The sequence below is a fragment of the Leiobunum rupestre genome, chromosome 7, assembly GCF_980474605.1.
Source record: "Leiobunum rupestre chromosome 7, qqLeiRupe1.1.hap1, whole genome shotgun sequence".
NCBI classification, from domain to species: Eukaryota; Metazoa; Arthropoda; class Arachnida; order Opiliones; family Sclerosomatidae; genus Leiobunum; species Leiobunum rupestre.
The window spans coordinates 48,242,116-48,313,760 of NC_143390.1; the positions used below are offsets into that span (position 1 = coordinate 48,242,116).

General features: G+C 37.7%; 5 protein-coding genes across 9 annotated transcripts; 4 read left to right on the forward strand and 1 right to left on the reverse strand.

The window, feature by feature from the left end:
* Positions 1-5,259: 5,259 nt before the first annotated feature.
* On the forward strand, positions 5,260-7,196 carry LOC149936594 (E3 ISG15--protein ligase HERC5-like). Of its 5 annotated transcripts, none has more exons than XM_090181392.1 (8): positions 5,260-5,383; positions 5,471-5,554; positions 5,633-5,719; positions 5,804-5,887; positions 5,970-6,129; positions 6,192-6,313; positions 6,574-6,738; positions 6,887-7,196. In XM_090181392.1, exons 1-8 carry the CDS (start codon positions 5,335-5,337, stop codon positions 7,069-7,071), a joined length of 936 nt encoding a protein of 311 aa, XP_090037518.1. In that variant the 5' UTR covers positions 5,260-5,334; the 3' UTR covers positions 7,072-7,196. The 5 variants fall into 5 exon arrangements, 4 of the variants coding, with proteins under 4 accessions (XP_090037518.1, XP_090037517.1, XP_090037515.1 ...); XM_090181391.1 differs by having other exon boundaries at positions 5,633-5,706; positions 5,767-5,887; XR_016482347.1 differs by having other exon boundaries at positions 5,633-5,887; positions 6,542-6,738; positions 6,887-7,018.
* Positions 7,197-7,321: 125 nt separating this feature from the next.
* On the forward strand, positions 7,322-8,508 carry LOC149936595 (clarin-3-like). Its single transcript, XM_090181396.1, has 4 exons — positions 7,322-7,710; positions 7,778-7,879; positions 7,965-8,126; positions 8,192-8,508. Exons 1-4 carry the CDS (start codon positions 7,470-7,472, stop codon positions 8,461-8,463), a joined length of 777 nt encoding a protein of 258 aa, XP_090037522.1. The 5' UTR covers positions 7,322-7,469; the 3' UTR covers positions 8,464-8,508.
* Positions 8,509-30,883: 22,375 nt separating this feature from the next.
* Positions 30,884-32,266, forward strand: LOC149936596 (uncharacterized). Its single transcript, XM_090153050.1, has 3 exons — positions 30,884-30,989; positions 31,048-31,415; positions 31,484-32,266. Exons 2-3 carry the CDS (start codon positions 31,080-31,082, stop codon positions 32,171-32,173), a joined length of 1,026 nt encoding a protein of 341 aa, XP_090009176.1. The 5' UTR covers positions 30,884-30,989; positions 31,048-31,079; the 3' UTR covers positions 32,174-32,266.
* A 734-nt stretch (positions 32,267-33,000) lies between these two features.
* Positions 33,001-33,994, forward strand: LOC149936597 (uncharacterized). Its single transcript, XM_090154370.1, has 3 exons — positions 33,001-33,439; positions 33,499-33,631; positions 33,690-33,994. Exons 1-3 carry the CDS (start codon positions 33,353-33,355, stop codon positions 33,968-33,970), a joined length of 501 nt encoding a protein of 166 aa, XP_090010496.1. The 5' UTR covers positions 33,001-33,352; the 3' UTR covers positions 33,971-33,994.
* Positions 33,995-46,319: 12,325 nt separating this feature from the next.
* LOC149936598 (uncharacterized) lies at positions 46,320-46,889 on the reverse strand. Its single transcript, XM_090153698.1, has one exon. The coding sequence runs from the start codon at positions 46,887-46,889 to the stop codon at positions 46,320-46,322; it is 570 nt and encodes a 189-aa protein (XP_090009824.1).
* Positions 46,890-71,645: the final 24,756 nt, after the last annotated feature.

A 71,645-nucleotide genomic window follows, 5' to 3' on the forward strand; every position in this document is an offset into this window, starting at 1 on the left:
TGCCAATTTTTTATCAAAATTACATGCTACAGACTTATTTTTCGTTTTAGATTTGCTAATTAAATAATAACTATATGGAGTTGATGCATCCTAGGAGGATGGAAATTCATATTCCTAGATGCATCTGTCTCACTTTCTAAGCTGTTAATATCCATAATAGATTCAAAAGACGTTTCAGCCGTTATATCGGCTGCGATCAAAGACTATATAACGCCTCGCTTACTAGACAGGCGTGTTCTATGGCTCAACTTGCATACCAATTGTGGCTCCATCTCGACGCTGGCCCAAAGTTTCTCGTAGCTTGAGCTGTGTTACTAGTGGCGCCTCTAGCCGCGGGTCCAAATATTACCCCAACTTTTACAGTGCTACAGAGGTGTTAACAGGTTTTTCCTAGGAACACGCCTGTCTAGTAAGCGAAGCGTTATATAGTCTTTGGCTGCGATTTTCCCGTGGTTCTATAAATTTCCACCAGGTACCGATCTCGGTCTTACTCCCGTGATAGGGGGGCCAAAATTATCATCCCGCCTAGTCTTCCCCTCTCTCTCTGGTAAGTCAAATGCGCCCACAGTGGGCTCTATGATAACTTCCTCTAATCTAATTCTGGTTTTATGATAAGTTTTTTAGCATTAGATTATATTTTTATTGGGAAAAATGAAAAACTCAGTGTATGTAAATCGTGTAAAAGTGATTCAAGATACAGCATATGAGTGGAGTTTGTTTTATACCATTCCCTAAAACATCATAATCTACAAAATAAAACCAATATTACCAGAAATACATGAACCGAAATTATCAGCGAGCAAATTTTTCTCGGACGGCATTTTCCCCGTGCGACAGGGGAGGGTTAAATAGCGAGGCCTTGTTAATTTTCCGCCTCCCGCGACTACAGGGGAAATTTCGAATGCACCACGGGTAACTAGACCGCCATCTAGTGAGGCTAAGATAAATTATTTCATCGAAGAAAATCGTGGTCTGCAAACCTATTGATAGAGGTCAATGGAAGGCGGTAGCTGCAGCAGCTGTCCGAACAGTAGCGGCGCTAAGGGTGGGCTGAAGTGGGCTTTAGCCCCCCTGCATTTCTGAAAGGGGCCACATATTTTTTATTAAAAGGGCCACATATTTGAATTTATGAATTTTCTTTATCTCTAGAAATTGGTTTTATTGCCAAGGAAGGTTTTTCTGGAAAAAAAAACTTTCAAAATCCATTTGTTTACTCAATAAGATAGTAGACCATAAACAGATAGATTCGGGAGGAAGGGAGCGGAAATTGAAAGAAAGTTGAATGGACAATAGAAAGAAAAGAAAGGGAATTTAGGGAAATACCCCGGGCGTGCAAGTGTCCCCTCCAAGTCGGATACAAGGTCATAGGGGGTACAGTAAACGCGACGAGAGCCGCAACAATAAAACGACCATGCTCCTCTCGCTTCCTGGAAAATTTATTAGGGGCCACTAATGTTGTAAGGGCCACAAAATAATTAGCCCACCTGTGAAAAAACCTTAGCGCCGCTACTGTGTCCGAAATGGAAAAAGGAGATGAATTAAACACCATTTTAACTCATCTTACCAGACCATTTATGCATGAAAGAACAGAGAAATTTTATTAGAATCAGAAAATATTAAGAATTATTTTTTGAGGGAAAAATATTCAGGCGAAATTCGGAAATTGATAGCGATAAAAAGGCTGTTTATTAAGCCTTGGTAAAGACTTAGCAGAAATAAAATTGACATCCAAACAGGGGCGTAGGAACGTTCTAGAAGTTGGAGGGGGCAAAGATAAACGAAAGGGGGTCTGGAGAATGGTTTTTAATTTTTAATGGAGTGTAGCTTCTCCGAATGCATGTGTACTTGTTACTACTATGTAAATTGGCGGGAAAAGACTGAAATTTAAAAGGTTGGAGGGGGCAATAACATTAGTTGCCCCTCCCAGCAAATTTCTAGGGAGGGGTATTGCCCCCCTGCCCCTCCTGGTTCCTACGCCCCTGCATCCAAATATATCTATCCCTTTTTTAGGTGGATAAATGAACATCGTTTCATAAGATTATGAAGAAAAATTCATTTTCTATTTAGTTCAAATTAAGAAGGGCAATTCAAGCTAATTTAAATCCGAAAAACGAAACTGTATGCGCCACAACATGGTAGCCACATTGACTAGGTTTATGTGGACCCCCCCCCCCCTTTTTCCTCCTTCCCGTTTGACCCTAGTTTTCCGTTAGTTCTTAACTATACCGCCAGAGCGCACATTTAACAATCGCCCGAAGCAAATATTTGGGAACGGGGTGTCCCTGTGTTAATTAGTTCATGGTTGGACCGTTGAATGAGCATTCGCTACCATAGAAATCTTATACTCCTACCTAGAATGCTCCAGTCTACGGGAGAAACTGACGCCAAGTCATTTGGTAGCAACATAGAGGAATAGCCCTGGAGTGTTATTGATAGTTCTTATTGGGCTAAGCACTGACATTCCTCTTCAGAAATCGCGTAAAGGGGGATGTAGAAACGGGGGGGTATGTCGAGGTAGACTTTTATCTATTCATACATTCCAACAAAGGCAGCGCGATCATGGCGCGATCTACCGGTTAGGGTTTGAATTCTTTAAAAAGTCTACCTCGACTTTCCCCCTCTCTTTTTCCCCGTCCTCGAACTGGCACTACGCTGTGGGATTTAGCGCCTTCTTTACTTTCTCCTCCTCTACTATTCCTCCATGGTAGCAACGACATAATCTTTGCTTAAGCTTCAGCCAATCAGCGGCCATTCATTGACTACGGCAAGCCGCTAGCGCCATAACATGGCGGTTAAAAATAGTAGAAGCTCAGACGATTTTTACAGGATCCATTCGATCCAAGCTCGCAGAATTCTCATAGGGTTTTGCTAGAATTTTTCACATGAACCACTTCAACGTTTTTGGATTTTTATTTAATAATAGTGTTAAGATTTTTTGAACTTTTAGTTTTGTTTTCATATTTACTTATTATAAGGAATATTTAAATTCCATTGTGAGGAAGATAAATAAGATTTCGTTTAGGTTCGCTTTGAAAATATTTAAGCCTAGGCCTGACATAGGCCCAACTTTTAAAATAGCAGGCAATGTCAATGTCAGTTTTGGGAGCAGTGTATCTTTGTATTTAAAGGTTATTTCACATTTAAAGTAAGTAATAATATATTTATTATTATGTTTGTAGAAACTTAGATAAACAAAAACCTTATGAAAGAGTAATTATATCCTAGAAAAAATACATTACACTAAAGAATGACACTTATGACGAATTGACGACAGTCATTGAATTAAACAGCAACAATCATATGAAATCGTTGGCCCTAGGCACTTTGCCTAGTCTGCCTTATGGATAAGTCAATGGTGTCTCTCAAATCTAAACCACTCTTCCTTAACAACCTTCGCACCCTCTGAGCGCCTATAAGCAGCCTCTGGCGGCTTTGGTGCATGTAATATAGAAGAAGAAGAAGGCGGCCCTGCCCTGATTACTCGCCATAGAAATCTCATAGGTAACTAGAATGATGCCGCCTACGGCCGAGCTTGTCACCAGTTCGTTTTGAACCTTCAGCCAATGAGAGACCGTAGAGTGGTTCCGCCAAGGAGGATAATAATCCTCCTTGGTTCCGCTACTATCGCGGGAGCTAGGTGTCGTCATTATCTCTCGTGACATTAAATTCTTGGCAGAACCACTATTTGAGCTCTGATTGGCTGAGATGTGGCTATCGTCTGCCACGGCGTTTGGTCCATTTACCAGTTACACGGCAGCATTCTAGTTACCTATGAGATTTCTATGTTAGTCGCATCGCACCAAAGGAGGAAACAAAACATCCTGTTTGTACCATAATATTCCTGTATGCCACAAAAAAAAACCTGTTTTCCTGCAGCAGTGTATTTTCTCGACGAACCTTGGACTTCTTGGGCTTGATGTCTCCTAGCGGTGCCTACGTTATTATAAAGGCCTGTGCAAGCTGCTCAACTAGGGGGTGACAGGAGCTTGCGACTTACGCGCGAAAGACCAATGGACGCTTCAATAAAAGATACTCGGTTTCTACTCCCCTCTTCAAATTCATCTGGGAAGGAGCTATTTCCGGTCGGTCGGTTAAACGGTTAGAATGGCTAGCCAAAAAGTCATATTTAAGCCAATTGGAGCCGCGTTTTTGCCCTCATGTGAATTTTGCGTCAGATAAGAAACGCGTCGGCTCACGTGTATAAGGAACATACTAATGTTAATTTTCGATAATATATTTTAAGGTAAAATATATAATGTTACTAAAACTAAGTATAAGAAGATAATATTGTTATTATTATCATCCTCTTATGGTATAAATAATTAAAATTATATGTAATATTTTTATAATACCGGGCAATTTTAAAGCTTCTCATGGAGGCAGAGTTAATTCATTTCGTATAAAATTATCTTTTGGAAAAAGATGAAAACTCATTCATTTAGAACTAAACATATTACTTTTGCAGTACGGTATGCAACAAGTGTTTCCTTTTAACCAGGTAACGTTTTTGGCATGTTAAGGCTTAGCAAAAAACCGATGTTACGTTCGAGAAAGTTTCCAGCTTTCTAATATTTCAACAAGCACTATATAAATAATAACTTATGAGTCCTGGCTGTCGGAAATATTACTTCTTGGCAATTTCTGGGAAGATGTTTTATTTAAGCGCCTATAGGTGGCGTACTTCGATGTATTTTACTTTTCAAATATTTCGAGATTCGCGCTGAAAGTTTGAATCGTTCGGCGGGCTAATTTTGCTAATATCCTGTCTAATACCACTTTATTAATAATGGAATTTTCATTGTAAATCCTTAAATTAAAATCTAAAAAATAAAGTATGTTACAATAGGCCTTGGCAAAAATTTTATCAGTTAAAATAACCTAGTTTTATAAATAACAGTATTTTCGAATAAATTGATTATAATTAATCAATTTATTAGAAAATAAAATATTCTCAAATTTATTTTAGTAATGAAAGATTTTGAAAATATATTACTTAAAACTCTCGACAAACATTTCACCGCCGCGGAAAAACCGTCTTCCTCCTTATAAGACACCGACTCGACAATGATTATACCCCACTCTCTGATTATACGCGGGAACTTCGGAAATTCAAAACTCTAATGTAAAGGAAGAGCGCCTCTATGGGAAATACTGGCGAATTAAAACTTCCAAAAACAAAAATGAAATCAGACGCTTGCACAGGTCTTTATAATAACGTAGGCACCGCTCCTAGGATTCGCCGATTCGGCGCGGATTTCGTTTTCGTTTGCAACTTCTAGTTCTGTCACGAACTTCTGTGGAATATGCTATTTATCAACTTTTTTTAATTAGAATATGAGTTTAGTTTTAGGACCAAAGGTACACGGAGGAGATTTCCTTAAAAGTAATTGTACACTTTCTTTTTTGGCTTAGAAAATATTTATGGGAAAATGTTTGAGAAAATTAATGCTGCATATGCCTATATCCTTAGACTATAAATGGAAAAATAAAACATTTGATATACACGATCTTAAAGTTTTTCATCATGGTATCTTTTTAACTGCTTTTGTTTCAAGTAAGGATTTCTTATACCTTATGCTAAGAAATGGCTGTCATTGTTACTATATTGTGCATCATTTGTTTTTACATGTAGCTTCATGTGAAAGCCAATTTCACATACAGAATTCCAGTAAACAGTTTTTGGTGAAACTTCCAAAGGGAGAAAAGGTTATTGATATTGGTATTTCACCTTATTCTTCGGTAATTTTTGCATTGTCCAATCTAAAGAATTGCTACGCCTGGTTTGGCCCTTCTAAATCATTAGTGCGTTTATCAATCATAGAAGATGCTGATTTTTCCATTGAAAATATTTCCATTGGAAATTCTATTTCAGTACTGCTCAATAAAAGTAAACTCAATCAAGAAGAGTACCTCGAATAAATGAAAGTTAGCAATATAACATTAATTCATTCACAAATTTATTGAAACAGATGGAGAGGTATTCACAGTAAATGTTAAAAATCTTGATCTCCTTAACTTTACTGCAAAATCTATTCCATTGAAAAGTAAAATAGTTAGCGTAAGCTGTGGAAATGAGCACACCATTCTTTTGTCTGAGAATGGAAATATACTAACTTTTGGATCTGGAAGGTGTGCTTAAAAATTAATTAACAAATATATGTATCTTACATTGTCCACAAATGCCTTTCCAGTAAAGGACAGCTAGGTCATGCCTCTACAACTTCAGTAGATAAACCATTAATTGTTGAAGCATTAGATGGATTGAAGATAATACAGATATCTGCTGGGGGCTGGCATTCAGCAGCTATAAGTGGTGTGTATTTAATTTTAGACTTCTGAATTCAAGTCCTTGAAATTCATATCCCCAAGAATGTATTGAAGTAACTTCAATACATTCTTGATATCCCACATATGAATGCTATCAGGGGACTAGCCTCAGTGTATTAAATTTTTTTAATTGTGTGCCTCCGAAATCCAGGCTATGCCATTGTTTGGCTGAGCTGGTGTTTCATGGTACTAAGTTACTAACAATGTTTTGTAGTTCATGATGCCAACTTGTATAAAACTTATCAGATTGTGGTGATCTGTACACATGGGGCTGGAACAAGTTTGGTCAATTGGGACTTGGAAGTTTTATTCCCACAGCTTTTCTTCCAACAATTGTATCTTTGAATGGTAATGATTCTCTTTCTTGTTCTACTGTTTCCTGTGGTTTGTGTCACACTGCAGCTCAAACTGGTATGTATTAAAATTCTAGGTTTGGTACATTTTAGAGCGTTTAAGTTAGGAAATAACAATGTCATTATAATTCTGATGAGGAATACTTAAATTGGTATTTGAGTTTATTGCCAAGCTCATTGAATTATTGATATTTATTCGTGGACAGATGATGCGATTTGCTGGGGTTGGGGTTGGAATGCCTACAATCAGTTGGGGGTATGTAATGAAGAAACCATATGGTTGCCAACTAATATAGATGTACCGAAAGAATTTGGAGAAGCTATTAAAATTCAAGCACAACATTGGAGCACCATCTTGTCATTCTGCAAAGTGCCTCAAGATCATATTTGATATTTCAATATATTGTTCATATGCAATATAATTTATTAATTTCCCATGGCAAAAAATTCATTAAATTATTGAAACTATATTGTGTAGAAAATCATGTGGTTTTTTATGAATAAAAAACAAGAAAGTCTGTGTGAATCATAAATCTTGGATATTTTTATTCATCACTTGTAAATATCCTGTTATTTACTATCATTTAAATGGGGTATGCTTTCATTTAACATTTATACTTTGGTAAAATGATTGACTATAATTCTTCAACAATGAATATTTGAATTGATAAGATAAGGTTATCAAGACTCCTGATACCGGCATGACCACATTTTTTAGATAAGAGCCAGCAGTAATTTCACAATTAGAATTTTTAGACCATGGTCGTTCCTTAATTTTTTATTGTAAAAATGGCAAAATGGAAAATCGCTTTGCCATCATTCTTCTTTTTTTGTACTTGCATTGCATTTTTGGCCAGTTCTTTGTCAACAGAGTTCTGGATAGAGTCCCAACCTTATTTTGAGATTCCCAATGGCACCACCAAGACTGAAATAGTTCCTGCACCGAAAGGACATATTCACTTTGGTCTTTTTAAGGGAAGCGAACTTCTAAATCAAGGTTTAGGAACAGGTCAGATCAGGCCAACTTACAGTAAGTAGATTGTGAATTGAAATGTAAAATTGTATGGTGTGTAAAAATAAACTTGTTTTATTTTTAGTTGTATGCGTCTCTGATCATGGACTGTGTATGTTTAGTAGTAGATTGAAGCCCGAGGAAAGAAAAAACGATCTGAAAGACAATTTAAAACTTGGCACTGAAGGTAAAAACCAATAATCATAATTTATAGATAAGTACGATGTTCAAATGCGTTTAACTTTAATTAAAAATCCACTATTTCTATTTAGGTCTAATTTCGTATGGACTATGGGTATCAACAGTGGTTCTTGTTTCAATTGCCATAGCCTTTGCTGTGATAGGAACTATTTTTTCAGTAGTGAACTGCGTTATGACACCAGTGGAGTTTATTACTGGAATAAGGGGTTTATATGTATGGAATGGACTTGGAAGTAAGTTTACTCCAAATTTATGGTCAATGGTGATACTGTTACTAATATAAATGTATATTGAACAGGTGTATTTTGTTTTGGAACTATAATTGTTTGGGCTGTACAGTATAATCAGTCAGTAAAAAGCAATGTATTAAATGTATCATCATTAGAAGAGGGATGGTCGTCTGTAAATTCCACCTCATTAAGCTACAGTTTTTGGTTCATATTGGCTTCATTAATATTCTTTCTAGCAAATATGGCTTTCATATTATTAATTTCTTTGGAACCATGGGTTAAAAAGAAATCAAATACAAATGATAACATGAATGCTGGAGGAATAATAATGTTATATTGAGTATATTACTGTAGATAAAGAATGCTTTTACTTAATTTTATTATATATGTATTTACGTTTTGTTAATAAAACTTCGATATCATGAAAAGTTTGTATCATTTGAATTTTTTTTTTTTTGAGATACACAAACATCGGTGTCGACCCGAGGCCTTAGACACCAACACACACACAATAACTGATTAATTAGGGTGAGAAATGTGTAACAGCCACGCCAACGGGGGGATACTTGGGGACAGGGGTGGGGACACCCGTGGCGGAAGTATCCCGACCACCCGTTGGGGGATTGGTAGTCGTCCTCACACGGCCTTCCACAAACTCTGCCTCCCGGACGCCTGGGATTACAGGAGTGAGCCACTACTCCCGGCTGTATCATTTGAATGCATTGAGTTGGGAATAATACTATCTAGAGCCCCAGTTCAAATTTTCCCCATAGGCTTTAACACAGCATTAGTGAAGATAGGAACGAAAATCATGGGAGGGTTATCAACTACGACAAAAGCCACCTATGAGCGACTTTGTGAACTATTATAATTTAAAGCTAAAACAAAACAACGAAGTTTCTTGGTAAATCATATTTCATTTTGAAATAATTTAGAGTATTTTAAAAGATTAAATTGCACTAAAACAAAATAAAGTATGTAAAAAATGAATACAAAAAAATAATAATGAATATAAATAATATACACTAACTATTACCGTTAACCTCATCAAGTTTATATGGGATTGGGAAACCGAAGATCTCGGGGGAAAACCCTTTAACCAGTGGGGAGAGAACTTACAAACGTTACGCAGAAAGAGTTGTTACGGATTTTCACCAAGTGCTACTAGCTGGGATCGAACCCGATTACTCTCGCTGCGAGGCGAAAGTGCTAACCACTCCGCCACCCCACTTTCTACTGTTCGTTTTCTGTAAAAAGTTATCTAAGTAATGGTCTAATAATTTATTTTCTTCTTAAATAGTACCATGCCAGCTCTAAAATTGGTATTTAAAAAAAGTGAAGGTGTTGCGGTGTTTGTAAGCATTTTAAAAGTGGTGTTTTTCCTGAAGTCTTCCTCTGTAAAATGATCACCGCAAACTGCATCTGTTGCGTTTGGAACCCAGTCTGATCTTCCAATGGCTTTGAGCCATTTTTGCAACAAAGGATTCACTTTACCTGGAAACCTTATTGTAATTTTCAATAATTTAGAATAAAAATGTATTCTATTTTTTTGGAATATTAGTGCTACTCCTACCCATAATGCTTAAAATTTCACTCAAAATCTATTACAAAATAGTAAATAACTCACAAAAGAAACCTTTATTGTGTGAATAAAGAGTTTTCAGATATACATGACTTTAATTTAAAAAAACGCGTTTTCAAAATTTTTCTTAAAATCGCGTCGCTTTCCCTCTTCAATTCAAAAGTTAAAATTATAATAGTTCACAAAGTCGCTAATAGGTGGCGGCAGGGGCAATCGAAGAATTTTTCATTTAAATAGTTGCATTTTTCGCTCATAGGTGGCTTTTGTCGTAGTTGATAACCCTCCCATGATTTTCGTTCCTATCTTCACTAATGCTGTGTTAAAGCCTATGGGGAAAATTTGAACTGGGGCTCTAGATAGTATTATTCCCAACTCAATGTTTGAATGGCGGGAAGCTCGCCAATTAGAACTCTGCCGTTGCCGTCCTAACCAGGCTTGGAAATAAGCGGTGGTCACTGGGTCAAAGACCAGTTTATTAATTGCTCGGACCAGTTTTTTATTCAAAAGCTAGGGGTTCACTGGTCCAGTGTCCAGTTTATTAATTCAAAATTATCTACCGTATTATTAACCAACTGGTCTACGTGACCACTTAAATAATTCAAGAGTTGTGAGTCACTGGCCAAATAGACCAGTTTAGAAATAAACCTTATTTCCAAGCCTGGGCCTAACCTGGTTTGGAAATAAGTGGTGGTCACTGGGTCAAAGACCAGCTTATTAATTGCTCGGACCAGTTTTTTTATTCAAAAGCTAGGGGTTCACTGGTCCAGTGTCCAGTTTATTAATTCAAAATTATCTACCGTATTATTAACCAACTGATGTACGTGACCACTTAAATAATTCCAGAGTTGGGAGTCACTGGCCAAATAGACCAGTTTAGAAATAAACCTTATTTCCAAGCCTGGTCCTAACCAATGCCCAAGGGCTTCCTTCCCTTCAAAAAATAAATTAACTACGCCAACTTGTTCTCACTCACCAAGTGGTTTTTGCCGCAGTAACTGAAACTGATTGGTCTCAGGACCACTCTGACTGTGAACAATGTGTACCTTTCACCCTTTTTACCTCTCCGAGGGGACTTTGTACCCTAGGAGGGGTTATACAACCACCGCCCCAGGTGCCACCCGTTTGGGCGTGATTTGGGGGTGACACCCGACCGTGAAAACACAAACTATAGAGACTAGTAAGTAGCCCACCATGATATCCACCCCGGGTGTCACCCATGCTAGCTACGCCACTGGCACAAAGGACTCTCACTGATACCAATCAGATGCAGATGTCTATTAAGCTGGCAGTGACCTAAAAATAGGCCCGTAACCACCCTTATACTACTCTTAGTAGAAGGCCCAGGAATAAACTCCTTGGCTTGCCTCTGACCCTCCGTCTCAAGCCAAAGCCTGACCTGCCGCTCAGTCATAGCGCCATGCACATGGCTGTGAACCAGGCCATTGGGTATTGGAATAGCAGGTTCAGCACCTAAGAACCTAGCCTCCACACCCTCCTTGGCCAGAGTGTCGGCCATCTCATTGCCATGATGCCCCTTAAGACCATTCACCCAATATAGTTGAACCCTATTACGGGTGCCCAGTTCCGAAAGAAGATCCAAACAGCTAAGAACGAGGTCAAGATGTGGCTTCGATGTTAGTCTACTGTCCACAGTGTTCCAGAGAGCCCAAATTTTGGAATAAATTCCAGGAAAGATAATGTGGAAATATTTTTACATATTCTGGTTCAGTACTTTATACTATTCAATAAAATATAAGAACCGAAGCGCTGCGACCCCTGGTGGCGGAACTAGCTTCCGTGAAGGAGTATCGAAAAACCGCCAACGGAAATGGATAGTACACCATCAAATTAGTCAAATATAAAAATTTCAGCGTCGTAGGTATATTCAAACTCTCTCCGCAGACGAAATAGTACTGAAAAAAACCATTTTCGGCCATGTTCCGAGGGGTATTTCTAAAAAACGCGCAAGTGTCCATGGGAAATTTCTTCGAGAGTCCATAGAAAAAACCCCCAAATTTTAATTCCAATTACTAAAATTTGTTGATCTACACGCAAAATTAAAATATAGCTATTTAAAAACAGTAAAATGACTGAAAAACTCCCGCAAAACAAACAAATTTTGGGCTAGAAGTAGCAGAACCGCGCAGCTTTATTTTGGATATACTAGCTGGCATTTATTGGAAAACTATCACACTGTGAGAAAAAACGCGCAAGTGTCCATGGGAAATTTCTTCGAGAGTCCATAGAAAAAACCCCCAAATTTTAATTCCAATTACTAAAATTTGTTGATCTACACGCATATTCTTAAAAAGTTGATTTTAAAACTTATGAACAATTTAAAAATAATAGCCCAAACCGCACTATTGTGGCTAAAAAGGGTAGAATAAAATTAAAAGCTTGAAGAAAAATATTCGGGCTACACTAAATGGCAAAATTATTTTATTTAATCATAACTCGAATTCATTCTAATTTTATTGTTATGCTGTTACAAAAGTAGTTTGGTTTTAATAATATTAATTTTCTGGTTCCGAAATAACTTCTAAACATAGATTATTTAATATGGATATGTTTTCGTTGTGTTCAATGGTGTTTCTTCGGTCGTCTTGAAGATCATTATAATTGTCGTCATTTTCCTGTAAAAGGGCAAAACTGTTTGGAAATGTTGGTTCTTCCGGCTCGTTAAGAAGGTCAAGGGCAGATTTCGGTAAAGGACGAGTGTTTCTTTTTTCCAACCTCTTATTAACGAAAAGTCAGAGACAATCGGATCTGAGGAATCCATTGCTCTACAGAAAATGTCTGTTAAATTGTGAGTCCTAGAAGATTTCCTCACGTGCATTTCTCGATCTCGGCGATAGATTTTATTTCGAGACTCACCCGCTTGCTCACTCAGCATGCCCATGGGTAAAGTCGACTTACGTATAATTTCGTGGCCATGAAATAGAATTTTATGAATAGTAACCGGCAAATAAAACCAATGGTATTCAGCGATATATTTTTCGGCTAGACTCTTGCAGTAAACCCCAAACTTTTCAGAATCAATTGGCAGACTTGAAGGAATTAGACACAAAATAATGTGTAGGCCTTCGATTAACCATTTCTCAATGCCAAGAATTTCAGCGAACACAGACTGATTTTTTTACGAAAACGATCTTCTCGCGGTATTGCCATCGTTACTCGTTCCTGCTCCACCGGGATTAGGGAAATCAACCCGTAAAGCCAATTTCTCCCACAGTAAACTTTGAATTTTCCTTTTTCGTTCAATAAAAATTGGATTTTTAACCCCTCCTTTTATTCTCCACGTTCTTAGTCCGTCTACATTGCGATAACCCAAATGGAGACAGAACTCTAGGAAATGTATCCAGGCGTGTAAGGGGCTTACACCGTGTTCCAACGTGCTTTCGTCTTTTGGTTGAAAGTTTTGTCGTGCAATATCATTAAACTGTGTCGGTGTAGCTCCGCATATAGGACAACACTGTTGAGAAGATGATCCAGAAATAATACTGAGAACCTTGCCATCGATAACCGTCAAATGGAGACGATAGGTTACGGAAATCGTCACTTCGGAAATTACCATTGTAAATGGTTTCAATGTTTTTATTTGATTGTCCACCCATGACTTTTCACCTAAAATTATTTCCTTAGATTCTTTTACAAATTGCAATCGTAATGGCCTACATAAACGAACTGACTGTGGGGCTAGATTATTCCAAAGTGTGGCCAATATCCGATCGCAAATTAAGAGGAATAACGGTTGTTACAAACAATGCCGCGTCAGTGGCTTCGCAAGTATTATAAAAATGTTGCTTATATTGCGACTGGCCTGTGCTTCCATCGAAGCCCCAAGAAGCTGATAATATAACTGGAAGCGTACTTAAATTTACTTTCTGGGCGTATGTGATTAGACAATCATTTTGCAATTTCACTATTCTTCCTGCTGGGTGGTCTAGCAGATTTTGTAATGGCACGAACGCCATACTTTCTGTTACGTTGATTGCCAAAGGTCTACAGAGTTCTTTAGATTCAATGACCTTATTGTACGATGGATATGTGTAAGCGCCATGGGATATTGAAGTTTGTCTAATCATTTTATACGCGTTGACGGATAAGTTGCAATCAATAATTAGTGCCAAGGCTACTTCTTCGGAGCAAGTGGTTGGTTTTTCCCTGGAAATATTTGACCTAATCAGAGAAGGTCATTTCGGACTTTTTATTAATTCTGCCAACACAACAGCCAAATCTATATGACCACGCCTTTTCGCAACCACTTCCTTAGACTTGATCAATTTGGTTAAAGGTTCTCCATCTATATCATTGGCCAATCGATTTATTTGTTTACGTTTACAGCGTTCCTTTGCGTTCGAAAATTCCATCGGAGGTCTTCCTAGGCAAATTGAAGTGGTTTTTTTGAAGGTTATCAGTTCAGAAGTTGCTGTTTCCGTAATTGGTGTTTCGGAAGTTGACGATTTGGACGTTGAATGTTTGTAAGTTGACGATTTGGACGTTGAATGTTTGTAAGTTGACGATTTGGACGTTGAATGTTTGTAAGTTGGCCATTTGGACGTTGAATGTTTGTAAGTTGGCCATTTGGACGTTGAATGTTTGTAAGTTGGCCATTTGGACGTTGAATGTTTGTAAGTTGGCCATTTGGACGTTGAATGTTTGTAAGTTGGCCATTTGGACGTTGAATGTTTGTAAGTTGGCCATTTGGACGTTGAATGTTTGTAAGTTGGCCATTTGGACGTTGAATGTTTGTAAGTTGGCCATTTGGACGTTGAATGTTTGTAAGTTGGCCATTTGGACGTTGAATGTTTGTAAGTTGGCCATTTGGACGTTGAATGTTTGTAAGTTGGCCATTTGGACGTTGAATGTTTGTAAGTTGGCCATTTGTAAGTTGGCCATTTGTAAGTTGGCCATTTGTAAGTTGGCCATTTGTAAGTTGGCCATTTGTAAGTTGGCCATTTGTAAGTTGGCCATTTGGAAGTTGGCCATTTGGAAGTTGGCCATTTGGAAGTTGGCCATTTGGAAGTTGGCCATTTGGAAGTTGGCCATTTGGAAGTTGGCCATTTGGAAGTTGGCCATTTGGAAGTTGGCCATTTAGAAGTTGGCCATTTGAAAGTTGGCCATTTGGAAGTTGGCCATTTGGAAGTTGGCCATTTGGAAGTTGGCCATTTGGAAGTTGGCCATTTGGAAGTTGGCCATTTGGAAGTTGGCCATTTGGAAGTTGGCCATTTGGAAGTTGGCCATTTGGAAGTTGGCCATTTGGAAGTTGGCCATTTGGAAGTTGGCCATTTGGAAGTTGGCCATTTGGAAGTTAAAGGTTTGGAAGTTAAAGGTTTGGAAGTTAAAGGTTTGGAAGTTAAAGGTTTGGAAGTTAAAGGTTTGGAAGTTAAAGGTTTGGAAGTTAAAGGTTTGGAAGTTAAAGGTTTGGAAGTTAAAGGTTTGGAAGTTATAAAGGTTTGGAAGTTAAAGGTTTGGAAGTTAAAGGTTTGGAAGTTAAAGGTTTGGAAGTTAAAGGTTTGGAAGTTAAAGGTTTGGAAGTTAAAGGTTTGGAAGTTAAAGGTTTGGAAGTTAAAGGTTTGGAAGTTAAAGGTTTGGAAGTTAAAGGTTTGGAAGTTAAAGGTTTGGAAGTTAAAGGTTTGGAAGTTAAAGGTTTGGAAGTTAAAGGTTTGGAAGTTAAAGGTTTGGAAGTTAAAGGTTTGGAAGTTAAAGGTTTGGAAGTTAAAGGTTTGGAAGTTAAAGGTTTGGAAGTTAAAGGTTTGGAAGTTAAAGGTTTGGAAGTTAAAGGTTTGGAAGTTAAAGGTTTGGAAGTTAAAGGTTTGGAAGTTAAAGGTTTGGAAGTTAAAGGTTTGGAAGTTAAAGGTTTGGAAGTTAAAGGTTTGGAAGTTAAAGGTTTGGAAGTTAAAGGTTTGGAAGTTAAAGGTTTGGAAGTTAAAGGTTTGGAAGTTAAAGGTTTGGAAGTTAAAGGTTTGGAAGTTAAAGGTTTGGAAGTTAAAGGTTTGGAAGTTAAAGGTTTGGAAGTTAAAGGTTTGGAAGTTAAAGGTTTGGAAGTTAAAGGTTTGGAAGTTAAAGGTTTGGAAGTTAAAGGTTTGGAAGTTAAAGGTTTGGAAGTTAAAGGTTTGGAAGTTAAAGGTTTGGAAGTTAAAGGTTTGGAAGTTAAAGGTTTGGAAGTTAAAGGTTTGGAAGTTAAAGGTTTGGAAGTTAAAGGTTTGGAAGTTAAAGGTTTGGAAGTTAAAGGTTTGGAAGTTAAAGGTTTGGAAGTTAAAGGTTTGGAAGTTAAAGGTTTGGAAGTTAAAGGTTTGGAAGTTAAAGGTTTGGAAGTTAAAGGTTTGGAAGTTAAAGGTTTGGAAGTTAAAGGTTTGGAAGTTAAAGGTTTGGAAGTTAAAGGTTTGGAAGTTAAAGGTTTGGAAGTTAAAGGTTTGGAAGTTAAAGGTTTGGAAGTTAAAGGTTTGGAAGTTAAAGGTTTGGAAGTTAAAGGTTTGGAAGTTAAAGGTTTGGAAGTTAAAGGTTTGGAAGTTAAAGGTTTGGAAGTTAAAGGTTTGGAAGTTAAAGGTTTGGAAGTTAAAGGTTTGGAAGTTAAAGGTTTGGAAGTTAAAGGTTTGGAAGTTAAAGGTTTGGAAGTTAAAGGTTTGGAAGTTAAAGGTTTGGAAGTTAAAGGTTTGGAAGTTAAAGGTTTGGAAGTTAAAGGTTTGGAAGTTAAAGGTTTGGAAGTTAAAGGTTTGGAAGTTAAAGGTTTGGAAGTTAAAGGTTTGGAAGTTAAAGGTTTGGAAGTTAAAGGTTTGGAAGTTAAAGGTTTGGAAGTTAAAGGTTTGGAAGTTAAAGGTTTGGAAGTTAAAGGTTTGGAAGTTAAAGGTTTGGAAGTTAAAGGTTTGGAAGTTAAAGGTTTGGAAGTTAAAGGTTTGGAAGTTAAAGGTTTGGAAGTTAAAGGTTTGGAAGTTAAAGGTTTGGAAGTTAAAGGTTTGGAAGTTAAAGGTTTGGAAGTTAAAGGTTTGGAAGTTAAAGGTTTGGAAGTTAAAGGTTTGGAAGTTAAAGGTTTGGAAGTTAAAGGTTTGGAAGTTAAAGGTTTGGAAGTTAAAGGTTTGGAAGTTAAAGGTTTGGAAGTTAAAGGTTTGGAAGTTAAAGGTTTGGAAGTTAAAGGTTTGGAAGTTAAAGGTTTGGAAGTTAAAGGTTTGGAAGTTAAAGGTTTGGAAGTTAAAGGTTTGGAAGTTAAAGGTTTGGAAGTTAAAGGTTTGGAAGTTAAAGGTTTGGAAGTTAAAGGTTTGGAAGTTAAAGGTTTGGAAGTTAAAGGTTTGGAAGTTAAAGGTTTGGAAGTTAAAGGTTTGGAAGTTAATAGTTTGGAAGTTAATAGTTTGGAAGTTAATAGTTTGGAAGTTAATAGTTTGGAAGTTAATAGTTTGGAAGTTAATAGTTTGGAAGTTAATAGTTTGGAAGTTAATAGTTTGGAAGTTAATAGTTTGGAAGTTAATAGTTTGGAAGTTAAAGGTTTGGAAGTTAAAGGTTTGGAAGTTAAAGGTTTGGAAGTTAAAGGTTTGGAAGTTAAAGGTTTGGAAGTTAATAGTTTGGAAGTTAAAGGTTTGGAAGTTAATAGTTTGGAAGTTAATAGTTTGGAAGTTAATAGTTTGGAAGTTAATAGTTTGGAAGTTAATAGTTTGGAAGTTAATAGTTTGGAAGTTAAAGGTTTGGAAGTTAAAGGTTTGGAAGTTAAAGGTTTGGAAGTTAAAGGTTTGGAAGTTAAAGGTTTGGAAGTTAATAGTTTGGAAGTTAAAGGTTTGGAAGTTAATAGTTTGGAAGTTAATAGTTTGGAAGTTAAAGGTTTGGAAGTTAATAGTTTGGAAGTTAAAGGTTTGGAAGTTAATAGTTTGGAAGTTAATAGTTTGGAAGTTAAAGGTTTGGAAGTTAATAGTTTGGAAGTTAATAGTTCAGAGGTTGAAGGCTCGGACGTTGAAGGCTCGGACGTTGAAGGCTCGGACGTTGAAGGCTCGGACGTTGAAGGCTCGGACGTTGAAGGCTCGGACGTTGAAGGCTCGGACGTTGAAGGCTCGGACGTTGAAGGCTCGGACGTTGAAGGCTCGGACGTTGAAGGCTCGGACGTTGAAGGTACGGAAGTTGAAGGTTTGGAAGTGGCCAAAAAATCACCGGAAAGAATAAAAGACGACTTTAGCCAACCACCGTGAAGTTTTTCAAATCTATCTTTCTTTCTACCAGCGGCTTTCCACCAACGGACATAATTACATTTTTCTTTGGCGACCCTTAGCCTTAGCCGTTTTAATTGCGATTCTGAGAGGTTTGATAATATTTGGTTTCCAAACAAATTCCTAACTGCAACCACACAGGCATCGACAGTCTTGTTATCTTGAAAAATAACTTGCAATTTAGACTTTTTAAATGAAACAAATCGTCTACCTTCATTGACGCTATTCATCTGTCAAAATAACTCTTTTCAAGTAATAAAAACACGGTATAATGAAGAAAGGCCAACAATAACGAGGAAAGAAAAACCTGACACCTAACAAATTATTGAACTACAAAGCGATAATCAGAGCGATTTAATAGGTGTTCGAAGATAAAAATCGAAGCGAATCCAAAAGCGGGCCAATTTCTTAAACGAGGTACATATATAACAAAATTAATTTGATAAAAAATATTTTTCTTCGGAATTGGTTGTAAAATATATTATTTATTTTTAATAATAGAGAGATTAAGCAAACGCTCTAAAAGTTCCAAACAAACGTCAAGAGCCACATGAAAATTTTTGACATTTATCTTTCACGTTTATTTTTAGCGTATAGTTCATATTTGAGGTTTAAATATTAACTAACCGCTGAGAACAACTTAAAAGAAAAGCGACACAAACTTTTCACGTGGCTCTAGACGTTTTGTTGGTACTTCTAGAGCGTTTGATTAATCTCTCTATTTACATTATTTCTCGGTAACCTTTATCTCGTAATATTTCTGGCTATAAATGAGTTTTTCTCACAGTGTGATAGTTTTCCAATAAATGCCAGCTAGTATATCCAAAATAAAGCTGCGCGGTTCTGCTACTTCTAGCCCAAAATTTGTTTGTTTTGCGGGAGTTTTTCAGTCATTTTACTGTTTTTAAATAGCTATATTTTAATTTTGCGTGTAGATCAACAAATTTTAGTAATTGGAATTAAAATTTGGGGGTTTTTTCTATGGACTCTCGAAGAAATTTCCCATGGAGACTTGCGCGTTTTTTAGAAATACCCCTCTGAACATGGCCGAAAATGGGTTTTTTCAGTCCTATTTCGTCTGCGGAGAGAGTTTGAATATACCTACGACGCTGAAAGTTTTATATTTGACTAATTTGATGGTGTACTATCCATTTCCGTTGGTGGTTTTTCGATACTCCTTCACGGAAGCTAGTTCCGCCGCCAGGGGTCGCAGCGCTTTGGTTCTTATATTTTATTAAATCGTATAGTTTACTGAACCAGAATATGTAAAAATATTTCCACATTATCTTTCCTGGAATTTATTCCAAAATTTGGGTTCTCTGAAACACTGTGCTGTCGAGAATAACACCGAGGTATTTTACCTCAGTTGATTTGACCAGGATGGTCCCAAAGAAAGAAATATCATTGAACAAGTCCGGCACCTTCCTCCGAGTAAAAGGAATAAGGCTCGTCTTGTCAGGATTGACGTAGGTGAGGCCAACATCTCTACACCAGCATTCCACAGAGATGAGAGCTTTTCTCATCATAGTCGAAAAGGTTCCTGGGAACTTCCCAGTAATTATCTCTGCGACATCGTCAGCATAACCAAAGCTGCGACAGCCATCCCTGTTTAGCCTCACCAAGAGTTCGTTCACAACCAGGCAGCCCCGGCTAGTGGTGACCCTTAGCGATTCGCCCAGCAGGGAAGCCGTCGCGACCCGATCAGTCAACATAGAGTCGATCCAAAGACACAATGCGTCATTGATACCAAAACGTTTAGCCTTAGAAACTTTATCAAAAGCCCCCTCGATGTCCAGAAAAACAGCTAGCGCTATTTCGTTCAAGGCAATTAATTATGCCTTGAAGGGTAGTCTCAGTATATTTGCCCTTTTGATAGGCATACTGAGCATAATTCGAGAGGGGTGTAACACTAAGAACCTCCTCTCTAATATATCTATCAACTAATTTCTCCAAAACGTTTAGCAGAAATGAAGTTAGACTGATTGGTCTAAATGCCTTAGCCTCGAGATAGCTGGCTTTCCCGGGCTTAGGAATAAAGATAACCTTTGAATGCTTCCACGCGCTCGGTACGTGCCCAAGAGCAATACAGGACCTATAGTTTCTGCACAACACAGGAGAGAGAATATCTATTCCCTCCTGCAACAAGATGGGTGATATCCCATCCGGACCAGAGGCCTTGTAGGGCTAAATGACTTCATAGCACACATAAGCTTGGAGTGAGTGACAACTTGTTTTTCCACATCCCAATCTACCCTTTTAGTTCTTTTGAACCGAAGAGGAAGATCATAAGAGTCATCTGTGTCAGTGACTTTAGAGTCTGGAAAGGGAACCTCCAACATATGTGTCAGTGTTTCCTTTCCAGAACTGGAGTAACTACCATCCTTCAACTTATTAGCAGTGTACGTTAGTACTAACCAATCCATGCGTGTTCTTCATTTTGCAGATATTAATCTGCCTGTATTTACTCCTATAACGCTAAGGGACTGGATATTCTTACTGTCTCCGTTAACCACAGTAGTTATCCTTATACTGTTACAGTACTTGCTGTTATTTATAGATCAAATAATCCCGCCTATCACAATCATGACCTGTTAACTACCTTTATACCTGCCGTTAATGACTTTTGTGTACAACGCCGCTTTCAGTTACTTATGGTGGGCGACTTTAATTACCCTCGTTTACTTTGGGAGTCTTATGAACCCGCTCATTTAGCGTGCAGCTACTCAAAGGCTTTTCTCGTATGTGTTTTAGATAACTATCACTTTCTCAATTAATTACTTTTCCTACCAGAAATGGGGGTTCGTTTTGTAAGAACAATGTACTGGATTTAGTCTTTTCCTCTGACCAAAGTATTACCTCGAATCCTGAGCTGCATGTGGCTCTGGGCAAGAGTGACCATGGTAATGTTAAATTTAATGTGAATCGGATAAGTTCTAGCTAGTTCACGGCTTTTCCCAAAGTGCAACTTCTTCACGCTTTTAGACCCACCTCTCTACTGTTGACTGGTCAATTGCCCTAAATGCTGCATGCGTCTCAGATTCATGGTCCGCCCTTCTTGGCCTGCTTAACGCTAGTGTTAATTCCATCCTTTAGGACGTCTAGTAGCAGGGCTTTTAAATCAACTGCTTGGTTAAAACTACTCTGTCCTATCGCAAAGCTCGCAATGCTCATTGCCACAATATTCGGAGGAAGCCTGACCTTTTAAGGGACAACCCTGAGGCCTTCTGGTCGCACATTAATAGGTTTCGCTCCGTTCGAGTTGGTATCTCCTTGCTAAAAAAAACCCGATGGCACTTTTACTTCTACACGCTCTGAGGCTGCTTCGGTTTCTAGTGACTTTTTTCCCATTCTGATCCAACCAAATTTAGGCCTATTGGTAACTTATAACTAGCCCCTAAGCTCAGTGCGAATCTGACACATAAACAATTAACTAACTGACCACATAAACTCTATGTTAAGTTGGAAAATAACTTAGATGAATTTAGATTAATAAAGGTTTTTATTTATAGCATACTGTTCGGTTCTGGTGCGCGATTACAAGTGTCGAGCAGCAAGTTGCCCAATCCTTAGCTCAGTTCCCCCACTCTATGATAAGGCTTTAGGCGCCATCTAGTGAGCTATTATAACATATTTCCCTTTCCAATTAATTTACGATTTTAGGATAAGAGGAACTACACAATATTATGGAGAACTACACAATATTATGGTCATCAATATATAAATGAGTTAAATGGGATTATTAAATAGTTAAATTAACAGAATTGTTACTGCCATATTATGGACTTATAAAATAGTTAACATTAACAGAATTGGCAGGACTATCAAAAGGTAAATTTATAAGAGTTTGCAGTGTTAATTAGTTAAAAGTTCATTGAATTAATAGTTCTTAACGAAAGTTCATATAATTAAGAGTTCTTCATGGATCCTTCTTCTTCCCCTGGAAAACACTGGAAGTTTGATAGCGGGATGGAGGAACATTTGGTCGACCACAACGAGTGGTAGGCCACTGGACATCAGGATTTGTCAGGTCTGGACAGTGGAAGGCAGGTCGTTCATTTGGTGGACCAGTGCGAGTAGGTGACATAGTAATCGTTGGAAGGGAATTAGGAGGTGACATATCTTGTCGATGGAGTGGGACAACAGGAGAGTTGCCAGGTATACTGGTGGGGAGATATTCTCGCTGGAGCAACTGTGGGGGCATGCTAGTGGCTTCACGGTTTTGCGGACGATGATGTATCCAGAAGGGTTGTTGTGTAGTGACCTCATTGATTCCAGCCGGTTGTGCAGTAGTTTCGGTTGGCAAAAGAGGATGTATGTGAAATGGGTTATCGATATCATCAGGGTGATCGTTGGTGGCAGGAAGAATCAAGGTAGAAGCCATGTGTTGGTGAGGTGCGGTGCCAAGGCTAGGTGCAGGATCATGACTGGCATGCAATGTAGGAGGATCAAAAACAGCAGGCATATCAGTGAGTGTGTGCATCAGTTTCAAATGGACTCGAGTTCGCCGTAGAATTTGTCCTCGGTCTGTGCGTATGAGATAAGAACGGGGTTCTGGGCCAACTTGTATGATTATGGCCGGCAGCCAATTTCGATGGCTTTCCAAGTATCGGACTTTCTGTCCGGGTTGGAAGGGCCGCAAATTATTATTAGAGTGTTCATTAGCTGTGGCGATCATGTGATCCTGTTGGTGTTGGAGTTGTTGGATGTCCATTTTTATAGGGAAATGAGGGAGAAGTGAAGCACTGGTGGTGGTGATAGGCGTGCGTATACGCCGACCCATGCACATTTCCGCTGGTGATGGAAGCAGGCCCTTAGGGGTGGATCGATACTCCATTAAGACAAAAGATAGGTCCTTGCCATCCTGTTGAGCTTTGAGAAGAGAATGTTTTAGTGTTTGTATAGTGCGCTCCGTCATGCCATTAGATTGGGGATAATGGGGGGATGATGTGATATGGGTCACTCCCCATTGTCCGAGGAAATCCTTGAAACCTGCAGAATTAAATGGGGGGCCATTATCAGAAATCAGGCGCTGGGGAGCTCCATGACGGGCAAAGTGAGGAGCTAGGAAGTTGATAACGCTCTGAGTGGTTGTATTGCGCAATTCTTTAGCCTCAACGAACTTTGAGTAATAGTCCACAAGCAGTATGAAGTTTTGGGATTTAACGTGAAACAAATCAGTACCTGCAGTTTCCCAGGGTAGGTTCGGTACTGGATGGGGGAGCATTGGCATTGGTGCATTGGCTCGAGCTCTATTGGCACAGATAGCACACGCATGGACAAATCTTGTTATGTCCTCAGACATTCCTGGCCAAAAGAAATGAAGTTTAGCCTTCGCAATGCAAGAGTTGATACCTTGATGGGAACCGTGTATAGTTGTCAAGGTTTCGAGTTGTAAAGATTTGGGTACAACAAGACACTCACCCCTGTACAGTAAATCAGTTTGTAGATGTAATTCATCGTGATGAGGCCAAAATGGCTTGAGGGAAGGTGACATCTGTTTCGAGTGGCGTGGCCAACCACACTGGTTGAACTGGATGATCTGTTGGAGGGTCGTATCCATGGCCGTCGCTTGTGCATATTTGGCGTGTGCAGCCGGTGAAAGCACAGATACAGCATATACGGACCATCCAAGAGATCAGTATTAATGAGTGACTGTTTTTGTGGGGCCCTGGACAATGCGTCTGCAATGTGGAGTTGGGAGCCAGGAACGTAAATGAGATCCAGCTGGTAGCGGAAAAGGCGCATTAATAGACGTTGAAGGCGAGGTGATAAGAGATGAAGTGGTTTCTTGATGATGCCCAAAAGGGGATTGTGATCTGTTTCGACGGTAAATTTTGAGCCAGCAACATAGAAGTTGAAGTGTTCGCATGCGAAAACGATAGCAAGCAGTTCTTTTTCAATTTGGGCATAGCGCCCTTGTGCAGGGGTAAGGGAAGTACTAGCGTATTCCACAGGTTGCCCATTTTGGAGTAAAACTGCCCCTATACCGTATTGGCTGGAATCCACCGAGAGCGTGATGGGTTGTTTCGGGTCATAATAGGCCAAAACAGGAGCAGTGGTGGCGAGGCGTTTGAGGGAATCACAATGAGACTGATGATCAGGCTCCCATTGAAAAATAGCATCCTTCCGAAGAAGAGTACGGAGAGGAACCGTATCAGCGTTGACCCCAGGAAGAAAACGAGTTATGTAATTAATCATACCCAGAAATTTCTGCAAGGCAGCCTTGTCAGCTGGCGGTGGTAGTGAGCAGATAGCGGCAACACGATCAGGGTTGACTTCCACACCTTCCGTCGTGATGATGTGGCCAACATATTTGGCACGGTTTGTAGCCAGCGATAGTTTCTTTCGGCCAAAACAAAGATGGACTTCATGGGCGCGCTGCAACACCTTGTATAAGAGGAGCTTGTGAGCAGTCATATCCCGAGAGGCCAGAAGGAAATCATCTGTGGATATGTGGACATCAGGGAACTCACTCTGTGGAAAGATACTGCGGAGAGTTTGTTGACAGACCTCCGAGCCAGTAACTAGCCCATTAGGGTATCTCAGGTATCGAAAACGTCCATAAGGCGTGGCAAAAGTACATAAATGCGAGCTTTCTTCGGTAAGTGCGATATGCCAAAAAGCACTCTGTACATCCAAAACTGTAAAGACAGTACATCCACTAAGGGAGGAAAATATTTCCTGAGTAGATGGTATTTGATATGGCTGGCGCTTCACAGAACCATTCAATTTGCGGGGGTCAAGACAGACCCGTACAGAGCCATCAGGTTTAGGTGTGACCACCATAGGGTGAATCCCTTCAGACGGGCCAGTAACAGGGACAATAATAGCAAGGCGTACCATCCGGTCCAATTCAAGCCGAACCGGTTCACGAAAGGCATGGGGAACCTGATGAGCGGCGCTGATGACCGGTGTGGGATGGTCTTTGAGTTGAATTTGATGTTGTCCTGGAAGCTTTCCAATCGTATCAAAAACCGTGTGAAATTGGGAGACTATGTCCTGCGGTGAATGCAACGTGAGGTCCAAGAATTCAGTCACACTATCAAGCATTAAAGTAGAGTCCAGGTTGCTAGGCTTCGGCCCTAAGGGATAGCTGTGATGTTGTATGATGCCCAACTGCAAAGCAGCAGAAGCACCCAGAATGGGAACCCGGTTGTCAGTAGATACGTAGAACGGGAACGTGTTGGAAGCAGTATATGAGGAGCAAGGGAGGTTTAGCACGCCCTTCATAGGAACCGGGTGACCCGAATACGCCATGACGGTGAAAACAGGAGCCCGTAAAGCATAGGTGGAAAAGAACCGTTCATACAAGTGGAGTGGTAGTATATTTACTTGTGCCCCGGTGTCAATCTTGAAAGTTACCCGCGTATCATAAAGGTAAACGTCCTCCATGATCTCATCGACAGCGTAAGAGTCACGGTGTAAATGATTAACTTCACGAGCCAGTATGAGGCTGTAACAATCATAGTGATCAGAGAAATCCTCGTGGTGGTAGTCCAAAGAAGGATCAGGATCATCATAGGTAGTAGCGACCTCAGAATCAAAGTAAGAGTCGAAATCCCCTGGAGGAGGCTGGACATAGTCAGTCGTGTGAAGGGCATGTGCAGATCGACAGACAACACCCCAGTGGCCCTTGCGCCGGCAGCGGATGCAAGTAGAAAACCGAGCTGGACAGGAGCCGGTCAAGTGGGTGGGATGCCCGCAATTGGGACACGCAACACCCCGCGGAGCGTGGCGCGAGGATTGGCCGGAAGGCGGAGAGGAACGGGCACCGGCGGTAGGATGCGGTGAGCGTTGCCCCGGTAGGGGATAGGCAGTAGGACGAACCGTTTGTCAGGCGGCAGGCGGGCCTTGGCGATACGGCCGTTGCGGAGGTTGGCGGGAGTGATCCTGAAACCGTTGTCGATGAAGGGCGTGAAGAGATGATTCCACAGACGGTATTGCGTCAGAACGAGAAGTGGGAGTTGCACCCATGTGACCAGCATGTTTGGTAGATATTTCGTCGGCTTGGCAACGCTGAACAGCATCCTCCATCGACAAATTAGGAATAGACAGAAGTTCTTTGCGGAGTATGTCATTAGAAATATCACAGACAATCTGAGTTGCAATAAGAGAATTCGTTAAAGCATTAAACTCACAGTTCTGAGACTTGGTATTTAAATCAGTGTAAAACTTATCAAAGGCTTGAGAAGAGGTCTGCTTTGTTTGAAAAAATGAATAACGCAGATACGTTAAATTTTTATACGGTTGGTAATAGGCATCAAAAGCCGCGAAAAGCACAGCAACGGTGCGATCGTCACCTTGCTCAGCGATGGGTAAAGTTTTATAAATGCGAAGCCCTTCAGGGCCTAAAATATGTAGAAACGTGGCCCTTTGTTTGGCGATAGAGCCCTCGTCCAAATTAGCCGCGACAGAATATATTTCATACGCTTCTTTATAGTCCGCCCAGGATGATGCGGGATCCACGCCGGGAACGAATTGAGGAGGACTTTTAAACAAAGTCGACATAATGGCGCACGCGGTGGAAAACGTTGATTTACTAAAAACTTAATTTACTCACGCGGTAAGGTTATAAGCACGAAATAACGACGCGAAAGACTTGAGACTGTAATAGGGGAAAAGATCCCGCCGCTGTCACCATGTTAAGTTGGAAAATAACTTAGATGAATTTAGATTAATAAAGGTTTTTATTTATAGCATACTGTTCGGTTCTGGTGCGCGATTACAAGTGTCGAGCAGCAAGTTGCCCGCTCCTTAGCTCAGTTCCCCCAATCTGTGATAAGGCTTTAGGCGCCATCTAGTGAGCTATTATAACACTCTATACATTTTTATCCCCTTCCCAGCACGGATTTTAGTCTAGGTGCTCCTGTCTAACAAACTTGCTTGTGGTTGAAATGGCCAGATGAGGGCTCTAGTGTGACTTCTCCAAGACTCAATCCCCCACGAATGTCTCTCCGAATCTCTTATTAGGTCTGCGGGTGTTGTTGGTGATGCCCTGGCGTGGCTGGAAGATTATTTAAGTGGGCGCATTCAACGTGGTTATTGGAGGCAGTGCGTCAGGTTGGAGTATCATTGGTAAGGGGTCCCCCAGAGTTTGGTTCTGGGACCAGGGGGCCTATTCTGTAAGCATTTGAAATCCAGTTTTCGATCGAAAAATAGATTTCGAATTTCGAGATCTCGACGAATGGTATTCTGTATAGATTTTGAATAAGCATAAATCAATGCAAATTGTCGAAGTCGAAGTTGATCTCGAAATGGTACAGGGTATCGAGATCGGATTCCAGTTCGAATGTTTACAGAATAGCCCCCCTGTACGCTTCTTAATTCTTATCAATTCCTTGCCCATGACAGTTGTCTTTGGCATACTGTAGCTCTTTGCTGATGACTCTAAGTTATTCCACAAAATTAAAACCCTAGATAACTGTCGTGAGCTCCAGTCCAACTTAGATGCTGCTTTTCAGTGGGCGATCATGGCCTATCCTTTAATGCTCCAAAGTGTTCTATCCTTCACCTGGGGCACAACCACCACAATTTCACTTATAATATAGATGGCTTGGAACGTAATCTTGGGGTCCTTATAGAGCCTACTCTAAAATTCTCAGCCCACGCTAACAAGGTCTCCAAACAAGTCTTCTCCATAGCTGGCATAGTGGGCCGTCATCTTTATTTACGTTCCTATAAAATAATTAAATCTCTGTATAACTCCCTGGTACTCCCCTTATTTTATTATTGTTCCCCGATCTGGACCCCTCATCATGAAACAGACAGATTCAAACTCCCAAAAGCCCAGAACCAATTTTCTGAAATTGTTTCCAAATTTTCAAATTTAACAGCTCCCGCGCGTCTTAAATCCTTTAACAATCTCTGCTTATTACATAAATTCGGGAGACGCCGAGTGTGCCAGATACGACGATATTTATTTTATTTATTCTAAAGGGAAAAGGGGTTATAATTTTGGCGATTTTAAAGGGAATATAACCTCAGGTATTTGGTGTGGAACACCAACGCTTGCAGCTCTGGCCGCTCTTGCCTTCGGCTTTAAAAATGTTTGGCGCCACTGTACAGGGACATTTGAAAAATTGAAGGGGTCTTCCGTAAAGATTGCTTTGCAGGTTATATTCCCTTTAACATGCTTAAAGGGAAGACCCCTTCAATTTTTCAAATGTCCCTGTACAGTGGCGCCAAACATTTTTAAAGCCGAAGGCAAGAGCGGCCAGAGCTGCAAGCGTTGGTGTTCCACACCAAATACCTAAGGTTATATTCCCTTTAACATTATATTAACGAAATTAAGAATTAAACCAAGTTATTCAAAAAAAGGTAAATAAAATGTTTCTGGGTTATTTCGCCGTTTGTTGTGATCTTTTTTCATATTTATTCGAGGTTTACATCGATGGAATCAAAACTTGTTCTAGGCTTTATTCGAACCTAATAACAAAGGAATCTAAACTAATTTATTATATAATCAAACATAATAGCAACTAAATCTAGATGAATTTATTTTAGAATTAAAAAGTATAGCCCATTTATATATAGACATTTTGGCGTTTTTTTGTACATGCGTTTCTTTCAATATCAAATTTATTTTATCGTTTTTTCGCTACTTCCTTTTCAAATAACGGGAATGTTTTACGTCGTCACGAAGACCGTGAAGAGGGGTACAAATCGTGCTAGTTTCGTTAATTTCCACGCCACCTTTTTAAAAATATAGCGAATTTATTCTATTTATTCTAACGAATTTTGGGTAGGATTTTGTCGTCTCAGTGTTTTTTCGCGTTTCAAATTGCAACAGACTGTTCGTACGACGTTTTCATTTGAAAAACCCGCCGCGCCGTCTGTTGCACTAACGAGAGTAGATGTCGCCACGGTCAAATGGAGGCGACGTGATTCTATAAACGGGAGATGACGTGGAACGTTTTTTGTAGATTTTTTATATATATAAAGTCGGAAATGTTTTTAATGTTAGTTTCGCCAATTTCCACGCCACCGTTTTAAAAATATTTCCCATTTATTTTAACGAATTTTGGGTAGGATTTTGTCGTATATGCGTTTTTTCAATCCACTAGATGGCGATATGGTCTCCAAGAATGGAGAAATTATTCGATACCTGTGGCGGTTTATTTGAATTATTTTTCAAAATCTATTCGAAGGGAACTAGACTTCGTATCATTTGAGACGGTGTTGACGTTTATTTGAGTTTTATATGAAGGGAATTTAATTTATTGGATACGGTTTCTATGTGTATTCGCGGCTTATAGTAAGGAAACCTTATATATCACAACGAGGGCATAATAAAGATTACCAAACGTCGGTTAAAAGACGGTTTATTAACGTAACATTAAAATAACAAATTAGCAGAACATTAGGATGAGGGGGTTGTCGAGAGCATGATCATGATCGTTAACTGGGAAGTTATTAAGCAAAAAATCAAGAGAGAAATCGCCTCGGTTATACATGGTGTCCACTGAAAAATTGACCAGGGCGAATATCTCAAAATCTGTTTTAGGAACGAATTTGAAATTTTCAGGTCGCATAGAGCGTGTAGGGGGAACACCTACTATGAAAATGTCGACGAGCTTGAAAAATGTCTTCAAGGTCATCCAAAAATTATCTCTAGAAAGTTGGTTCTAATTTGAACTGGAAAGCAGTTAAAAAACTGAGTTGCATATCCTAATAAAGCTATTTATTATTATTATTATTATTATTATTCCCTGTCACGTTTAAGGTCTACGTACATAGCTTGAACCCGATCGGATTTGACCAATAGGTTCTAGGTAGTCGAGAAAATGTTTACTAAAATCACAAAGGTCGTAAAAGGGAAAATTTGCAAGAAAGAGCTAATAACTCGAAAACAAGTCGTGTTGCATTACGGAAATTTGCTAGACAAATTCACCGTGGTGGGATTCTTTAAAGTTTGTAAAATTGGATTACCTTGAAAACGCGGTTCAAGGTCGTGAAAAAAATTTCTCGCGTTCCATTGGTCATAGAAACCAGGTTGCGTATCACCACATTCTCGTCCAAGCAGTGGCGCCGAAGCCCCCATTGGGAGGCAACGAACAATTCGAGAAAGAGAACGAAATAAGAAGGTAAAGGGGGAAAACAAGGGAAGGGGCACAATTGCGTAACAAGAGTGGATGAATACCGTCGGAGCCCGGATGACTTGTCAATTTTTAGTTTTTCAAGTAGACGACTAATATCAGCTGGCGTACAGGTAAATTTGTCAAAAGTAGAGAGAGAGGCAGTGCAAGAAGGAGACGGGACAAAGGGCAGAGGTTGAATAGCAGAGGCAAAATACTGATTAAAAACATTGGCGGCCTCCACCACAATACGAAGCGTATGACTTCATCGACTATATTTCATATCATGAAGCTCGTACAATTAATCACACAAAAGTAAACTGCTTTTAAAAAATTTCCCAATTATTAATTTTTTGACGTTTTTAATAAATAGAATTTCTGATTTATCAGCCATTAAAGGGTGAAAAAATATTGAAATTCGAAATTCGCGCCTTTCGAAGCGCGCCACGGAAATTAAAAGAGCGGAATCGAGAGGGACGAGAGCGTCGCACTTTTAGAAAGGCGACTTGATGAAGATGGGAAAAATACGCAAGTGCGAGCATGGACTGTAAATTTTAGAGGACGAGTAAAGCGTAGCCTTCCCCTGTAGAATTTTGGTTACCCCGAGCATCAATCACTTCGAACTAGAGAGAGAGAGTCCGTCAAGGTCATTTGTACCACGCATAGAGATAGACCCCCCCCCCCGCATGTTATCTGGAAATCTAGTTTTTTTTATGACCTTGAGCGACTCCCGTCAGCCTGATCGGTGAACGGGGCGTAAAATACCTCGGGAATACCGGTCCTCTAAAATTTACAGTCCGTGGTGCGAGAGGGAATCAAAATCACCACCTTTTTTTCTGGCGCTCTTCCTCCGGGGGGAGAGCGCATAGAGAGAGAGCGTCGAAAGAGGGGAAAATACGCTCTTCGCACAGAACGATTCGCGTGAGAGCGAGAGAGCGACCGATTTTTCGCTCTTTTGGTTTTCGCACTGAGCGTCGCCCATCTCTGTCAAACAGCCGAAAACTGAAACAGCAAAGAATCTGTAAGTTTCAAACAAATAAAAGAAGAGAGTTGTTTTTAATTCATTTTAATCATTTTAGGTAAAGGATGTTGTAACTCGTTCACCAAAAACATGAGAATATCTTGTGCATTTAAGTCTTGTAAAAATTTTATAATAGGTAAAAATGATCCTCAAGGAAAAGGTATATCTTTTTCCCCTTTTCCGCAACCTTCGAAGAAAATTGATAAATGCAAAAGATGGGTTGCCGCAGTGAATAGACCAGACCTGACCATCGATAATGTGACATACCGTCATTACGTTTGCGCAGTGCATTTTCCAGGAGGAAAAGGACCAACATTAGAATATCCGGATCCTCTTTCTGAAGTTTCTAATAAAGCAGATTCAAACATAACAATACCTAAGGATGGCCCAACATTAAACGATACAGAACACCAAGAATTAATACAAGTATACCTGTATTAGAATTAATTCCGTAATCTCTTGAAACCCTAATAATTGTTACAATTCAATTATAGGAAATACCGGTTGTAGATAACAACCAAACATCGCCAAATTATGAAGACCAAACAGCTGAAATTGAAGGTACTATTTCGGCAAATCAATCACAATTAGCGTTATTATTATCCGAGCCATTGTCAAATCTTGAACATTTATGGAGGTCCTTTTTTTTGTATCAAGTTCACATTTCTACACCATTGCTTTGGTCAATTGAAAGGACAGAAACTTTACTGTGTTTTCTAAAATCTCGATATGCGACTAGTTTTATCACGGTACACGTGCTATCATCATTTGAAGTTAAAGTGTTACCTTGCAACAAAGAGTTGGAATATCCTCCCAAAACTAACTTGTCTCTTCAAACTAAAATCCAGTCTTTGAATGATCTACTTAATTTATTTCAAAAGTTGGACTCGTTGATTCTTTGCGAAGGGATAGACTCCTTTGATGTGACAAGCCAATTTCATACTCCCTCAAAGTCTGTTTATTTTTGCAAAGAGAGTCAGTGCTTGAGATCAACCATATGCACGTTTCTTTTTGAAAGTAAGCGCACGAAGAAGTGTCTAAATTGCAGAACAGCGAAAGATAGATTACGTGTACGTTTGAAAAGAATTATAAACAGAAACCAGATAGCAAAAAAAACAAATAACCGCTGGATGACGAAAGATGAGATCAAAAACAAACTAAAAAAATTTAAACATAAAAGTTAACTACTGGTAGCAAGAATTAAACGACTTCAGAATATAATTAAAAGAACAATAAAAAAAGATGGAATAATATTTGATAGTGAATGCCTTCAATGAGTTCAATCCACGTTAGAAAAGAATCCTTTTGAACAAACCTGGAAAACCTGGATATATCAGGGAAATTCGTTTGAGTCTGGAAGCGCCTCAATAATTATATATAATTTTTTTCGCTTAAACGAAAACATAAGGCGCTTTAGCACCTGGAAATATCAGGGAAACTTCCTGGAGAAAACCTGGAAATATCAGGGAAATTAATTTTCCAAATGTTGTATGAACCCTGTTATGGTTCGGGGCTTAACGTCGAACTTAAAATACGCTTATGCATTTTTTCCATGCAAAAATTTAATGACCTATATTCCATCATGTGGGAAGCAATATAAAAACCTTGTTGAAGATAAGAAACGTTATCGGCTTTTTCCGTTTCGTTTTTGAACAGGTTAAAATGTTAAATGTAAATAAGATTTTTAATGCTAATCTTGTTAACTATTTTTTAACCTAGTATATATATATCCACTTATAGCGATTATAATCTGTCATACCATCTTGTACAGTATTCATTATTAATATGTTTTAATTAATAAACATTAGTTATTTTAATTAATATATTATGACTTCTTACTAGTTCGTCAGTTTAGTGTAGTGTAGGCTTTGCTGTCATCATTGGTGCTTAAAAACTCCAATAAATCTTCAACCTGCAAATTTCAAAATTCTAGTCATAGTCTGAAACAAAGCCGCTATGAATATGAGATTCATTAGACAATGTACAGAATATGAAAGGGAAGAAAACAGCCACGTTATTGGTTTTCGCTGTTTAAATCTTTTCAGTCCTGAAAAAGAACCCTTATTTTTTCGGTCAGACATCTGCCATTTAGCAAAAACTGGAAGAAATAACATATTCAAAAGTGGCACTGGTAAAGAACATACCCGTCTCCTGACAAAAAATGGAAAAACTATAGTGTGGCAGCATGTCATTGATATGTTTATGAAAGACACAGAAAATTCTTTAATGTGACTGGCCCCAAAATTGTCTTCCGTTCACGTATTTCCTGGACCTAGTGAACTAATGAGAGTGAAACCTTACTCGACAAGAGCGCTGCAGAAATAGTTAAATTGTTACGTTTATTGGACCAATTTTTCGATATTATGAATACTAAACGTGCAACTGAAGGAATTCACCGGCGGAAACCAGCAAAACTACCATTTACCGAAGCAGATGACTGGCGATTAAAAGTACTGAAATTATATTATATATTATTAAATGAGTAATTTACTGATATTTTCTTTTACAGTGGCTCGAGGAAGAGTTTTGCGGATACTTTGATGAATGGAAAAATAAGGTCCAACAGCTAGATGTTGATGAAAATTGCGACAGATCTAAATTAATGTTCAGCAGTGAAACGCTCAAGGGGTTAAAAATTACAGGTACACTGAAATGATAGCAATGATTTGTACAATTATAACTAAACTTTCCCTTTTGCAGTATATTCCACGATTGGAGTGATTAAATTCCTGTTGTCGAAGGGGGCCAAAGTAGTCTACACATCTAAACTCAATCAAGACACCGTAGAAAGACATTTTGGGAAACAAAGAACCAGCGTTGGTTGCGCGGACAATCCAAACCTCAACCAGTATGGACAAACCGACAAAAAAATTAAATTACTAGGCCCTTTCATCCCGAAACCACAAAGAGCTAATGTAAATTTAAAAAGAAAGAGGGTGGAGAGAGTTCTCAAAACAAAAAGCAGAACACTAGTAGAGTAAAAGCTTTTCAAAATAAAATTTAATACTAGAATTTAAATATCCAAAATTTTTTGGGAACTTTGTAAATAATAATTTCATAAATAAATGTAAAATAAATAACATAGTATAAACATTTGTTATCACAAGTTATATAAGAGGGAATAGTTATCAAAAATTTAGGAACCATTTTTCTCACTGTTTAAATTTGAGATTAGAAGTAGGCATGTGCGAGTACTCGATTTTGTTCGAGTACTCGATCGAAAATCATTTTTTGAAAAGCTCGAAAAAGGTTCGAGCCTCAAATCGAGGCCTAGGCTTAAATTTCGAATACTCGAAACTATTATTCTTACCAAGGTACTACTCGCGAGCTTGTAAAAATGGCGGGAAAAGTTACAAAAAAAAAATATATAGTCCCGCCTAAAGATTTCTTATTGGGTGAGGTACAAGTCCTAGTTGTTTCTGATTGGTCACTAATTTTAAATGTAGAAAATGAAACTAAAACCGTAAGTTACATTACGTATAGTGCCCTAGCTGTTTATTGTTAGTTTTTTGGTGGTTCATCAGTCCACTATTTTATTGTTGTAATCCCTTGTATGGCCAGTTATTAATTTAGACTTCTCAAGTATGGCTTCAAATAAACGTTAAAGCTCTGGCAGTAATTAATAAATATAGTTTATTTTTGAAAAATGTTTTACTTAATAAACCCAATTATTCAGAGCCTTTTTAAGCTAAATCTATCACTGAGTACTCGAAACCCCCTAACACAATGATTTATAAATGAGATTAATCGATTTCCTCCTGGGCTTTAAGTTAATACCGTATTTACGTTATCTTACCAAAATCTCAGTTGACCTTCCAACTTTTGATAGCGTTATCATAGACTTGGATGTGTTAATCAAAATTTCCTCTAAATGATTTTTGAAAATAATTCACTGTATTCAGTATCTAGAATAATGGGGTAAATAGTAAATTAATAAAAAAAAACACCAGCATATGCATGATCCAATTGTATATCTGCATTTAAGTAAATTTTAAAGAATGAATTGTTAATTGTTTCAAATTTTCTTAACTTACTATTTTTTATTCTATCGTTTTCCATTTCCATACTCGTTTGCTGCAAGTTTGTTGTTACTGTTTTTGATTTCAAATCTGACGCCACTTTTTTTAAATAAAGAAAAATGAGCTTCCTATTTTACTAGAGGGCAGCACGTAACGTAGCGGCAACCATCTTGCAGCCATTTTTCCAAAATTTTCCCGCCGAGCGCGCGCTAAACTTCTTACAAGGATGCTGCTGGCGTCATAGAGATAGAAAAGAAATAGAGGGAAGATTACCGCGTTAAGGCACCCCTGTTTTTGACCGTGGAAATTCATCCCCCCCCCGCGCATATATGAAATTTGCAACGCCCTCTGTCCTTCCTTTGTTTACAACAAAAGACAGTTGATTTTCAAAAGGCACAATGTATTTCATTTCACCGCGCGTCGATGGCGCCACGTAATCTGCCCATCTCATGGCTTCCTATATCGGCGAAAAGGGGGTCGGCACTCACGGTCAACTTCGTCAGATAGAAAAGAAATAGCACTATTGTATCTCTATGGCTGGCGTAGCTTTTTTCTAGGAACCTTGGGCAAGGATCCTATATGTTAGAAGGATAGGTAGCCCCATAGAAATCTAATAGGTAACTAGAATGCTGCCGTGTAACTGGCAAATGGGCCAAACGCCGTGGCAGACGATAGCCAGATCTCAGCCAATCAGAGCTCAAAGAGTGGTTCTGCCAAGAATTTAACTGCCGTGATTTGCACAAAGGCATTAACAACCAAAACGTCATTTTAAGAAAAACTCAGTTTTGTTGCTTTTTTTTATCAATGAAAAACTTTCCCTCAGAATTTTCTTTAAAATATCCTATCTAGTAGTATTTTTTCTGCTCTTTTTAAATTTATAGTTCCTGATTGAAACTAGCGGTTCCTTTATCCCGATTTTTAAGTTAAATTCCGATGTGCATGGTATTTTTTGAGTTTTAAATGTTCACAAAGGCAATAATGCTTTTGCGCAAATTATTTAAAGGTAATCTCATATTACTTAAATTATTCGCACAAAAGCATTTAATGCTGATTGTATAAACCCATAAAATGCTTTTGTGCTAAGTAAAGGATGGCGCTTAATGCCTATTTGCGAAGTAGTTCCGTGAAAGTACCGAAATAATGCTTTTGTGACAAGCGTATATCTTAAAAATTAAGAGGGCTAGAAACAAACTAATTTCAGATTCAGAATCAGCACCACCAACTTACCCAGATAAAACTAAAACATTAAAATGTCAAAAATGGTCGTTAATGCCTTTGTGCAAATCACGGCAGTTAATGTCACCAGACAGACGGACGTCACCTATCTCCCGCTATAGTAGCGGATCCAAGGAGGATTATTATCCTCCTTGGCGGAACCACTCTACGGCCTCTCATTGGCTGAAGGTTCAAGGCGAACTGGCGTCAAGCTCGGCTGTAGGCGGCAGCATTCTAGTTACCTATGAGATTTCTATGTGTAGCCCTCCGGCCAGTCCGTGTTTTCAAAACGCCGGCAGCGCCGTCGATATTAAGAGAGCCTCTAAACGTGGTAAGTCTTGTTTCTATTCCCTCTAGGACAAATTTTGGCGGTGCTTCCTCCATGTTTTGTCCTTGGCGGAATCTAAAGACGGATTTTCTATCGCGCATGACCCACCAACGGCGCTGCAATTTTTCGTCCCTCGCCTCATATCCTTCTAACAAATAGCAGAGATACTGACAATATAGAGATTAGAGGAAAAAGCTCAGCTACGCCGAGGAAAAAGGAGATATATAGGTAACGCTGGGCATTTTACTGGGGCTAAGAAGGGACAGGTATTAGAGAAGATAGTATCAATTGAAAACGCCCTAACTTGCATCCCACCTAATTACATCTAATTAAGTGGCATCGTACCAAGGGACATTGCCCTAAGTAGAATCGTATATAGTGGGGTCTTTGCACAAATCCGTGTTTCTATATCCGTTTAAAGTTATACGTGTAAACGTTTTAAAAACCGTTTCCAAAACCGCCGTGTTTTTAGAAGTTAACAGATAAACGTATATTTCACGTGTACCCGTGTAGTTTGATACGTTTACACGGACCTATCGACACGCTTATCTTAAAACGAAAATCCGTGTTCCTGCTGTGTAGCAAAGGTTGGGTACAAAAACTTGGATGTTACCAAAGTTTATTTTTTAATGAAATCTACATGTTTTTTAATAATTATTACCCATTGCAAACGGTGTACGATCTACAATAGGACTTTGACTTTAGATAACAGAGGTCTTTCGTTTCCTTTTGTTCCAAACGCATAGTTTATTGGAATATATTAATTTTTAAATCGATGTTATGGGCAAGATGAAAAGTTGGGTTTGGCAATTCGCGGAGAGAAAGGGTGACACGGCATTTTGCCTTGTTTGTGATGACTACACCAACAATGAGTTCACGTGTAAAGGAGGTTCAACAGGGGCAATCGGAAACCATTTAAAGAAGGTTCACGGCAAATCTCCAAGTGACCATCTTGGTGCAGTAGCTGAATTAAACCAGAAGTAAGCTACTTTTGTACTGAGCTCTGCGTAAATGATGTCGAAAGTACAATACGTGTTTGGAATATTTAACGCATTTTTTTTTAATTTACAGCGAGGAGGACGACGTTACTAGAAAGGGTGATAGCGAGAGCGGAGATATTGTCCAAATCGATGATCTACCCAGTACACCGTCGACGAGTGCTTCCAGATCATTTTCAATTGGGCCAGTACTTAAACGCAAGCGCCTTTCTACCGGGACTCTTAGACGTATTTGTTCTAAAGACCGTACCGAAAGTATTCATCAAGCCCTTGCAAAGATGATTGGTATGTCACAGCTTCCACTTTCGTTTGCATCGTGTCCGGGTTTTATTCAGTTCATGGAAACTGTGGAGCCCGGTTACAACATTTGTAAGGGGTCTGCTCTAAAAAAAAGGCTGGACATGTTGTACGATAAGGTGAAATGTCAAATAAAAGAGGAATTGGACGCGGTTGAAAATGTTACATGCGCATCCGATTGCTGGACCTCACGAGCCCAACAATCATACCTTACGGTGACAGTTCATCTAAAAGACAACCAGTGGACACCGAAGTCATTTACATTGACTACTCAGCTTATGGAAGAACGTCACACTTCGGCCAACCTCTGCAACGCCATGGAAGACGTTTTGAAAGAGTGGAACATCTTAGACAAGACCATAACTGTTGTGACTGATAATGCAGTAAATGTGGTCAACGCCGTTCGTGACATGAGTAGCCTTGGCATAAAGGAAAAAGGTGGGCTCACTTGTGCCGCACATTCAATTCAACTTGCCGCTAATAAGGCTCTTGAGCACAAGACCACCGTTGATGTCTGCCAAAAAGCCTCTAAAATAGTTGGACACTTTCGACACTCAAATGTGGCAACATTAGCTTTGGAGACGAAACAGGTGCAGCTAGGATTTCAAAAACAGAAACTCATACAAAGCGTAAAGACCCGATGGAACTCGACGTTTGAAATGTTACAACGTCTGTTGGAGAATCGACTGCCCATTACCACTGTTCTAACCGACAGAACACTCACAACCAGAGCGGTTGCTGAAAAGCTTGACATAGCAGAGAGAGAGTGGACACAAATTGCCGAATTAGTAGACCTATTAAAACCACTGCAAATGGTAACTACTGTATTTTGTGGTGATAAGAGTTCACCAACGTCCATGGTTCGACCACTAATTACAAAAGTAGTTAAAAACCATATGCAACCATCTACCGGCGATTCCTCGATGACTTCCGAATTTAAAGATATGGTTATCAAGGAACTTGTGACGCGCTTTCATCTTAAATTGACATACATTAGTACAAGCGACAACCAAGAGCAGGTTCTCGCACGTCTCATAGCGGCCTTTCTGGACCCACGCTACAAAGACCTTGCGGATGAAACACCTGAGGTTAGACAAGCTGTTCGGGAATATGTCCGAGGCATGTTGCGCAAGAGCTCCGAGGTAATGGAAATGGAAGTCGAGTTGCCAAAGGCCACACACAGCTCCGCCCTAGCGTACCTTTACAATGACCCCGGACCATCGCAGGCCTTTGAGAAATATATTGCTATACTTAACCTATCTTGTGCCATGCTTGTTTCTTGTTATTGGTAAAGAAAGTCTAGAGTAGGAAGGTCATATATAAGAATAAACTATAAGTACACGACTGATACTTCATCGTGTACTTATAAATTACTCTTACATATCTTAGCCATGGTTAAAAATTCAATCTCTATAACTAGAAAGGTGGTAAAAAAAGCTCCAAATTCCTTCGATAAGAGCCAATTTTAAGAGCCGACTCGCTAATACAACTCTAGGGTTAACAAAAAAAATTCGTTGGGGAACCGAGTTGTCATGGAATAGTCAAGCCATTGTACCCAACATTTGGATCCAACACCCAAATCGGAGTTAGTTATGAGAGTTGACGTTAAACATTGGCTCTTGTTTACGCCCAACGACCCAGGCCTTTAAAATTGTACTGTCCAGTTTTGAGAAGAAACTCCTTAACTCGTATCAAGTAGGCAAGATAAAGTTACGTCTTACACAACTACACTATCAGGAAACACAGGGGTAAACGTTACGAATAATCGATTGAATGGAAAACCGATTAAACGATTAAACGAAAAAACGGTTAAACGTTTATACGGTTATACGTTTTGAATAAATCGTGTAAACGGATAATTCCAAAGGTTTATAGCTATCCGTTTTATAAACGTACTTCACTTAAGCATACGTTTATACGTAGACACGTTTATACGGATAATAGTAAGCCCTAGTATATAGTAGCATCGCACTAAACGGAATCGTACCTAGTGGCATAGCCCTAAGTGGCATTGTACCTAATCTGGTTCTGAAATCTGGTGTGTATTGAGAGGGGAGTTTTGCTTTTGAGCCTATATATAACGGCCTTTACATACTAAGTAGGCAAACTTTACCCGTATTTCAAAATTAAATTTTAGTTAGTACAGTCCTATTTTGAATTAGGATTGAAAAGAATTTATAATATAATAAAAACGTTGATTCGTGGGCCAATGAGCGCTGGATGACGTAAGGAGTAAATTTCAAAAACCTTACCATTTTCCAATTAAGGTATGGCACGTCGGCACTCTAGAGTTCCCAAGATAATCTTACGGTGACGTTACCAATGTTACTCTACCACTGAGAAATAATTTTTCCTAAAAATGTTGTGCACTAATAAAGCTATTGTGATGACGAAAAGCAATGTTGAAAATGTCACTACTAGTGGGACTATATATTTTTAACGTTATAATATAGAATTCTTGATTTATTTTATGGGGATATATTTTGCATTTAAATGAAACATATAATACTAATAACACTACCATAAATGTAACTAAAATTTAATTTTGAAATACGGGTAAAGTTTGCCTACTTAGTATGTTAAGGCCGTTATATATAGGCTCAAAAGCAAAACTCCCCTCTCAATACACACCAGATTTCAGAACCAGATTAGGTACAATGCCACTTAGGGCGATGCCACTAGGTACGATTCCGTTTAGTGCGATGTCACTAGGCACTATACCATTTAGGGCGATGCCACTATATACGATTCTACTTAGGGCAATGTCCCTTGGTACGATGCCACTTAATTAGATGTAATTAGGTGGGATGCAAGTAAGGGCATTTTCAATTGATACTATCTTCTCTAATACCTGTCCCTTCTTAGCCCCAGTAAAATGCCCAGCGTTACCTATATATCTCCTTTTTCCTCGGCGTAGCTGAGCTTTTTCCTACAATATATGTCCCTTCCAAAGATGGGCACTATCATATCTTTTTTGAATCTGATACTTTTTTTGATCAATTTTGATATGATTTTTAACACAAAAAATTCTATACAAAGAAAATTTTATTTTGAAAGGTTTCAGAATACCGCAAAAAAATTGATTGATTTGTGATTCCGCATATTTATCGTTACGAAAATTTGATTTTAATGGGATAGGACACGTGTCGACAACTATTGAAAAAAAGTTTAATTGATATTCATTTTTACAGGCCAAGTGATATTTGATTTGAAAGTGATAGAGGTCGCCATCTACCGAAAAAAATTGAAACGAGATTGATTTTTGTAGGTTAGGTGAAACTTAATTTTTGATAGTTTCAAAAACTAAGTTAAAATATTGATTTGAATTTAATATAATCTTCGGCTCAAGTCTTTTTAATTTTCCTGCGTACGTATAAGGGGGGAGGGGTAAACCGTTGTTTTTTTTTATACGGTAGTTCGTCCATGCTTCCTCTAAAACATGTCTTTTGACGAGAGTCACGTGCAATGAATTATTTTCGGCATGGGTATAGCACGGCTAACTTTGATGACGCGCTGTTCGCGCTTAAGCGCGTCATCGAAGTTGGCCGTGGGCAAAGTAAAACTGAAACCAAAACCAAAACCGTAGTTCACATTATTCCGGTGGATTACGTATTAGGGTTGTAAATTTCTATTTAAGGTATTCTTAGAAAAAAAGTGCCTATTTGAATTTGATTTAATATATAAACTTAAGTGACTTTAGTGAAAAATTGATTGGAATTTAATAGAGGTACCTTGTAAAGATTTTTGAAAGTAACAAACTTGATCTGGTAGAAAGTACTCATTTGATTTTGATTTGATATACAGGGTGTCTCAATTTGCTCGATCAGGCCATTTTACTCAAAATATATTTATGCTAGGGTTCTGAAATTTCCAGGGTTTATTTGTTAGGTATGGAAGGCTTTGGTTACTAAATTTCAGAAAAATCAAACAATTTTGTGCCGTTTTGGAAAATTTATTTTTTCACCGGTAGGTGTCACGCAAAATTTTTCAATAGAAAAGTTGTAGGGCATAGTCGAAAGTGTAAAAATAATTTTGGTTCGGTTGAAAAAGACCTATTTTTAACTGAGTTTCGAGGTCGGGGGAAAAACAAGTGTAGTAGCAGGCAATAGCCTTTAACGTAAACAATCGTACATAATCACAACACACATGTCATTTATTTTAGGGAACTTATGCTTTCAGCTATGTAGTTAATAATCAGATCTACAAAAAGTTATTGTTAAAGAAAATTATTACGTTCAACACCTAATTAGACAAAGTAGACAAAGACCGCGTCTTCCATTTCGAAGTGGTTACGAGTAAGATCATCAAACAAAGATTTGTAGAATAAAAATAGAATAAAAAAGGAAGAAAAAGCCACTATATGTACAAAAATTATAGTGGCTTTTTCTTCCTTTTTTATTCTATTTTAATGTACAAGTGTCGTTAAAGGCTATTGCCTGCTAGTACAACTTGTTTTTTTCCCCGACCTCGAAACTCAGTTAAAAATAGGTCTTTTTCAACCGAACCAAAATTATTTTTACAATTTCGACTATGCCCTACAACTTTTCTATTGAAACATTTTGCGTGATACCTACCGGTGAAAAAATAAATTTTCCAAAACGGCATAAAATCGTTCGATTTTTCTGAAATGTAGTAACCAAAGCCTTCCATACCTAACAAATAAACCCTGAAAATTTCAGAACCCTAGCATAAATACATTTTGAGAAAAATGGCCTGATCGAACAAATTGAGACACCCTGTATATAGGTAACGTGCGTTTTAACATTAAAATCGATAAAACCCGAGGCCTTCACGCTATGGGAAAATGAGATATTTTGGTGCTGAGGTACCCATAAGTTTAAGTAACTTTTAGACACTTGTACAGGTAAACTGGTTTGGTTCTTGATGAAACTTTTTCAAAGGGATTTTAGTTTATAGTTTAAATTAATTTCCTAGCCATATTTTTTCTATTAAATTTGAAATTAAGGTTATAAATAATTTTTCAAGAATTTTGCGGATTTTCAATTTACACCAGGTGGCGATAGCATCTAGGCTCAGAAAAAAATTACGTTGTTGCGCTAGCCTCTTTTGAAATGACTTTGGTCCATGAAAAATGAAATAAAATGGCGTCCATGCGATGAGTAAGCTCGAGTTTCATAAGCCTTGGTCTTCTAGAAAATAAATGTGTCGTATAATAATTTATAGCAGCGTGGTGAAGCGTGGTGTAGTGGTTATAGACGTTAGTATACTAAACCCATTACGTCCTAACGGGGTGGGTTCGAAACTAGTTCGTATGAAATTGTATCTGTTGAGTTTCATTTTGATAACATATGTGTTATAATTGAACCTTAATGTAAAAGATTTGGGATTTATTAAATATTCCTCCTGAGAATATACCCCACTGGTGATCTCGGAAAGACCTTTTTCTTTGTTGACTGAAGCAAATTTTCGTCTTCAGAGTATATTAAATAAGGATAGAAGGTTTTCTAAAAACGAACAATACCTTTTTCATCTTATTTGTGATAGTGAATTCAAATATTTGTCGAATAGCATAAATGTTATGTTACGTATGATTGCGTGTAAGTCTATTCCTGTTAATTTTTCTGTGAATCAAATGGAAGGTAATGACAAAGAACTAGAAGCTAGTTTGTTTGCTTACATGCAAAGTATACGAGTATGGGCCTCCTACGTGGTTTCCTACGTTGAATTCAGCAGAGTACGACTGATTGTAACTTCATGATCATTTGCGATCTTTTTACCCGTTGAAAGAAAAATCTTTCAAAATTCCAGTTGGGGAATTATGCAATAACGATCTTGTTGCTGTAACACGAGTCGTGTTACACGACATTACCATAACCAAGAACGTATATATGTATAAGAACGTTGAACAAAAGGCATCGCTTGGGCGGCGGCTTGGGCCATGATTTAATCGGTTTCAGAATTACTCACCCTAAAATCCACGTGCAGCGCGCGCTTGAACTAGAAACGGTTTTAACCGCGCGCCGCGCGTGGTTTTTTGGGCGGAATTATTCTGTAACCAATAAAATCATGGCACCAATTTGATCGTTCAACGTTCTTATTATAACCGGGCGACGCGACGGTAGGTACCTCGACTTTTATATAACCGGGCGACGGTAGTTGCCTGGTTATATATAGGTACCTCGACTTTTAACATTAAACTCGATGCCTTCACGCTCAGTGGCGGCGCCAGGATTCTTCGCGAGGGTAGGCAAACCAAATAAATGGGCCCCCTTTTTCTCAACGAAATGCTTCAATAAACTAAAGTAGTGATGTACATGACGAACAAAAAAGTTCTAACAACAGTAAAACGCGTTCAAATATAACAGAACTGGTTTTATTTACTAGGAGATACCTCAAAAATTTCTAAATACATTATCGACAATTGTTTCATTGTTATTTATAAATAATTTTATCTCTTGGGACAATTTTGAGATCCATTCTAGATCAATTTGGGGCCCCTTATAGGGTGATTTTGGGGCCCCTCAAAATTTTAAGGTAGGCAGTGGCCTACCTGGCCTACCCCCTAGCGCCGCCACTGTTCACGCTAAGAGAAAGTCAAAGGAGAAAATACGACATTTTGGGTGCTGAGATGCCGTTTCATTAGTAGTTTATCCACGTGGGTACAGGTAAAACGGATTGTTGTTCCTTAAAATGGCTATCGATGTAACTAAAATATCTGATAGATAAATCAATACATCTCAGAGTGGTGTAGTTGAGCCCGTAAGACCTTTGTTAGATGAAATGGAATTGTTACCTAAGTATGGTGTTCAGTTAACTCGATGTTTTGAATATATGTTTCATGATACACCATGTGACAGTTGTGAAAAGTTGTTTAAAGTCGGTCAGTTTTCGATAATTCACTGTCCAAATACGGCCAAATATTCGTCTACTATATACTTTTGTCAAAATCAAGACAGAAAGAGGTTTCTTACTGCGATATTAATGGGTTTACATTGGAAAGCGGCTGTCATTGGACTAGTGCCATATATTTGTCTAACCCACGCGACTCTGGGGACCGGAGAACATAAGAGCCCTTGTAAAAACATTATCTTGGTCGGAGTAGTGGCGTACTTCTTTGATATCAAGTGGCTGGAGACCAGTTTATTTCAAGTCGGTCAGTTCTCGATAATTCACTGTCCAAATACGGCCAAATACTCGTCTACTATATACTTTTGTCAAAATCAAGACAGAAAGAGGTTTCTAACTGCGATATTAATGGGTTTACGTTGAAAAGCTGCTGTCATTGGACTAGTGCCATATATTGGTCTAACCCACGCGACTCTGGGGACCGGAGAACATAAGAGCCCTTGTAAAAACATTATCTTGGTTGGAGTAGTGGCGTACTTCTTTGATATCCAGTGGCTCGAGACCAGTTTATTTCAAGTCGGTCAGTTCTCGATAATTCACGGTCCAAATACGGCCAAATATTCGTCTACCAGTGGCGGCGCTAGGGGGTAGGCCAGGTAGGCCACTGCCGACCTTCAAATTTCAAGGGGGCCCCAAAATCATCCTATAAATTGATCTAGAAAGGGCCTCAAAATTCTCCCAAGAGATAAAATTCGCTAAAAGAGGCAATAGGCGAATCTCATTAATTTCTTATATAAAATGTATAATGAAAAAGTGATATTTGAGTCTTTCATTATAAAATTTATTCCAGTAACCAAGCATATTAAAAGGTTTTAATCGTAATTTTTTATTCAAGCATTTCGTTGAAAAGGGGGGGGGGGGGCGAGTAGGGGGCCCATTTATTTGGTTTGCTTACCCTGGTGAAAATTCCTGGCGCCGCCACTGTCGTCTACTATATACTTTTGTCAAAATCAAGACAGAAAGTGTTATGTCACCGAAGATATGAAACAAGTGGTGACAATTAAAACAACTTTATTAATAGTGAAGATAAAAACGTATAAACATTTACAAAGTGAACCATTACGAGTTCGAGGCCAGACTGCCTTATGATAGGATTGGTCGGCTTTATATATTGCCCGATAATAGGTCAAATGGTTTTTCTTTAGATAAGACAATCTTATCTTGACCAAACATCTCCCCCACGTTTTTAGCGCCGGAAAGCTTCGTAGTCGAGACGTATTGGTTGTTTTACAACCCTTCCAAACCTGGTAGTTACTTGAGAGTTTGACCCCTGACGATGGGTACTGTTGGTTAACTCTGTGTCCGGAGTCGAATCAGGATTTGCCCGTGTAGACGTTACTCCGCTCGATTACATGCCCTGGTTGGGATCTGGAACTTCTGATAGCGAACTCGGAGCCGAAAGTTGACCAGGTACAGTCTCTGCTTTTGGTGATGCAGGAACAAATTGTACGGTGACCACAGGCTCTTGGTGATGTAGCTGTGGTAACGGGACCAAATGATAACGGTTGCGTTGAATGACTCCGGAGGATGTCTTCACCAAGTAGGATCTTGGACGAACTGCCTGGCCGATGACTCGTCCCTCCGTGCGTTTGTCAACAATCCAGACTCACGTACCCTCGACTAAGTCCGTGAGAGTCCTCGTTCCATGATGACGATCGTAGTGAAACTTTTGTGTATCTTTCGCGCGTTTCTCTTTCTGTACGACGACCTCCTTGTCAGGAACTGCTGGCAACAGTAGTGATGATTTGACAGGAACAGTTGTTCGGAGACGCCTGTTCATCAACAGCTCCGCCGGGCTGTACCCATTTGGTAATGGAGTGGAGCGGTAGGCTAACAGACCCAGGTATATGTCATCTGAATTCTTGAGTCTGCTCTTGATGATTTTAACTGCAGCCTCGATGAACCCGTTGCTCTGCGGAAACCTCGGACTACTCGTGACTGACCAGAACACATAGTCCTTGGAGAACTTCTCGAACGCTTCACACCTGGTAGCGGCGACTTGCGGACCATTGTCGGACCGAACTTCAATGATGGTGTCCGCGGATTGATCTCTCAATTTAATCAGCTCCATGAATCTAGAGTAGTAATCGGATATTAACAGAAACCATGTCTTCTCGTGGTACAACAAATCCAAAGCAACCATCTGCCAAGCTCGCTCAGGTAACTCAGTAGGCATTAACGGTTCATGTCGGTTGTCTGACTCCCTGATTCACCTCTCGCCCCCCTTGACGGCCCTTTCAATGTCTTTCGATATGCTCGGCCACCAAACGGACTGTCGTGCTCTCTCCCGACACTTGGTGATGCCCAAGTGACCTTCATGGAGACGTTGAATGATTTCCTCACGCTTCTTTTTCGGGATAACCAAACGACTGTTGTTCATCAACAGTCCGTCCTGAACGGAGAGCTCATGCCGGTGTGCATAGTAACCGTGACACGACTGCTTCAATTTTTTCTTGTGCCGCCATCCCTACTGGATACAACTAGTCAGGTCTTGACAGACCTCGTCCTCGAGCTGAGACTGAAGGGTCTCTGCTAACTTCTGATCTGACGCAGGTAGCGACGACGTCACCAATTTTATGTGAGCAGCAACCTCATCTTGAAGCTCGCTGTTTGTGACATTCAATAGATTGCGTGATAAAGCGTCAGCCGGTATCAACAACTTCCCCGGAGTAAACTTGATATCGTATAAGTAGCACATAATCCTTATCCTCACACGCTGAAGCCTCGGAGATAGATCGTCAAGCTGTTTGGTTTGTAGGATAGGAAGAAGTGGCTTGTGATCGGTTTCCAAGGTGATCTTGATACCCGTGACGTAATCCTTGAACCACTCACCGGCCCAAGTGAGTGCCAACGCTTCCTTCTCTATCTGCGCGTACCTCTTTTCAGCGTCGCTGAGAGTTTTTAACGCATAGGCAATTACTCGTTAAGACCCGTCTAACTGCTTTTGACGAATAAACGCTCCAATTCCGTAGGCTGGGGCGTCCGCTGATACAGTAGTTTCTTTGGCCGGATCGAAGATTCCGAGAACCGGATTACTCGTCAACGTCTCCAGTACAAATTGGAAAGCTTCCCTTTGTCTCGGACCCGAGGTCCAAGAACTCTTCCGGCTCAGAAGACTATTTAGCGGTTGGAGTCTTTCCGCCATTCTGTGAATAAATTTGGCAAGGTAGTTAATCATGCCCAATAATCTTCTCACCTCAGTAACATTTGTCGGTGGTTTCATATCCCGAATAGACCGGATTTTCTCTTCGTCAGGCCTGATTCCCGAGGCGCTACAATGTGTCCCAGGAACTTCAAGGAGTCCTTTCCAAATTCGCATTTCTTATCATTGAGGGTAATCCCGTTCATTTCCAATGCAGCAAGAGTTCTTCTTAGGTTCCGGTCATACTCCTCAGTGCCTGAACCCCAAACGAGTATATCATCTTGAAGATTTAACGCTAGGTCGATTCCCTCGATGCAAGCTCGGATACGCTTTTGGTAGTGTTCTGCTGAGGCGCGGAGCCAAAACAGCAATCTAGTGAAGTAGAATCTTCCATACGGTGTAATAAAAGTGGTAAGCTTCATAGAGTCTTTATGTAACGGAACTTGCCAATAGCCGGAGTTACAGTCTAACTTCGAGAAGACTTTAGCATTTGCCAGCTGGGCCAAAATATGATCTACCGCTGGCATCTGCTCCAATTCTTTGTCGATCTGCTTGTTAAGTTCGGTTAAGTTGATGCAGATACGGATATCACCTGATGGCTTTTGGACAACTACCATCGGTGAGCACCAGTCCGTTGGCTCGTCCACCTGCTTGATTACTCCCATTTGAACCATCTCGGTAAGTTGAACCTTCAGTTTGCCCATCAGCGGTAATGCAACTCTTCGGGGAGTGGTGACGGCATACGGAACCGCATTGGGCTTTAGCTTGATGGAAAACTCTCTCTGAAGTCGTCCAAGACCATTGAAGAGTGCGCCGAACTCTTTCTTCGTATCTACCATCGTGAGTTCATCGACGTGTTTGCTGGGACTTCCCGGAACCAACCCTAGGCTCCGGCTGGCTTGCAAACCCAAGAGCGAGTTCTGTAGATTCTTCAGGACATAAACTTTGAACCGGATCTCGACCTCTCCATACACCATATGAACTTCATGGTACCCCACGCACTGTAGACGGGTCTGACCTGGCCCAAGTAGTCGTTTATCCGGAGGCTGGATCTGACCACGGAACTTTATGGCCACGGATTCAGGAACTGCGTTGACCTCTGCCCCAGTATCGATCTTGAAATGAACGTTTTCTCTCTCGACCAGGACATCTACCATCCACTGATCACGGTCCGAGTTTGCCGAGAGAGCACCCAGAAATGCGTCTTCTACAGTCCGATAACTCTTCCCCGTTCCCAGGATCTCATGGAGACTCTTTGGAACGGCAAGACATACGCCTTTGAAATGTCCCTTGCGTTGACATCTATGGCACGTTGCAGCTTTCGCTGGACAAAGATTTCGACCATGCGACTCATTTCTTCCACATCTCGGGCAACGCTCTGTTGACTGCTCTGATTTTCGGCTTCTTCCAGTATTAGAATTCTGTCTATCTTGGCCTCTCCCGTTGCGACGCGATTGTGGTTTCCACTGAATATGATCGACGGAGCCTTGAACCTTTTCATCTCCCATCTTGCGTTGCTGTCGCTTGACCGATTCCGATTGACGGGCCATATTGACTGCTTTTTCCAACGTCAACCCTGTGTCTAACTGGAGTCTCTCAGACAGCGCTCCATCCTTGATACCGACCACAAATCTGTCTCGGTTGAGATCGTCTTGCAACGTTCCAAAGTCGCAAGACTGCGATAGCGCATGAAGCCCTGTGACATAGGATTCGATGTCTTCACCTTCTGCCTGGACTCGCCCATTGAATCTTGCTCGCTCGTACGTAAAATGCTCATTAAAATTTTTAATACAGTATCATATACCTTCCTCTCAGCATCCGTGAGTTTGAAGGCTAGGAAAATGTCTTCAGACTTATCTCCCAATGATATATAGTAAGGCATAGATCTGTTCTTCCTCGGGCCGATTCTTCAATCCTGACGCTAAGCGAAAACGCTCAAACCGACGCTCCCATCTTGTCCAAACTGCGGGATTCTTGAAATCAAGACTCTCCGGAGTCGGAACTTGGTAGAGTGCAGTGGCCATGGTGCTGTCGTCCTCTTCCTAACTTGATCGAGAGCTTTTTATTGGTTTTCCGTTCGTCTGCTTCGTCCTGGACATGGACTGTAATTACAGGAAATTCTCACCCTGGACTAGATACTTGTGAACTTCTGACACCATGTAATGTCACCGAAGATATGAGGCAAGTGGTGACAATTAAAACAACTTTATTAACAGTGAAGATAAAAACGTGTAGACATTTACAAGGTGAACCATTACGAGTTCGAGGCCAGACTGCCTTATGATAGGATTGGTCGGCTTTATATATACCTTGGGGACGACTCGCCGGCTACGCCGGCTCGTCCCCAAGGTATAATATGAAACTCCGCCTGAAAAGCGACCCCCGGAATTTTAAAAAATCCTGAGCGGAGCGACGCCTAACGGCCGGGAGAAAGCGTATTTTTCGAAATCCCAAACAGCGGATTTCAGACGCAAAAATTTATATACGCGTTTTGTCTTAGAAATTATCATCTTGAGGGTTTGTATCAATACAGAAATATGCCTGGAAGTAATTGTTCTGTAAAATTTTGTAACAGTTCCAAAGAAAAGAAAAGGATCTCCTTGTTTAAGTTTCCAAAAGAGAAAGAACGGCGGAAAAAATTAATTAATAGCTTTTGTTAGGCCTATCTTTAATATGTGGTTTTTCAATAAACTTAGCTCTGAGAAATGGCTGATAATATCGGAAGAAGCTATCTTTATTTGAAAGATGCGATACATTTACATCATAATAAAATATGCGCCCTACATGGATTCTTGTTTTATGAATAGTAAAACCAACAAGTTGGCAAGCCAAAATATACCTCTCCTCGGAAGAATTGTCCCTAGTGGTATTAATTTTTCGAGATGACTCTTAAAGATATATCTCCGCAATTCCGAGTTAATTAATAAAAACCTAATCCCGGTTCAATCCCGCCCGGTATAAAATTTTAATTATAATTAAAATAATTGAGACGAAACAACCGAGTATAATTTATTCAGAATATTATTAAGTAGTTACAACAGCGAGTTAGACGTACTAAAACAATGCACAATTGAATTTAACCCTATTTACGGTACAAGATTATCAGTTAAATATAATACGAAGCCAATTTTAATGAAAGAAATATCTACAGAGGGTATTTGTATTTTTCTCGCTTACGAAATACTTGCCGCATCTTTAACGCTCATTTTATTTCAAATTAAACATCTTAATCAGTCGAGAAAACGTTTAAAATAAATTACGAAGTAATGACGACCCAGTTAAAAACCAGACCAACATAAGTGTAAGCGCACGATGTATACAACTCGATAAAAATATACGACTGAAAAAACGAAATAAAATACAAATAAAACGAAAGATATTTACAATTAAAAAAACTGATCCTAATAAAACGTGAAAATACCCTCCACGTCACGCACATTCGAAATACGCAGAAGTAACGTTATACTATATCCAGTTTAAAATATAAGAGTATCAAAAAATAAAAATAACGAATAGAAAAATACACAATAACAACCCAATCAATCAGACTTCAGAAACAAAACTCATAGAAAAATATTATAACGCAGTCAAGCAATCAGACTTCAGAATCAAAATAATTCATAGAAAAATATTAAAACGCAGTCAAGCAATAAATTAGTTCAAATACTTATAAATCAAGCAATAGAAAATATAATATCAAGAAGCGCAACACCTTACCATTCACAAATACGATTCTTCACGTTATTATAATGAAACCGGATAAGCTTTTGGGCATGACTTACGCTCTTTTGCGGGAAAAAGGAAATAAACTTAAAAAATAGTAGATACAAATATAAGACAGAAAAAACCAACAATACCAAAGATTAGACAAAAAAGAACGTAATCTCGATCAGTTAAAAAACACAACAAAAAAGCGTATCCGAAAAAATAAACCTACTGACAATTAAAGAGTTTAACAACGTCATTGAATAATATATTACAGATTTATAACACAACGTAAAAGGAATTAATAACACAGCGGCAACGAATCAAAGTCCTAAAACCGCGCTCCCGGTTCAATTCCCGACGAAATAAAAACAAGTTCACAAAAATAAAAAACAAAGTTCAATAAAAAATATCCACAGATATTGTATTAATCCGTTTAGTAAAAAAAAACCCACCTTATCATAATGGTTCCTTTACTTTAACATTCTCCCTAAGGAAGTAAATGCCTCGGCGGTGAACGATTCGCGTGGTAACAATGCGACCCGAGTTCAATTCTTGATCACGATCAACTCTTACATTAAAATACTTAATTATTTAATAAAATATAATTTATAAATATTTAATTAAATATAAGATTAATATAATTTATAAATATTTAATTAAATATAAGATTAATATAATTTATAAATATTTCATTAAATATAAGATTAATATAATTTATAAATATTTAATTAAATATAAGATTAATATAATTTATAAATATTTAATTAAATATAAGATTAATATAATTTATTAATATTTAATAAAATATAAGATTAATATAATTTATAAATATTTAATTAAATAAAAGATTAATATAATTTATAAATATTTAATTAAATAAAAGATTAATATAATTTATAAATAATTAATTAAATAAAAGATTAATATAATTTACAAATATTTAATTAAATATAAGATCAATATAATTTATAAATATTTAATTAAATATAAGATTAATATAATTTATAAATAATTAATTAAATAAAAGATTAATATAATTTATAAATATTTAATTAAATATAAGATTAATATAATTTATAAATATTTAATTAAATATGATATTAATATAATTTATAAATATTTAATTATTTATAAGATTAATATAATTTATAAATATTTAATTAAATATAAGATTAATATAATTTATAAATATTTAATTAAATATAAGATTAATATAATTTATAAATATTTAATTAAATATAAGATTAATATAATTTATATATATTTCTATAATATAAGATTAATATAATTTATAAATATTTCATTAAATATAAGATTAATATAATTTATAAATATTTCATTAAATATAAGATTAATATAATTTATAAATATTTCATTAAACATAAGATTAATATAATTTATAAATATTTCATTAAATATAAGATTAATATAATTTATAAATATTTAATTAAATATAAGATTAATATAATTTATATATATTTCTATAATATAAGATTAATATAATTTATAAATATTTAATTAAATAAAAGATTAATATAATTTATAAATATTTAATTAAATAAAAGATTAATATAATTTATAAATAATTAATTAAATAAAAGATTAATATAATTTACAAATATTTAATTAAATATAAGATCAATATAATTTATAAATATTTAATTAAATATAAGATTAATATAATTTATAAATAATTAATTAAATAAAAGATTAATATAATTTAAAAATATTTAATTAAATATAAGATTAATATAATTTATAAATATTTAATTAAATATGATATTAATATAATTTATAAATATTTAATTATTTATAAGATTAATATAATTTATAAATAATTAATTAAATAAAAGATTAATATAATTTATAAATATTTAATTAAATAAAAGATTAATATAATTTATAAATATTTAATTAAATAAAAGATTAATATAATTTATAAATAATTAATTAAATAAAAGATTAATATAATTTACAAATATTTAATTAAATATAAGATCAATATAATTTATAAATATTTAATTAAATATAAGATTAATATAATTTATAAATAATTAATTAAATTAAAGATTAATATAATTTATAAATATTTAATTAAATATAAGATTAATATAATTTATAAATATTTAATTAAATATGATATTAATATAATTTATAAATATTTAATTATTTATAAGATTAATATAATTTATAAATATTTAATTAAATATAAGATTAATATAATTTATAAATATTTAATTAAATATAAGATTAATATAATTTATAAATATTTAATTAAATATAAGATTAATATAATTTATATATATTTCTATAATATAAGATTAATATAATTTATAAATATTTCATTAAATATAAGATTAATATAATTTATAAATATTTCATTAAATATAAGATTAATATAATTTATAAATATTTCATTAAATATAAGATTAATATAATTTATAAATATTTCATTAAATATAAGATTAATATAATTTATATATATTTCTATAATATAAGATTAATATAATTTATAAATATTTCATTAAATATAAGATTAATATAATTTATATATATTTCTATAATATAAGATTAATATAATTTATAAATATTTCATTAAATATAAGATTAATATAATTTATAAATATTTCATTAAATATAAGATTAATATAATTTATAAATATTTCATTAAATATAAGATTAATATAATTTATAAATATTTCATTAAATATAAGATTAATATAATTTATAAATATTTAAAATGATGTAGAATAAATTATAGTAACTAACGTTATAACTTTGTAAGGGACATTCGCCAAAGCTGTTTTTTAGAAAAACACCGTAACTTAACAAGCGTTGGTGGCTGAGTGGTTAGAGTAAATCTCTTGCCCGAGGCAGACCCGGGTTCGATTCCCGGCCGACGCTAATAAATCGCAAATTGATACTAAGACGAATTCCGTGTACAATTGGTGGAAACCCTGCCATTGGACGTTGAGAGGTTGCATAACACTCAGCTATCGGTCCGTCCTAAATCATTAAGAAGAACTTGAAGAGAAAACGCCCGTACAAACCAACAAACACAACGCAACAAACACAAACACCAACACAACCGACTCAACAAAGACAATCTCAACAGATTCAACACCCACAACCGTCATAACATAAACACAACAAGCTTAACAGCCACAACCGTCATAACATTCACACCCAACATATAAACATTACAAGTTAAGTTAAAACCGTCACGACGGTGAGCGTTAACGAGAAAACACCATCCAAACTAACCCCAACCGCAAATTTATCCGTTAACGCTCACCGTCGCACGGTGGTTTTGACAGTCCTAGCAACTGCGAACGCAGAAATTTCGAGAAACTGCGTACGCAATGATTAACCTTTGCACGGAAAATGCGAACGCGTTCGCAGGACAGACACACAGACACACAGACACACAGACAGAAAGACAGACACGGTGATTGTATAACCCCTCCTAGGGGACTTTGTCCCCTCGGAGAGTTAAAAGACTACGCCAATAGTCTTAGTTGATAGCTACGCCGCAAAATTTTGGTTTTGAAAACGAAAACATTTGAGAGAGTTGGCCGTTTTCGGTCTATCGAAATCTGGCAGCCTTGCCTACATACCGAAAATGGCCGACGATTACACCGCCGAAAATATTTTACTAAACTGATCGGCGGCGTTTTTGACTGTTATTTTGAATTATCGACTAAGACTATAAGACGCGAACGTTATCAAAGAGCGAGTCAAAGAGTAAATGTCTGCCCGATGTCGATTCGATTAGAAAAGGCTCAACCGCGAAGTGCTTCGTAGTACAAAGCGATACCGATTTTGAAATAAGTGGGTGGCTCAACGCTACAAATACAAAGACATGGGACACTTGCGAATTAGATGCGACCAGGGCCGTCTTTACGTGATTGGGGGCCCCTGGGCAAAGCGATACGCGGGGCCCCTAATAATTCCAGACAATTTCTTAAAGGCCTAGGTTTTTTTCTGCCTGTCCCCCTTTAAATTAACTTATTGGAGCACAAATACCCCGGTGGTAGGCCAACCGCTGAACATGTTGGCCTAATTTAAAGGGGGGCAGGCAGAAGAAAAACTAGGCTTTGAACCTCCAATGCAAAGTCCATCGTCGCCCTAATCTTCAAATATTGGTTCAAATAAAAAAATGCGACGGTCTACACCGTCTATATCACGAAAAGACATGTTTTAGATAGTTTAAAAATTTGTAAAATGTAAATAGACAATACTAATATTTAAAAAATGTGGAAAACAATATTTGTAAGATTCATCTTTTTCACCTTACAAAAGTTGAAAATGGGGCCCTCCAGAATCTTGGGGCCCTAGGGCAGTGCCCTATTTGCCCAATGGGAAAGACGGCACTGGATGCGACACGTACCGGTAGTTTTCCGATCGCCAAGTGTTCTTCGTTTCTTGTCGTAGATGGTTTCATGTTAAGTGCGAAGGTTTAAAAGAATATAAAATTTTCAAAACGTATTACGTTTGCACCTTGCTAATGCATTTGCACTACGCTATTTAAGCAAGAAAGCGTAAATCTATCTTAGGGAGAAAATAAATTATCCATTACCACTCTTAAGCGACATGCTGTAAAATTGGACTTTAGTCAGGGAGCTCTAAGTGACGTTTTAGAAATAATGAAAGCCAATGCCCAAAATATGACATAGGTGCAAAAATTGTTACACTGACGTTTGATGAAGTTAAAGTATGACCCTTTTTGGAATATGACCGAAAAATGACCAGATAGTTGGCGAACACCAGCAATTACAGGTTATAATGGTACGTGGGCTACTTTCTAGCTGGAAGCAGCCCATTTATGTAGGGTTTGACACTAGTATGACGAAATAAATTCTATTTTCAACAATAAAAGAGGTTTAAAGTTGTGGCTTGTGTCAGTGACATGGGGGGTAGTAATCAGGGTTAATGGAGGTCATTGGGAATTTCTATGAACCGAACCTTCATAGAAAACCCATCAAATCCCGATTTAAAATTGTTTTTCTTTGCTGATACTCCACATCTTTTGAAACTAATCCGGAATTGGTTTTTTGAACGATGGGTGTGTTTTAGATAAGAAACCAATTTTAGAAATATTAAAAAAAAAGATAATGCAGAGATAAAATCACTACACAAGCTCACTACACTCCATTTAGAATGCCAGAAAACCCAAAGGCAAAACGTTCGACTTGCAGCTGAATTATGGTCTCACAGTGTGGCGACTGCGGTAAGGAGAACTGATTCTGCCAGTGAAACGGCAGACTTCTTAGATTTAGTAAACCAATGGTTCGATGTTATGAACAGTTATGTTAATATTGATACGACAGTTCCAAAGTGTGGGTTTGGGGTTCACAAAAAATAACAAGTTAAAATACTGAAGGAAATGATTAATTTTAGGAAGTCTATGACTGTCATTGGCAAAAATAATATTCAACAATTCCAAAAAGGTATCATCATGACATCTGAATCAATGATAAGTTTATATTTTTACATTTGGGATATCTTCAGCGTTAAATATATCTTAACTCACCGTGTCAACCAAGATTGTTTAGAAATTTGTTTTTCACAATTAAGAACCCGTGGAGGCTTAGATGACCATCTAACTCCTCTCAACGCGATCTACAGAGTTAGAATGATCATACTTGGGAAAAACCCTGGCGTGGTAAAATAAAACTCAATCGGATGATGAGTATTTTTTAACAAATATCTTAAAACGGGGTGAAATTTCCGTAGACGCCGTTGATATTGATCCCAAAGGTATCCGTAGACCACCTCCGGTAATAATCAGTAAAATAGCAGGTTCTCAACCCGAGTCTCAACCTCTCAATTTAAATGAATTAACTTTAACAACTTTTACGCTTATAAAGAAAATGAGTTAATTCTAACGAGTTATGAAGAAGGTGGAAGGGAGTACCTCACGGGATGGGTAGCCAAAACGTTTCATGAAAAGTACTCAGAAATATGAGCAATAAAGAGGTATATGTAAAAATTTAACAAATATAATTTCTGAAAAAATAACCAAATACCCAAGAGAAATAATACTCGCGTATGTCAAAATGCGAACTATTTTGCGAATGAAGTATTTAAATGCCAAGTTTATTTCCGACTCGCAAAACAGGAGGCAGGCAAAAAAGATAACTAAATATATCAAAAACAAAACCATTAAATATGAATTAATTGTCAAATATAATATTATGAATTGAGGTTTTGTAAAGTTACATTTTTGCTTTCTTTAATGGATTTGATCTCTATTTTTTTTATTCCTGTTTGTACGCCACTTTTGTTTGCTTTTAAGGTAAATGAATAATTCCTTTCAGTGGCGTAACTAGCTTTCTTTAGTCCTGTGCACAGTCCGATTTTTTGGGTCTCTTATTTTTTGGGTAAATTACAAAGACAATTATAAAACTACTTGAGTGGGATATACGAATATAATTATACTTTATATTATAAAAATTAAAATTTTCATATATATATCTATAAAAACTATAGTTGTCAATTACACAAGGAAAACTAATAAAATTTTACATAGCTATAAACTTAACGATAAAATTTTAAATAAACAAGAGTCCGTAAAAGATCTGGGTATATACTTTGACGATAAATTTCTTTTTACACATATAAATCAAATTGTAATTAAAGCTAACATTTTATTAGGCGCGACTTAAGGCCATTTCACACGAGCCAACTTTTAGACCCAACTAGATGAGTCAACTAGTTGGTTCGTGTGAATAAAAGTTCGATGATTTGATCCACTAAAAAAGGACGCGAAAAATAAATGGATCACTGATCCATTTTTGCTGACTCAGCATTTTGATTTGAAAAGTTGGCTCGTGTGAAAAGGTCTTTATATAATCGCTAAGCAAATTAAATCGGTTCCTTGCTTTATCGCTTTATATAAATCATTAATCATGTCTTCTGTGTTATACTGTTCCATTATTTATAGAAGCTCGTGTTAGTCTTACTTAAAAAAAATCGAAAATATCCAAAATAAACTATTTTATCTCTGTAAAGCTCCCTCCAACTTTAAAGGAAATTTTTACTAACTCCCCAAATTATATCTACAAAATTAATAATACTTCGCATACCTGACTTAAGAGACAGACGAAGATAGAGACAAACGTAGCCACCCTATAAATCCCAAAATCGCTCTCTTGAAAATCTAGCCAGTGACATCACTGGTTCGATCCCTCGCTACCTCTCTCTGCGTTTCGACTTTCTCGCTATTAGAGATGCGCCCCCGTTGGAGTCAATCGACATAGGTTCTCACACAGGGTTAAAGTTATGGACTAATGGCCTTTCCAGAATGTCACAAGTTGCCTCAATCACACCGTGTTACCCGACGTGGATCCCCGTTAGTACACCAACCAATGTTTCTGGAAGACCCTTTTGATGTAAGGTAAATCTGAGTACACACAGAAAAATATTATTGTAAATTTTACAGTAAGCTGTAGTCAGCATAGATGCCAGCAGAATGCTGTTAATTTCACAACCAACTCTGACTGTTTTTTTTTATTGTCATGCTTCCTGTTAAATTTACTGGACACTCTGCTGTTTAAAAATACAGCAAGATAAAATTATGTTTACAGAGTATTGCTCTTTATTTAACCTTCATTCCAGACGTATTTAATGCGGTAAATTTGTGCAGTTTTTACAGTAAAATTCCAGTGTTTCCCGTAGTTTTAGTTATCAAACGTATTTAGTACAGAACCTATTCACAACCTTAAAATTTCTTCAAAAATTTTAGCATTATCACGTTGGTTTAATGAACAAGTTTCAGATATTTTATTAATCAATTCATGCTAGAAATATATCAAATTTTTTATCAATTATTAAAATTATTATAACAAAAACTTTAACGAAAGATATTCATAATACAATAGAAAAAGTTGTTAGCAAATATCAAAAATGACTACAACTCTAGTTGATCATGATCAGCTCGAGTCTTTGTACTTTAGAGTTATAGGGAAAACCAAAGGAAGGTAAACTATTAACTTGGTTTCAAATTATTAAGCACACGATGAACAAGGGTAGTAATTAATATAGCATTTTGCGTGGGATGCTACTTATACAAAAGAGTTTATAAAAATATTTTTATCGGATATTATTATATTTAAAACTAAAATTAAACTTGTGCGATTTAAAAAAATGTTTTGACAACTAAATAATAATTAGTTGTTTTATATACTAGCGCTTGCCGTTTATAACAGAAAAAAACAGCAACGTGTGGTAAATTTTACGCATTTTTGAAGTAAAACGTCAACCATGGTTTCATATTGTTAATTTTAATATAAATGATATTTTAAATACAGTACAAATATTAATTTTTACAGTCGCTACTGTTTTCTTCAAAATACAGCAGAATTCTGACAATTTTACGACAAACTGCTAAAGTGCTAATAACCCACTTCAGCTGCACCTTGATGTAAATTATAAACCGTATTTGCTGTTTTTCCAACAGTAAGTTTTGAGTGTGTAGGTTCCGAGCAGCTGCATTTGAAGGGCAGTCGAAAAGGATATGGGAGGCAACTAAGAATATTGGACTACAGGATTCTAATTCCCATCCTCGCAGCCTTTGTAGCTTAAATTCGTCTGCTTTCCCATTCAAGTTTGCTATATGGTATGACCTTGAATGCGCCTTAAATGCAGACGAACTTTCTCCACAAAAGCTGTGAGGATGGTACCAGAGGTTAATGCTATGCTGAAATATTCTTAGTAACTTCAATACATTCTTGACATGACACATATTTTGTATCACAAATGTTGTTTTTTATTTGTTTACACGCCTAACCCCCTGTCTAAAAAGGGTATGATTTAGCTTCCTAAGCGAAGCCGATATTGGCCGATACCGATATTAGAAAAATTGACCAATATATCGGTACAACCCTAGTGGAGATGGCGTTACGGTTGTACGCCAGCCAACAAAAAGCACGGGCTATAAAGATACGGTTCTAATCAGCGCGCACGGAAATATGATAAAAATCGTTCTGGTTATTTCTCCGATTTCTATAAGAATAATCCCGCTGCACAAAATTGCGTCAAAATAGTACGAAACATTTTTTTGGCCAATCGAATCGACGATTTGATAATTTTATCCCGTTCGCTAAACATCTTCAAATAAATCGCCAAGAAGTAATATTTCTTATGATCTTATCCATGACCGGCAAGTTACCGTTTATTTGGTGCTTGTTGAAGTAATGGAAATCTTTCACCCGTCGTGTTTTTGCTAAAAAAAGCTACCTGGTTAAAAGGAAACACTCGTTGTATACCGTACAGCAGGAATCCATAACGCTACTTGGAAATTGGAATGAATAACGGCTTTGATTCTCCGCCGTTGTGGAGGAACACAGCAGGCGGAGTTTATAATCCGAGAGTGTTAGCTCCTCCTCTCATAAAACCACGTGACTAATGTGTCGTTTTCTCTGTCGTCTGCTTGCTAATTGGGGTCTTTGGTCAAGGTCATTGGAGATACGCTAATATGGTCTTTGGTAGAGTTGATTATAGTGTTATGAAGTTCTGATAGACCAAAATATGAATAAGAAAAAAGGTATAAAAGAACTTAAAAAACGGTCGAAAGCAGTTGTTTCGGAAATCAACATATTTTAGTGAACGACATTTTTAATATTCCCTCCACGCCTGTTGAAAGACTGTATGGAGTTCATATGAGCAAGGGAAAGACCGAATGGTTTTAACACTTTGTGCCGAGCACTATGGAATACATGTTTGAAATCCTATCACGATAGGATTGCCTTTAATTTTTGGGATGTTATGATAACTCTCACTGGATTTTGATAGCAATTTGCATCACTCCATGCTACAAAATCTGAGCCGTTAGGCCTTTGTTCAGGATTTGGAGGAAAATAGACTTCATCTTTACGGACTATTATTATCGCTCTATTCTTTGAAGCTTGGTTACAACTACGGTTTCTTCTAAATCATGAATTGGTTTTAATGACTCATCTATCGCGGATTCTAATACCGGAAAAACATGTAAATAAACTATGCCGATGGGTTCTGCCATTTTTTCCCGAAGATAAAAACTTGCAGACGACTAACAAAAACCTGTATATTTTTAATAACGAATCAAACGCGAGAGCTTTCACGTCACCGAATTTTACGTCATTTAATTCGGGATAAGCGTTTTTGGCCCAACCCATAATGTTCCGCCACAAAATACCACCGGGGATATGTGGAAATATTCATTCCAAGTAGCGTTATGGATTCCTGGTACTATGTACTCATTATGGTCAAGTTTCGCGCCATCGAAAACCATGTTTTTTACAGACTTGTAAATAGTGTATATTTTTAAGAGAGTCCACTGGACCCGGACCCCTCCGCCGATCTATTTTTTCGACGAGTCCAGGACTCTTCCCTCTTTCTTCACCCCCCCTTCGTTTAAAATTTGTTCTTTAATCTCTCTTTATTCCTCCATATTATATTCGAAAATAAACGGCACCTAACCAGTATAACCTCTTCTTCTCGTTTTCGTTATTGTTTAACCAATTAACGATCTCAACGATACTTTCTCCAAGGCTAAGGGAAGATGATGGTAATTGCAAGTCGTGGCCTTTGGTGGGGTGAAAGATATCGGATCGAGAGAATGATTATAAAATAAGGGAAGGGGGAAAAAAAGGGGAGGTTCGGATTTCAGTCTGGTAACACTTTGCCTGCGATTAAATTCCAAAAATCTTTATTTACGTATTAAAATATATATACATACAATGAACAAATATCAGACTGTAAGGATATTATAGCGCGGGAATTAAAATGCAATACAGTAAATTAGGGCGTGGGTTAATATTATACACTCTACGGAAGCCAAAATAATAAATGAAAGGGAAATGGAAATCTAATTCTGATTTCCTGTCATTAGCGCGGGACATTCAAATGCTCTGACCACAATTTTTAACATTAAATATTTCGATTACTCACAATTATTTATGGGATCAGTCCCAATTTCTCGGGCGAAAGCCATCGGTTTGTTTAGGCGAGGGAAATGCAAATACTAAATACACTATTCTTAAATAAAACTACAATTAAAAATGCTACAATTAACTTCACTACAATTAAGACTTATATAACAAAAAAGAATACACCACACTACGAAAAAAGATTTATACATATATATGGGACAGAAAACTATTCGGAACGACCATGAAAATAGTGGGACCTCCTAAGGGATAATCTACGGATAAAATGAGCTCTCAAACTCGGGCCTGATTTTATTCTCTTCGGACCATGGCGAGGGAAAAACCCTTTTTGCTTCTTTGTATTTTGGGAATTCTTCCAGTCTTACTGGCTACTACAGCTTCTGACCCTAGGTATCTACGGGGGGAGGGAAGGAACGGAAAATTGTACTCATCACTGGTGATTTTCGGCTCGTCAGTTTGATTTTCTCTGGGACGTTGTAGCACTTCGTTACGGTACGATTTGGGTCCGGATTGCGCAAGATGCTCACACACGTGGTTTCGGTTTCGCGGGCGTGGGATTTGACAGTTCGATTCGATTACGGCACGGGACACGGATTACGGCAAGACATGGACCGGATTACGGCAAGGACGTCCGGATTTCTACGTCGAACTTCAAGACGGGGGCGTTGGCGGGGATGTAGATACGTCAAGAGTTTTGATTCTGGAGTTTCCGGCTAGGCGTTGGAAAGGATCTTTGATGTCGGATGGCTTTGGATGGAATCAGCTGATTGGTTTTCATGGGCAATTTGGTTTATCGCCATGGAATTGCGAGGGCCTGGTCCGGTGAGGCGAGGGTGATCTGGGTCCCTTTCTTTCCGGACTTCTAGCGGCGGTACATCATGGGTCCCGCTGGACTTCCGGGTAGCTTATTCGTCTTGTTCCTTTTTCATTCCGGTTCGCAATGTCTTTTTTCGGTCTTGTTCCTCGGTTTTGTTTAACGAATATGGGGCGGAGTTCAAATAAAAATAATTGGTGACTTCACTTTTTCCAGTGGTCATTGGCTGGTTGGTTTCACGTGGTTGCGGGGGTTTCGGAGGTCTTTCCATTACTTTTGTTTTTGAAGAAAACATCCGGGGTTGAAATTTGGCCCTTGACAACGGATATAAGCGGGGGTATCGGTTTCTATCTTGGAGTAGGCCAAACTCGCTTCTCTGGTCTCTTTAGGGTTACCTGGACGCCTGAACGGAGAATAGCCACTCGGAAATATCTCCATGAAGTCGCGGTCCGCTGAGGGTATTAAGTAGTAAAGCTGGTTTCACACTCGACGGAAAATTAGCAGCGGAAAGTTGAACGTTAGCGGTAAATGTAATGGGAATCAATTTTCAGCTCGGCGTTTATTATCGTCTTTCCGTCATATTTTCGGTCGAGTGAGAAACCAGCTTTAAAGTAGACCTTGCCCGGGCGCACCTCGTGATTGTTGAAGGTCTTTTATGCGTCCGCGCCAGCAAGTCTACGTATGTTGGGAAATACTGAGCCACGAAGAGGAAAGCCTTTAATTAGCACCACCTTGGCGACGGATTAAATATTAGCCTTGTGGAAGGCGGGTATTTAGTTTATAATTTATTTGACCTATACGATTTAAATGATCAACTTAATTTTATGTTTAAGGGCGAGGGTAGATCATTTGCTATGATCCGTATAAATTTCACTTAATTCCAACAGATCGTTCCGAAGTTATTTAATTTTAAGTTTAAAGTTAATTGTAAATTAATTTAGTCAATTTGGGATAATTTTTATCGGTTGTGGGTGACGATTTCCGTTCTTTTGATGTATCGAGCGTATTGATTAATTAATCATTACTATAAAAAGGGGGATTTTAACATAAATATTGTAACAAGATGGTCAAAACCAGTAATTTTCTAGAAGGCGATGATTTTTATATATGAGAGAATCATGTGGCGTAAGTCATGAGCGTATTTAAATAACACTAGTAACAAAAGTAAATAAAAAAATAGTATGCCTGAGGAGAAGGTGAACCTGAAGGGTTACACCAGGCAAAGCCTATAAAATTTTTATGGTAATTATAAAAGAGACAGTCAGTAATCGAACTACAGCATTATTTCATTATATATTACCAACATCAAAGTTTACATTTTTTCATATATAATCGTGATCGGGTAAATTACAATGCTCGTAAATATTATCACAATTAATTTAACCCATAGAGCTTAATTTTTTCTACCTTTATTGATTTTAATAAAGCAAAATTTTGGTCTTCAATGGCACTGTTACAATTACTGTGCCTAATGAAATACAGAGCAAGAATATTAATTTTTTTTTTTTGAGATACACACACATCGCTGTCGACCCGAGGCCTTAGACACCAGCACACACACAAAGGGCGAGATATGTGTAACGGCCACGCCAACGGAGGGATACGTGGGGACAGGGGTGGGGACACCCTTGGCGGAAGTATTCCGACCACCCGTTAGGGGATTGGTGGTCGTCCTCACACGGCCATCCACAAACTCTGCCTCCCGGACGCCTGGGATTACAGGAGTGAGCCACTACTCCCGGGAAGACTATTAATTATGGACTAATAATTTCCATACTTCTTTAGTCTTAGCTGTCTTAGACTAACCATAGACTAATTAACTAATTAATTAGTGCATGGACTAACGAAGTATGGAAATTATTCCCCACACGGGCCACACCTGTTTAAGTTAAAAGAGGTTTTTCCCTGGTAGGCCCAAGTTTTCCAAATTTTTCATTGGTCATTGTCAATTTCTATAGGCCTCACAGATAAGTAGATAGGGGAGCTCTAGCTCCGTTGGGAATACGACTAAAATATTCGGAGAGCTGAAATAGTGGCGGTCAGTATACACTATACAGATGCCTCAAAGGGAAAAATAATTCAACTTTTTATTTATTTTCTCGAAATTTTCCCTCTTTTTACACAGCTAACGATATAATTTGAGGGAGTCACGTGGACTCTTTACCCCCTTCTAAAGACATTTTTTTAGGAGTCCCGTGATTTTTTTCAGGGGTTTTTGACGCGTGGACTGCCGCTATTTACAAGTCTGGTTTTTTATATCGTAAAAGTAGCGTGCGTTCGAGCGCTTGTAGGAACCTTGAATAAAAGATACTCGTTTTTACTCCCCTCTCCAAATTCATCTGGGAAGGAACTATTTCCGGACTTCTAGTCGGTCGGTTAAACGGTTAGAATGGCTAGCCAAAATGCCCTCATGAGAATTTTGCGTCAGATAAGAAATGCATCGGCTCACGTATATAAGGAACATACTAATGTTAATTTTCGATAATATATTTTAATAATAATAATAATAATAATCAGCTAGGCTAATACCCAAGGCACCACCTTAGGTAAAATATATAATGTTACTAAAACTAAGTATAAGGAGATAATATTATTATTATTATCATCCTCTTATGGTATAAATAATTAAAATTATGCGGAATATTTTTGTATTACCGGGCAATTTTAAGGCTTCTCATGGAGGCAGAGTTAATTCATTTCGTATAAAATTATCTTTCGGAAAAAGATGAAAACTAATTCCTTTAGAACTAAACGTATTACTTTTGCAGTACGGTATGCAACAAGTGTTTCCCATTGAATTGGGAATAATACTGCTAGAATTACAATTAAGATTTCGGTTGCCATGGTTACGCGGGACCTGTTCTGATAAGACTGTACGAAATTCATCTTTATAATTAGGCGGTAGCGCCATCTATATTTTTAAAGTTATATGGCTAAAAATAAATAATTATTAGCTAACTCACCGTAACTTGAGTTAAAAAGGATCGTGTTGACAGAATAAAATTATTTTTAAACAACTTCAAAGGTTTGTTTGTTACGAGAAATCATGCACTTCAATTTCGCATCAGATTCGCGAAAAAATCAATTGCCATATAGTTGCCACCACTAGAGACAGATGCCGCCACGGTAGAACGATAAAGTTTATAAAGTCTCCTCATGGAACGAAATTGGTCCCGCGCCAGCCAGATTTAGTTGTACCTCTATTTATTCCCAACTCAATGGTGTTTCCTTTTAACCAGGTAACTTTTTTTGGTATGTTAAGGCTTATCAAAAAACCGATGTTATGTTCGAGAAAAGTTTCCAGCTTTCTAATATTTGGACGCTGTTGTGGTTTGGGCTGGTGATCATGGCCTTTCTTTTAACGACGCTAAGTGTGCGTTTCTTCACTTAGGTCCCAAGAACCCTATTTTTATCTACTCCATCACTGGCAAAACCCCTTAAGACCACCCTTTCGGAGCGTGACCTCGGTATTATTGTGGACCCCGCCCTGAAATTCTCCAGCCACTCCAATAAAGTCAGCGTGTCCGTTCAATTGCGGGATGTGTCCGCCGTAATCTAAATTTCTGTTCCCCAAAATTAATTAAAACTTTGTATAATGCCCTAGATCTCCCGATTTTCGATTTTTGTTCCCCAATTTGGACCCCTCATTTAGCTTCTGACCAATTGGCATTGCAAAAGGCTCAAAACCGTTTTACCAAATTAGCTACTAAAATTGATAAGCTACCGGCCCCGTCGCGCTTAAAATCCCTGTCCATTCTTCCAGTCATTATTCGCCACAAAATAACTAACTTATGCCTTTTACACAATTTTTTCCATAAAAGTCTCGTGCACAACTTTTCTGATTTTTTTGTTTTAAATGAGGGTTCTCGTACTAGAGGCCACTCTTATAAATTATCAAAACCCAGGGCAAGCACAACTGTTCGTTTAAACTCATTCCCTAATTCTGTAACCAATGACTGGAATGCCCTTCCCCAATCTATTGTATCCGAACCCTCCCTCCCTAAATTCCGTGCACTTTTAAATGAGCATTTTAACCGCGCGTTATGATCTCACCTTCTGTATAGTTTATCCTACTGTATCTGTTTCACGCATATGTATTTGAAATCTACACAAAAGCCTTGCTGGCTTGGTAGATATTTTTCTGTTAATAAATAAACAAGCACTATATAAATAGTTACTTATGAGTCCTGGCTGTCGGAAATATTACTTCTTGGCAATTTCTGGGAAGATGTTTTATTTAAGCGCCTATACATGGACTTGGATTTGAAATCCTTTGGGCAAGCCGCCTGGTGCCAGTGCCGTCTTTCCCATTGGGCAAATAGGGCACTGCCCTAGGGCCCCAAGATTCTGGAGGGCCCCATTTTCAACTTTTGTAAGGCAAATTATTAAAATTATTTAACTATCTAAAACATGTCTTTTCGTGATATTTTTTATTTGAACCAATATTTGTAGATTAGGGCAACGATGGGCTTCGCATTGGAGGTTAAGAAATTGTCTGGAATTATTAGGGGCCCCGCTTATCGCTTTGCCCTGGGGCCCCCAATCATCTAAAGACGGCCCTGCCTGGTGCGAGCGTAGTGAGCGCGCGAAGTTGGCCATGGTTCGCATTACATAACAAGTTACCAAGGACGTATATAAGGGGGGTTTAGGGAGCGCAACATTAAGAAATAAACAGTAAGACGTAAAAATGAATTGAAATATCCGCAACGCAGCATAGTAAAATATATTAATAGGAGCGGAGCCCCCCGCCCCCCTGCGCCTAGAGCAGAACATTTCCAGCAAAGCCAAAACTTTAGAATTTAAAACAAATATTAAAAAATCTAGAGATTATACTAGTCTATACAAAAATATTATGCACGAGTCCAGTGGCATCTTCGTGTAACTACGGTGGTACTAATAACCGTAATTAGGTAGAAGCATAATTGAGTTGGGAATATTAATCTGAAGATACATTCAATACTACGAATTTCGGTCAGTATTTCGCGAAACAAATTTCAAAAAAAACGTTTGTTCTGTTTGCTCTAAAATGGCGAGAAAACTTTGTCATTCTACCCGTGTGGCCATCTATCTTTTGGAAAATCACATATTAGTCATATTAAAAGCGGATGGCGCTGAAAACGTAGTACTTTTCGTCGCCGTTCGGCAATCGCAAAATTCGTTTTCGCGAACTAGTGCTTTTTACTTTTCCATTTTTTATAAATTTACTGTTTTTACCTCTCCGAGGGGACAAAGTCCCCTAGGAGGGGTTATACAATCACCGTGTCTGTCTGTCTGTGTGTCTGTGTGTCTGTCCTGCGAACGCGCTTGCATTATCCGTGCAAAGGTTAATCATTGCGTACGCAGTTTCTCGAAATTTCTGCGTTCGCAGTTTCTCGAAGGGTTGGCAAAACCACCGTGTGACGGTGAGCGTTTAATTTGCGATTGGGTAAGATGGTTTTTTTTCGTTAACGCTCACCGTCGCGACGGTTTTAAGGGGAAGCATTGTGAAATTTTAAAAAAGGCGACTTGTTTGCGCCTGTTTATCTAGAGTTCTATAGCTCTAATTGTTAAGCACTCTTCGGTTTTGTAATAACGAGGTTTTGTTCTAAAAAACCTGCGAACAAAATTTTTATATAGTTAATAGTTATTAAGATAATGGTACTTAAATATGGCTGAAATGCCCATACACGCTCACACAAAACACCGTTTATCTCGTAAATGGTTAAATCGTTCTTCACGCGGTTTCTTGTATCGTTTTTAGAAAAGTTAAAACTAAAAAGTGTGCGAAGGAAATTTTAATCGAGGGCTTATTTAATTTTTTATATGGTTACAAAATTCGGCAATATTTAACATATCTCGTCATCATTTTTAATATACTTCGGTACAACGAAAATCGTTTAGATTCATACGCTTCGTAAGTTTAACCTTATTTAATCGAATGCAAAACAAAAATTTAAAAAATATATTATATTTTGGTAACTAAACTAATTTTTTAAATTATTCGAATTTGGTACGTTTTCCTTTACTGCCATCTGCACGCGGTCGCTACCTTGTGGTAGTTTCCCAAACTAAAGATTAATAAAGAAAAAAATATGTGTAGATGGCAGGTTGAAGGTTTCCGAAGGGGGATTTTTATTTCACGTAGTGAGTGGTACTACTATAGAAGCCCCACGGAGGTTTTGGTAGTAAAGTTAGTAGGCAGGAAAAATCTTTTTTCCTCCCCCTAAAACTCGGACCCCTTTTTCGCCGGACCGATTAGCCGCGCTTGTCCGTCAAAACTACTCTCCTCTCCGCTTAGCTTATCGTCACTGACTCTCTTTTGCGGTATTTCATATAGGGAATAGCTATACGTTTCAGCCCACCTTTTCAGTGAGCTCTAAGGCATTCATACTACTCTCGCAAAACGTTGCTATTTCAGCCAGTGTTCCATTGTTGAAAGAGGCTACTTTTGATAAACTAATCTAATAGGGATAAAAGTGCTTCTTTTTATAAATCTGTTTGATCATTATTCTCTAACCCCTTCAATGTGTAATCGAAAACTGGTGTATTTCAATAATTTAACCCTATAAAACTCCAATAAATTGTTAAATTTATCCTAGTATCCTTATACACGCATATTTCTAGACACTATTGGTTGCGAATTTGATACCTAACTTTTATTACTTAAGAATATTTGGAATGGTAATGTCGAGTGGTCCGACTAATTTTGGCGCCGCAATGGAAATTTCAAATTCTTTTTCAATTTTATTTTACAATAATTAGTACGAGAGGTATGTACAGTATACCTCTTACTATATAGGTATACATCATAAATCATAAACTTTTGATAAAAGGATGAAAAATTACGCGTTTTGAATTTCGAAGTCGAAATTTCATTATAATTATAATTTTAAATGCTTATTTTAATTTCCATTAAATCTTAATTCAGTTGTGTATAATTAATAATTTCTAATTTTATATTTTTAAATTGTAAACTGAAGTTTATGATATCTTTAAAAACTTTTTTTATTGTATTTTTGTGCGTCAACGAGTTGTGGAAACGAACGGTGTGGGACAATAGCCTAATCCCTATTGTTAGGTCCGCGTTTGGGTCGCTCTCGTTGCTTCCATTCCCACTCCGGTTTTTCTTCCCCAGCTCATGTCAAGGCGCACTTGAAAAAGACGAGGGCCCTCTTGTCTCATTGCTATAAACAAATTTTCAACCTAACCGAAAAGGTCATCTCCAAATATGTTTAGCACTTTTAAAATAGTCGTTTTCATTTCCCCAATAATTAACGCGGTTTAAATTGTCCTTTGTTAGGTTCAGTTACCCAAGAAAGAGATTATCTCACCAGGGGTCCCCCTTCGTTTGGACCCACGCAACCCTTCGTAGCGTCCCATCTTCGTTCCCACGCTTCATCTAAGTGAACGGACGATAAAAAACCGAAAGCCAAAAAACTCTACTCCACGATTTACATTTTAGACAACAATCGAGTTAGTTGATATTCATCGAGATTTATTCATAACTAATGGGCTACATCAACATTTCAGTCACTTTATGATTTGATAATTCAGATTTAAAATTAATGAAAAAGTACTATAAGGGTCATTACGTATAACCCTTTTTAAAATTGATAAAAGAAACAATAGTTCGGAAACAATTTTTACAAAATTTAAAATAGCACCGAATTACAACTTTAAATGTGATACGGGAATTTGAGTTATTTTGATGAAAAAAAAGCGATACAAAAAATATTTACAGATATACAAAAAAAACATTGAAATCCAAAAAAAAACCAAAGAAAACGCTCAAAACTAGGCAATTGAAAGTCAAGCACAACCGCAAATCTTATAATTGAGTTATTTTATATGGAAAAATTTAATTTTTTTGAGAAAATTGAAAAATTATATGGTGAGAGCAACACATTAAAAATGCTTGGAAAATTGAGGTAATGGTATTACAAAGTCAGACAAGTGCTTAGTCCTTCAATGATTCGAGTTGCAGATTTAATTTACTTTAAACAAATGACTCTTAAAAATAAATGAACTATAAACAGGTCGATTCTAAAAGTCAATATGAAAGTATTCACGCCAAATTTTTACATTTTGTGAGATTCTGGTCAGTTCTTATGCAAAGATAAAATTTTATTTTGGTTTCTAAAGCCGGATTTATCAGCTTTATATGCAGAGGGCTTTACATTACATGAATGCAAAACAAAATAGAAGAAGAAATGTGGAAAGCAATGGAGATGCCGTATTATAACAATGTATATATTTATAATGTCAATAAATAATGGATAGTGGTAAACCATAACAAGTTGGCAAGCCAAAATATACCTCTCCTCGGAAGCATTGTCCCTAGTGGTATTAATTTCTCGA

Coding starts and splice junctions, on each gene's coding strand:
- LOC149936594 (XM_090181389.1), top strand. CDS start 5,335: ATGAGTTTAGTTTTAGGACCAAAGGTACACGGAGGAGATTTCCTTAAA. Junction 5,888..5,969: donor TTCAGTACTGCTCAATAAAA/GTAAACTCAATC, acceptor TTATTGAAACAG/ATGGAGAGGTATTCACAGTA. Junction 6,130..6,191: donor CTAACTTTTGGATCTGGAAG/GTGTGCTTAAAA, acceptor ATGCCTTTCCAG/TAAAGGACAGCTAGGTCATG.
- LOC149936595 (XM_090181396.1), top strand. CDS start 7,470: ATGGCAAAATGGAAAATCGCTTTGCCATCATTCTTCTTTTTTTGTACT. Junction 7,711..7,777: donor TCAGATCAGGCCAACTTACA/GTAAGTAGATTG, acceptor TTTTATTTTTAG/TTGTATGCGTCTCTGATCAT. Junction 7,880..7,964: donor TTTAAAACTTGGCACTGAAG/GTAAAAACCAAT, acceptor ATTTCTATTTAG/GTCTAATTTCGTATGGACTA.
- LOC149936596 (XM_090153050.1), top strand. CDS start 31,080: ATGAGAATATCTTGTGCATTTAAGTCTTGTAAAAATTTTATAATAGGT. Junction 31,416..31,483: donor AACACCAAGAATTAATACAA/GTATACCTGTAT, acceptor ATTCAATTATAG/GAAATACCGGTTGTAGATAA.
- LOC149936597 (XM_090154370.1), top strand. CDS start 33,353: ATGAATACTAAACGTGCAACTGAAGGAATTCACCGGCGGAAACCAGCA. Junction 33,440..33,498: donor CAGATGACTGGCGATTAAAA/GTACTGAAATTA, acceptor TTTCTTTTACAG/TGGCTCGAGGAAGAGTTTTG. Junction 33,632..33,689: donor CAAGGGGTTAAAAATTACAG/GTACACTGAAAT, acceptor TCCCTTTTGCAG/TATATTCCACGATTGGAGTG.
- LOC149936598 (XM_090153698.1), bottom strand. CDS start 46,889: ATGCCTACTGAGTTACCTGAGCGAGCTTGGCAGATGGTTGCTTTGGAT.